Source organism: Botryllus schlosseri, chromosome 11 (genome assembly GCF_051294905.1).
Source record: "Botryllus schlosseri isolate E-star chromosome 11, Bs_hap1, whole genome shotgun sequence".
NCBI classification, from domain to species: Eukaryota; Metazoa; Chordata; class Ascidiacea; order Stolidobranchia; family Styelidae; genus Botryllus; species Botryllus schlosseri.
Window position 1 is genome coordinate 20937285 of NC_137246.1, and position 72089 is coordinate 21009373.

Consider the following 72089-nt stretch of genomic DNA (forward strand, 5'->3'; position numbering starts at 1 on the left):
TCTCGCGACCCGAGCCTAACCCATGAAAAGTAACCTAATACGTAGGGATGGTATGGGAACCTCTGAAAGGTTCAGGTTCGTGTGAACGCGAACCTTTTTGAAAGGTTCTGTGTGAACACGAACGTGAACCTCGTGACGTCACGTGACGTCATATTGCTAATTCCAACCCTATCTTTCAATGAAGTGATAGCCGATATTAATGTACACGATACCTAGCGACGACTCGGGCCACATAATGCCATAATGCTGAAGTACATTTTGGCGATTTAAACGTCACTAAATGTATCAACTGGGGCAATCATATGATATATTACTCCCATAAAATCAATATCATCCGTCGTTTTGCCAATAATTTCGAAGAGGTGTTGCCAGGGAATATAAGCTTACGCCTTAACGATCTTGACCAGACCGGGCAATGTATTCGGTGTATGAGTATTGCTACATTGGTATTGGGCAGAGTGTAATACAGGTTTTTATACTTGCTACCGATATTAGGCTACCCCAAAAGTTATACTGCTGTGACCAACACCTCAATCGCACGGATGTGGTTTTATTGGTACAGGAAACATATGAAGTGAAGATAGACCCCGTACGCTAGCTAGATTTGTTGCATCAAAAAACGATATCAATCTCACTGATTGGTTGAATCGCTCTCTACATGTTATGTATGTCGCTCGTGATGTTATGTGATTGCGGGTCAGCTCACAGCAGAGAGTCACAATATTCACAAACGGAAAATTGGATATTTAGAGCAGAATTTTTGTAACAAAGCAAGTAAAATCTTTGAGATTGTCAAAGTGCATGCTCGTTTTGAGTTTTTTTTTTAATGCTGCCGGCGTCATTCATAGAGTGGCCCGCAGTTGAAATGCTATAAATTTGAACCAAAGATGTCATTATGAAGTGAAAATTGTTATAAATGAGAAAGGTTCACAGTGCAGAACCTACCAAGGTTCTGTTGTGAACGCGAACCTCCAAATTCCCGAGGTTCACACACAGAACGCGAACGTGAACCTCGCGTTCACACCATCCCTACTAATACGTTTCTAATATTACAGTAGTATGCTACGATTGTACGGACATGTGTGACATACAGAACGCGCACACCACAATTCTATACCCAACAGCCCTACAAAACATGTCTGACGCACCCGACCTCAAATTATGGTGAATTAAATTCCTCTGCGTTTCGCAGTTGTAGGTCTACTACTGTAACTACTGTCTACTCAGATTGCAAGAACGGGACTATTCCGTGCCCACAACGGACCATATCCATATCGAAAGGTTTGGCCACCCAGCATCGGTCATTTTTTGGCCAAGGTTTTGTCGCTGTTTATATTTTTGGGACAGCATTACATCAGCGGTTGGCCAAAACTTTACGTCTTCATATGACCCGACGCAGAAGTGGTTGGCCCCGAAATGAAAGAGTCTATCTAGGCCTGAACTCGCTCATTGCTCACCACTGCACTAGTTCATCTCAACGGTCTTCGACCATGTTTTCCAGAAAAACCAGCCGCACAAAAATCTTATCATTAATTCGCATGATATGGCCATATTTTCTGCGTGTCTCGCTTATTGGCTATAGTACCCAACACAGCGACCTTGGATATGTGAAAACGATCGCAGGATTTTTCGTAGTAGGCCTACATTCAACAAATATTACATACATATTAACAGATAGCTCTTGCACCGTGTCGACCCAAAATTATACCCTTTGCGGTCCATACTTTAATAAACCTTGAAGGGGTCGAAATTTGCGTTACAGTAACTTGCAAATGTGAGTCTGTAATGATGGTACTACTATCCTCGTGCCTCGCTCTAATCGAACAGTTATTACGAAAATATGATGGTTGTTTAGCGAAAGAAAGTAGATCGTCAATCTGACGTCATTTTTCCAGCCTGTCGCAGGCTCAGACGGGCTGATATAATGTATGTCTGCCACTACACCAGCTTCCAAACCAGGCTTTTCGTTACGTAATAATTATAGTGAGAGAATATTAATTCACTACGGCTTGTGAGAGCTACGATTAGTGGTGCGTCGTAAGTTTTTACAATTGCGTCGCAACTACAAAAGTTACAGTGACCCAATGATATATATCATTGAGTGACCCTAAATTTCCTATTAGGTTTATTTGAATTATTCCATGTCAGAAAAATTACAATTAATTACCATTTTCATTCGCACTTGATCTGGATTTTCATTCGCCCCATTCGCACAACCTTCGTCATTCGCACTGCAATTTTTTTCATTCGCACCAGTGCGAACCGTCACACAGGTTGAAAAGCACTGATCTATAGTATTATACCATATCAATAATGTTTCAACTTCTCGACGCTTCGTATTCGATCCTCAATTTTGCCTCAAGTATTTTATTAGCTGCTCTACGTCTGCGTGAGCGATACAACGCCCTTTGGCATGTATATTAGACTTTGTACTCGTAATTAATGCAAGATATATGACCAATACACCTGTCTCTCACAAATCTAGCAAAATGTAATGACTTTGAATCATCACTCATACTTCGGAAAACCAATTTGACTTGAATTGTGACTTGACTCGTGACTTGACTTGACTTGACTTGACTTGACTCGAGTCACCTTCGAAAATCGATTGACTTGACTTGACTCGAGTCAAAATGTGCAATGACTCGAAATGACTCGTGACTCGAAGGTAGTGACTTGATCCCAACACTGCTGCTGGGGTTATACCATAGCAATTTACAACGTTATACGAATGCACACTTGAACTGTAAAATTGATTACATAAATATTACTAAATTACTTGAATAAAAAAGAATTGCACAGGAGTCATATTTGCACAAGTTTCGCAACACATGATGCAAAATACAGGAACAGATATTGTTGGTCATGCTCTGTCAACTATTGTTGCGTTTTCGCTATGAGTAAACACCACTGTGATTCTATTAGAATTTTTAACGAAAATCGGTGATTGTGTGAATCATGAAAATATACTCGGGTGTCATTACATTTTGTGCTTTGGAAATTACATCGGCATATTCAGGAACCTCTTGCCATACTGTTTCTTGGTGATGTATTCAATGACAAATGCACGTAAACGACCGTTTTCGGGTGTATTTCCAGGTATTATGACGAAAAAAACAATTTTAAGAAGACGAAGAGATACCTACTACACAGCCGTTTGACTGAATATTTTGCAGTTGAATCGTAAGAAATGTGTCGGTGATAACGCTCAACAGACCATGTCTATCGACAATCCTTGGGTATAAATATATTTCGAAGAGTGCGGGAATGATTTGACACCGGCGGCTGCTACGAAGAATCATCATTTTCTCGAATATATGATCACGACGAATAGTAGAACACTTTTTTAAAAGATTTAGGCTCCGGACTCTACATACATCTCATTAGAATCGAATTGAAATCGGACATTTTCGAAATTTCGGTAATCCGGACACAATTAGGGCCCCAGTTCGACCCTTTGGACCTCGACTTGAATAATGATTTTGGTCTCGATAGAAGCGGCCAGACTGATAAAATCCATTTCAAAAAGAATTGGGCTCCGGACTCTACATATATCTCATTAGAATCGAATTGAAATCGGACATTTTCGAAACTTCGGTAATCCGGACACAATTAGGGCCCCAGTTCGACCCTTGGCACCTCGACTTGAATAATGATTTTGGTCTCGATAGAAGCGGCCAGACTAGTAGAATTCATTTCAAAAAGAATTACGCTCCGGACTCTACATATATCTCATTAGAATCGAATTGAAATTTGACATTTTCGAAATTTCGGTAATCCGGACACAATTAGGGCCCCAGTTCGACCCTTGGGACCTCGACTTGAATAATGATTTTGGTCTCGATAGAAGCGGCCAGACTAGTAGAATCCATTTCAAAAAGAATTACGCTCCGGACTCTACATATATCTCATTAGAATCGAATTGAAATTTGACATTTTCGAAATTTCGGTAATCCGGACACAATTAGGGCCCCAGTTCGACCCTTGGGACCTCGACTTGAATAATGATTTTGGTCTCGATAGAAGCGGCCAGACTAGTAGAATCCATTTCAAAAAGAATTACGCTCCGGACTCTACATATATCTCATTAGAATCGAATTGAAATTTGACATTTTCGAAATTTCGGTAATCCGGACACAATTAGGGCCCCAGTTCGACCCTTGGGACCTCGACTTGAATAATGATTTTGGTCTCGATAGAAGCGGCCAGACTAGTAGAATCCATTTCAAAACGAATTAGGCTTCGGACTCTACATATATCTCATTAGAATCGAATTGAAATTTGACATTTTCGAAATTTTGGTAATCCGGACACGATTAGGGCCCCAGTTCGACCCTTGGGACCTCGACTTGAATAATGATTTTGGTCTCGATAGAAGCTGCCAGACTAGTAGAATCCATTTCAAAACGAATTAGGCTTCGGACTCTACATATATCTCATTAGAATCGAATTAAAATTTGACATTTTCGAAATTTCGGTAATCCGGACACAATTAGGGCCCCAGTTCGACCCTTGGGACCTCGACTTGAATAATGATTTTGGTCTCGATAGAAGCGGCCAGACTAGTAGAATCCATTTCAAAACGAATTAGGCTTCGGACTCTACATATATCTCATTAGAATCGAATTGAAATTTGACATTTTCGAAACTTCGGTAATCCGGACACAATTAGGGCCCCAGTTCGACCCTTGGGACCTCGACTTGAATAATGATTTTGGTCTCGATAGAAGCTGCCAGACTAGTAGAATCCATTTCAAAACGAATTAGGCTTCGGACTCTACATATATCTCATTAGAATCGAATTAAAATTTGACATTTTCGAAATTTCGGTAATCCGGACACAATTAGGGCCCCAGTTCGACCCTTGGGACCTCGACTTGAATAATGATTTTGGTCTCGATAGAAGCGGCCAGTCTAGTAGAATCCATTTCAAAACGAATTAGGCTTCGGACTCTACATATATCTCATTAGAATCGAATTGAAATTTGACATTTTCGAAACTTCGGTAATCCGGACACAATTAGGGCCCCAGTTCGACCCTTGGGACCTCGACTTGAATAATGATTTTCGTCTCGATAGAAGCGGCCAGACTGATAAAATCCATTTCAAAAAGAATTGGGCTCCGGACTCTACATATATTTCATTAGAATCGAATTGAAATTTGACATTTTCGAAACTTCGGTAATCCGGACACAATTAGGGCCCCAGTTCGACCCTTGGGACCTCGACTTGAATAATGATTTTGGTCTCGATAGAAGCTGCCAGACTAGTAGAATCCATTTCAAAACGAATTAGGCTTCGGACTCTACATATATCTCATTAGAATCGAATTAAAATTTGACATTTTCGAAATTTCGGTAATCCGGACACAATTAGGGCCCCAGTTCGACCCTTGGGACCTCGACTTGAATAATGATTTTGGTCTCGATAGAAGCGGCCAGACTAGTAGAATCCATTTCAAAACGAATTAGGCTTCGGACTCTACATATATCTCATTAGAATCGAATTGAAATTTGACATTTTCGAAACTTCGGTAATCCGGACACAATTAGGGCCCCAGTTCGACCCTTGGGACCTCGACTTTTTCGTCTCGATAGAAGCGGCCAGACTGATAAAATCCATTTCAAAAAGAATTGGGCTCCGGACTCTACATATATTTCATTAGAATCGAATTGAAATTTGACATTTTCGAAACTTCGGTAATCCGGACACAATTAGGGCCCCAGTTCGACCCTTGGGACCTCGACTTGAATAATGATTTTGGTCTCGATAGAAGCGGCCAGACTAGTAGAATCCATTTCAAAACGAATTAGGCTTCGGACTCTACATATATCTCATTAGAATCGAATTGAAATTTGACATTTTCGAAACTTCGGTAATCCGGACACAATTAGGGCCCCAGTTCGACCCTTGGGACCTCGACTTGAATAATGATTTTCGTCTCGATAGAAGCGGCCAGACTGATAAAATCCATTTCAAAAAGAATTGGGCTCCAGACTCTACATATATTTCATTAGAATCGAATTGAAATTTGACATTTTCGAAACTTCGGTAATCCGGACACAATTAGGGCCCCAGTTCGACCCTTGGGACCTCGACTTGAATAATGATTTTCGTCTCGATAGAAGCGGCCAGACTGATAAAATCCATTTCAAAAAGAATTGGGCTCCGGACTCTACATATATTTCATTAGAATCGAATTGAAATTTGACATTTTCGAAACTTCGGTAATCCGGACACAATTAGGGCCCCAGTTCGACCCTTGGGACCTCGACTTGAATAATGATTTTGGTCTCGATAGAAGCTGCCAGACTAGTAGAATCCATTTCAAAACGAATTAGGCTTCGGACTCTACATATATCTCATTAGAATCGAATTAAAATTTGACATTTTCGAAATTTCGGTAATCCGGACACAATTAGGGCCCCAGTTCGACCCTTGGGACCTCGACTTGAATAATGATTTTGGTCTCGATAGAAGCGGCCAGACTAGTAGAATCCATTTCAAAACGAATTAGGCTTCGGACTCTACATATATCTCATTAGAATCGAATTGAAATTTGACATTTTCGAAACTTCGGTAATCCGGACACAATTAGGGCCCCAGTTCGACCCTTGGGACCTCGACTTGAATAATGATTTTCGTCTCGATAGAAGCGGCCAGACTGATAAAATCCATTTCAAAAAGAATTGGGCTCCGGACTCTACATATATTTCATTAGAATCGAATTGAAATTTGACATTTTCGAAACTTCGGTAATCCGGACACAATTAGGGCCCCAGTTCGACCCTTGGGACCTCGACTTGAATAATGATTTTGGTCTCGATAGAAGCGGCCAGACTAGTAGAATCCATTTCAAAACGAATTAGGCTTCGGACTCTACATATATCTCATTAGAATCGAATTGAAATTTGACATTTTCGAAACTTCGGTAATCCGGACACAATTAGGGCCCCAGTTCGACCCTTGGGACCTCGACTTGAATAATGATTTTCGTCTCGATAGAAGCGGCCAGACTGATAAAATCCATTTCAAAAAGAATTGGGCTCCGGACTCTACATATATTTCATTAGAATCGAATTGAAATTTGACATTTTCGAAACTTCGGTAATCCGGACACAATTAGGGCCCCAGTTCGACCCTTGGGACCTCGACTTGAATAATGATTTTGGTCTCGATAGAAGCGGCCAGACTAGTAGAATCCATTTCAAAACGAATTAGGCTTCGGACTCTACATATATTTCATTAGAATCGAATTGAAATTGGGTATTTTCGAAATTTGGGTACCAGAATTATGCAAATAGGGCCCCGCTTCACCCGGGACTTCTGTTCATCCAGCACTCTGTTGACGAGCAGCTGATATTGTACAGCTAACTTTTGTACAGCAGTAATCTGTAGTAATGTTAGGGTTACAATACCTCCTTTAAAGAGGAGACTATTTTGAAGGTGTACCCGGAGGACGCCCAAATGTCCTTTTTTCAGATTTTGTCCTATTTATTGGCGAATTATGGTTGAATATAGGGTGAAATTCGCATGAGGTACAGTAAATCGGCACCGGAGTAACGTTCCGGAAGACATTCCGGGAGCTGAGCTGGAAAATCGACATTTCTATCTTTTTATGGTCTCTGCTGGCGGCTTGGCTTTCTTGAGTTCGTCTACCTCTTCAACTGGGCTCGTGAAGGCGCTGAGGAGCCCATACAGACACATAGAAACACGGCAGAGCCGAGGCTACAAACAGGAATCATTGGTGACGGGGCTGTGATCCTTAGCACACTGTGCCTCTCGCTTACCCTGTATTGTGTTGTATTGTGATATATATTTGTATTAATGAAATTTGGGGTTCCGTATAGATCTCCAAATTGGCGTATTCCGTGGGTTCTGCGGCTTGGTAAGGGTTAAGAGCCACAGTTTCGCGCTTTCACCATTTAGGCCTACTTTTAATTCAGACAATACATCTTATGATCGATTCACCACGCTATGTTGGCTTTTATCAAAATACGAAAATGACTCGAGCTTGACTCGACTTGGACTCGAATCATTGCGCATGACTCGCACCAAGTCATATGACTCGAATCTCAACGGCATTGACCGACAATTCATTGTAATTCAAATGAATAGTAAAGCAACCAGCACACTGTTGGTATTTCGCCTTGGTACTGGCACTTGAAAATGCGAGCAGAAACTGTTGAAAGTGAGGAAAATTAGTATATTTTAAGTGCGCACCATTCGATATCACCAAACAACGTTATAAAAAGTGGTTCCAACAAGACTTCAAGTAGAAACTGAGCAGTGAGCAGTCAACTCAATTACTTCGACTCGGACTTGAGTCAGAATACCACGACTCGGACTGGGCCCATTGTTCGCTGACTTTGACTTTGACTTGGGGGTGAATTGAAAATGACTCGACTTGACTCGAGTCAAAACTATAGAAGTGAAATTGACTCGTGACCCAGAGCCTTGTGACTTGGTTACTAGCCTGCTATGTTCACATCATCCCTATTGGTGTAGCCTATTTTAATCGAAATCGCGAAGTTCATGTTCAAGTTCAAATAAATTAATTACGGAACTGTAGGTCTTCACAATATTTTCCCTTTTCACTGTGTTATAGGTTACGTTATAATTAGACGACAGAGACAGAAAATTATACATTTTTTTAAATATCACATCAATAAACGTTTTAATTGTTTCAGAAACGATGCTAAAAGACCGCATCTGCTAATCCAATCGAGCTCTGAGGATGACGATATAGCCACGGAAGAAGGCAAAAAATCTATGGGAAAGCGCCGCAATATGCCGGAAATTTCTTCAACAGTTACCTATCAGAGAGTTCCGATTTTCACTACATTTAAAGCACCGATCCCGGAAATGTTATCGGAAGAACAAAGCGAAGATATTTTTGAACACATTAGGAACATTTGCGTAAGCTCGCTAACCAAATCAAATCAGGAGCAGCAACACCTTCGTCGTGACGGGCTTTTTATGCTATCAAAGAATCATGACAGGTTGAGAAAGCATGGCTATACAAATGATCTTTGGGAATACAATGACGTAGATTCGGTGTGTAAGTACGTCAAGTCGAAACTTTGCTTGCTGAGGACGTTTGCGAATAAATCAAACGCATCCGGCCGAATACTTCCGAGACCAGGGGAATTAACAATCGAGGTAATCAACCCTGGCGTCATTGGAGAAAACTGTGATGTAATGAAATTTTTGAAACCAGATTTCAAAGTCCATTCATATTTTAGACTTGTAATTTTGATTGAAATTATAATCAAACTAACCATGGTAAAAAAAAATCTCAACTACAAAGACGCTGAAGATCTTCTAGGATGTTATTCAACGATGGTAATAAGTTGAATAATAGAAGAGCTACAATTTTGAATAAGCTTTCCCGTATTCGTTATGTTGTTGTTGTTGTTGTTGTTGTTGTTGTTGTTGTTGTTGTTATCTTGTACATTCTTACAGTTCGAAAAATATGATAAAATCGGAATTGCTAGAATGTTGTTTTATTGTTCCGGCTGTATCATTAGTGGAGGCTATGTACACTGGATAAGAGGACAGAGCAGAGCCATAAATCACGCGCTCTAAACCGAAGGGTCGAACTGGGGCCCTAATTGTGTCCGGATTACCGAAATTTCGAAAATGTCAAATTTTAATTCGATTCTAATGAGATATATGTAGAGTCCGGAGCGTAATTCTTTTTGAAATGGATTCTACTAGTCTGGCCGCTTCTATCGAGACCAAAATCATTATTCAAGTCGAGGTCCCAAGGGTCGAATTGGGGCCCTAATTGTGTCCGGATTACCGAAATTTCAAAAATGTCAAATTTCAATTCGATTCTAATGAGATATATGTAGAGTCCGAAGCCTAATTCGTTTTGAAATGCATTCTACTAGTCTGGCCGCTTCTATCGAGACCAAAATCATTATTCAAGTCGAGGTCCCAAGGGTCGAACTGGGGCCCTAATCGTGTCCGGATTACCAAAATTTCGAAAATGTCAAATTTCAATTCGATTCTAATGAGATATATGTAAAGTCCGGAGCGTAATTCTTTTTGAAATGGATTTTATCAGTCTGGCCGCTTCTATCGAGACCAAAATCATTATTCAAGTCGAGGTCCCAAGGGTCGAACTGGGGCCCTAATTGTGTCCGGATTACCGAAATTTCGAAAATGTCAAATTTTAATTCGATTCTAATGAGATATATGTAGAGTCCGAAGCCTAATTCGTTTTGAAATGGATTCTACTAGTCTGGCAGCTTCTATCGAGACCAAAATCATTATTCAAGTCGAGGTCCCAAGGGTCGAACTGGGGCCCTAATCGTGTCCGGATTACCAAAATTTCGAAAATGTCAAATTTCAATTCGATTCTAATGAGATATATGTAGAGTCCGAAGCCTAATTCGTTTTGAAATGGATTCTACTAGTCTGGCCGCTTCTATCGAGACCAAAATCATTATTCAAGTCGAGGTCCCAAGGGTCGAACTGGGGCCCTAATCGTGTCCGGATTACCGAAATTTCGAAAATGTCAAATTTCAATTCGATTCTAATGAGATATATGTAGAGTCCGGAGCGTAATTCTTTTTGAAATGGATTCTACTAGTCTGGCCGCTTCTATCGAGACCAAAATCATTATTCAAGTCGAGGTCCCAAGGGTCGAACTGGGGCCCTAATTGTGTCCGGATTACCGAAATTTCGAAAATGTCAAATTTCAATTCGATTCTAATGAGATATATGTAGAGTCCGGAGCGTAATTCTTTTTGAAATGGATTCTACTAGTTTGGCCGCTTCTATCGAGACCAAAATCATTATTCAAGTCGAGGTCCCAAGGGTCGAACTGGGGCCCTAATTGTGTCCGGATTACCGAAGTTTCGAAAATGTCCGATTTCAATTCGATTCTAATGAGATATATGTAGAGTCCGGAGCCCAATTCTTTTTGAAATGGATTTTATCAGTCTGGCCGCTTCTATCGAGACCAAAATCATTATTCAAGTCGAGGTCCAAAGGGTCGAACTGGGGCCCTAATTGTGTCCGGATTACCGAAATTTCGAAAATGTCAAATTTCATTTCGATTCTAATGAGATATATGTAGAGTCCGGAGCGTAATTCTTTTTGAAATGGATTCTACTAGTCTGGCCGCTTCTATCGAGACCAAAATCATTATTCAAGTCGAGGTCCCAAGGGTCGAATTGGGGCCCTAATTGTGTCCGGATTACCGAAATTTCGAAAATGTCAAATTTCAATTCGATTCTAATGAGATATATGTAGAGTCCGAAGCCTAATTCGTTTTGAAATGGATTCTACTAGTCTGGCCGCTTCTATCGAGACCAAAATCATTATTCAAGTCGAGGTCCCAAGGGTCGAACTGGGGCCCTAATTGTGTCCGGATTACCGAAATTTTGAAAATGTCAAATTTCAATTCGATTCTAATGAGATATATGTAGAGTCCGGAGCGTAATTCTTTTTGAAATGGATTCTACTAATCTGGCCGCTTCTATCGAGACCAAAATCATTATTCAAGTCGAGGTCCCAAGGGTCGAACTGGGGCCCTAATTGTGTCCGGATTACAGAAATTTCGAAAATGTCCGATTTCAATTCGATTCTAATGAGATGTATGTAGAGTCCGGAGCCTAAATCTTTTAAAAAAGTGTTCTACTATTCGTCGTGATCATATATTCGAGAAAATGATGATTCTTCGTAGCAGCCGCCGGTGTCAAATCATTCCCGCACTCTTCGAAATATATTTATACCCAAGTATTGTCGATAGACATGGTCTGTTGAGTGTTATCACCGACACATTTCTTACGATTCAACTGCAAAATATTCAGTCAAACGGCTGTGTAGTAGGTATCTCTTCGTCTTCTTAAAATTGTTTTTTCGTCATAATACCTGGAAATACACCCGAAAACGGTCGTTTACGTGCATTTGTCATTGAATACATCACCAAGAAACAGTATGGCAAGAGGTTCCTGAATATGCCGATGTAATTTCCAAAGCACAAAATGTAATGACACCCGAGTATATTTTCATGATTCACACAATCACCGATTTTCGCCAAAAATTCTAATAGAATCACAGTGGTGAGTAAACATTGAAGCTCCATCTTCAGGCAAGTTGGTATCGGCGGCGGTATTAGCTTGGTAGTTAATTCGGCTAAAATGGCTTCAGACCAAGCGTCAAACACGGATTATGATTATCTCATCAAGTTTTTATCACTTGGAGATTCAGGTATTGTTTTGCACCTCCAGCTTTTGTCGGTTAGCTCTAGCCGATAATGCTTTTTTTTATTTTAATATTGCATGTTGCATTTTTACTGGTTATTGCCGATTTCCAGTAAATTCGGCCAGTGAATTCGGCCCTCGGTCACTTCGGCCCTTGGTAAATTCGGCCCTCGGTAAATTCGGCCCCCGGTAAATTCGACCAGGGCCAGGGTAACAATACCATTACCTAACCTTAACCCTAACCTAATCCTAACCTAACCCTAATCATAACCCTAACCTAATCCTAACCCTAACCCTAATCATAACCCTAACCTAATCCTAACCTAACCCTAATCCTCACCCTAACCCTAACCTAACCCTAATCATAACCATAATCATAACCCTAACCTCCTAATCACTTGATAATATAATTATGTAATATAATTCACATTAATAGTTGGTAATACAACTTGACACAAAATTCTCCGAGGGCCGAATTAACCGGTTGAATTCGGTCCTCAGTAAATTCGGCCCCGTAAATATCCGCGTTATCTCTCGTGACTGTGTGATCTGCGCATACCCTGACCTCCAAATCACTCGATAATAATATAATTATGCAATTCATTCGCATTAATAGTTGGTAATACATTTTTACACAAAATTCTCCGAGGGGCGAATTTACCGAGTAAATTCGGCCATCGGTAAATTCGGCCCCGTGAATATCCGCGCTATCTCCCACGATTACGCAATCTACGCATACCCTGACATCCAAATCACTTAATAATAGTATAATTATGTAATTAATTCATGTTAACGGTTGGTAATACATTTTAATACAATATTCTCGGAGGGCCGAATTTACCGAGGTCATGGCCGAATTTACCGAGGGCCGAATTTACTGGCAACCGTTATTGCCTTATTGCTAACTCTTGTTTACAATTTAATATACAATATATTTTATGCGTCCCGTCTGAAATGTTGTATCATGATGAAATCAAGTTGAGGTCGGCAGTTGAGATTCCACTTTCTTAGTTTTGATTGTGTGTACTTACGACATCATAGACTCCCTCACACTCGCATTATAGTTACAATTATTTTACTTTAATCTTATATAATGAAATAAACTGATACTGTTTTATAATATTTTTATATAAATATTCTCTTTGTAGGTGTTGGAAAGACGTCCTTTCTTTTTCAATACACAGAGGGCAAGTTTGACGGAAAATTCATAACTACAGTGGGAATCGATTTTCGAGAAAAGCGAGTGGTAAGAAATGATGGAGATTTAGAAACTAACTTCAATGTTGAATCAGAATGCTTTACAGGCCTTTCATTGTCATATGTATAGGGACAATTCTATTTTAGTGAGCATACCAGTTGTTCAATTTGAATTTGAAAGAAGCACTTACTGGTTAAATGCATTGAAGTGAATTAACATAGCTACATCTGAAGACTTGTCATAATTTTACATTTATGTGTTCTCTCAGAAAGTTTCTAAATGTCACCCATCATCATTGTTACTAAATATATGAATAGTATATTCATATTGAAATGAACCCGATTTACCCGAATATTTGACAATCAACAACCGTACAATGTTCTTTCCAATTCTCTAATAGTTACTGACGAGTGTCAGTCGAAAATATTCGGGTTCATTTCAAGATGAATATACTATTCAGTTGTATATTGACGTTCTGTACCTCCGAGAAGCTCTATTAAATATCTTAGATAATTTGGTTAAAGCAATGTTTCTTAACCTTGCCTCCAGCCCCACAAGGGTCGATTGGAATTTTTAAGGGGGTGGAAACGCTCAGGGGGCGATATGAGGGGCGCTGGGCTCAGGGGGCGGTACGGGGCTCGAGTTGCTCTTTAGGGTTGCTCAACATCTATGCAACGCTTGTGTAGACAAAATATTTCATGTCTCAGTACATTAGGTCTTTAATATTTATAGGAAATAGCCTATATATATTTGGTATCTTTTAAATTTTTGATACTAACATGTCAATTCTGGTAACTTTCTTATACACATCACATTGGACGTACGTATCAATGGATGTGATGTTGTGGTTATTTGGATGGCAATTTTGCTGCTGTGGTATATATCAGCAAAGTTATCAGGCAAAACTGTTCTATATGTTACTGCTACAGTATTTTGTAGTTTTGAAACTGATTTTCTCTCGTTATAGTATTTCCCTTACCTGCGCGCTATATTGCATGGTTTGTATCCAAATCATATTTGATTAGTAGAACATGGCTTACTTTGTAGGTCCATCCCAAAAATACATTTACATATCAGTTCCACTGCGTCACTGCCCCGAAAATTTCATTGACTTCTCTACCTCGGTATCAAAAGTGCATAATTGCAATTTGCAACTAGCATTTGGTCAGCGTAAAAGATCATCGCTCTATCAAATATGCCGGACTCGCATTGTGGAACAGTATCCCGCCAGCTATTCGACAGTCATCGAGCATGTCCAGGTCCACATTCAAGTCGAAATACAAACAATTTTTACTGAATCAATCCTAGTCGGCCCTCAAGTTTACCGGACGTATCGATCTTACCTTCCGACACGTGCCACCTCTGTTTGTCACCTGTCCTTTTATATTATCTTCTTTTACTTTCATTCAGTGTGCATGCCTCTTTTTTACATCGCCTGGGCCAGGTGGGTGTCTAATTTAGAAGACTCCTCCAAGTTGTTTCGACACCTTCCTATCGTTCATTGTATCGCAGTCTTGTGGTGTATTGAAATGATGAAATTGTTAACAATAAATTGAATTAAATTGAATTCAAAGCGCTGTTCAGACGTTCACAATTATCTTCTGAGTTACTATTATTAACATTATAAATTTTTACAACCAGTTCATGTTGAGACAATGTCCTTGTGTAATGTGGATGTGACTAGTTCACCTCGAATTGTCATATCGATGAAGATTACCATATCTATATCTCAGGCTTGTTTCTGCGATATAGGCTATCTCGTAAAGGGAATGTGATGTTATGGTTGTCACTGCAGTATTGTATGCTGTATGTGCGACATGAGCTTTTGGTCACTTTTTGGGCACATATCCTTTGGGACATGATTTATCAAGTATATCGCCATGGAGTTTGTGAATGTTCTTAATCATGTGATGGATATTACAAGTCCGAGATTGTAAAATTAATGAAAAGTACTAGAATCTTACGGTAACATGATACCGTGGCATGTGCATTAATCCCCCAGAGCAATGGTATGAAGTTCTTGTTTAAAAGTTCATGTAGCACACAATCTACATGGTCTGAATCTGTCGAAATATGGTTTTGACCGGTAGAAGTAATTGCAAAGTGGTGTAAATCAAACGATTGTATATCGGATAATGTGAAATGAAAATGACATTTTTTACTGCAAATTACTGTTCATTCTTTTTGAGCTGTCAGAGATATAAAGTCTTCAAATCTTACTATTATAGAAGTTGCGATTTTCCTTGCAAACGCTAATTTTCTTCTAGTAACCTACTGCCTGTTGATGGGTTTATGAATGATAATCTTGTAGCAATAAACTTATGGCAATAACTTGTAGAGTGTGTTTTCATTATAATTATGTTAAGTCCAGTGAAATGCTTTCGATTTGCTGTAATTCAAGCACCAAGGACCCAAGTAGATTTAATGTAAAGGAATAGAATTCTGTAAAAAATATTTATTACAACATGTCAATCAGAGTTGAATTATATGAACTATTTCTAGAAAACTGCGTTGTTTAAAAGCGTCAAACCCTACATAATTCTCTTGATAAATGTATCACATCTGAAGATGTTGGCACTACCGTGCTATTGAGTAGTCATGGAACTACATTTGTTCTTCAAATTCAATGCATGAGCTATGATGTCATGTGTCATATATATATATATCGATGTATTTGTAGATACGAAGCGAATAAATTATTTATCCGCTGAGACCTGATGCCTTTTTATGAATTGCAAATCAATAATCTTCATCTCCAAAGCTTTATCTGCTTGCTGGCCGGATTGGATGGATTCCACTGAGTAATTCCGCTGAGATTCACAGTTCCTACATTGCAATTTAATGCAGTGAATGAATGTCTGCTCTTTGAATGTGATGTCGCTGTCCCGGTGTTAGAACTGTGCTGTTGACTGTAGTGTATATTATGAAATTACATTTACGTTTTCACTGATTGATGAAGGTAAAACACTTATTCTCCACTTTCCAAGTGAAATTTCTGCTTGACTACGTAATTTTCAATTTGTTTTCGATCTACCTTGAAAAGAGATGGTAGGTCTATTACCCAAACCTTTGTGGAGTGCCACTTCTATGTGATAAATCTACATTCAGCATTCAACATCAGTATTCTACTAAATTGTGTCTGTGTTATTATTGACCTACTAATCCATTGATGTTATCCATCACAGAATTACCGCTCACCAGGAGTCGACGGGCAAAGTGGTCGGGCGCAACGTGTTCACTTACAACTGTGGGATACAGCTGGACAGGAAAGGTGAGATCGGCGGCTCTAAAAAGCTATGACATTCAGGATCATTGTTGCATGATATCACGGTGTTTCCGGTTTCAAAAGCTCGCGGAATTCTGAATGCACCTGTATAATTTTTTTGGGTAGGGTATAAATTACTGAGCTAATGAGTGGAAAATTGCATGTTACGAACTGCTTGATTTGTGACAAATGTCAGGTGAATGTATGAACTTCAGTAATCGCAGGTGCGTCATGTATGCCAAGTCTTCAATTTTCATTTGTCAACACACTCAACTCAATATGAATTCATATTGGTAACAATCCGTTTCTCCGATATGCTGACAATGAGGATTATGAGGACATTATCTGCCATGTCAAGATTAGCGGTTTATAAGATATTGTTATCTGCATATTCGAAGAAATGCATTAAAAACCAATCAAAACCTCACAATGATCAACCATTCATTAATTTTATTAATATTTTGATATTTTCATCACCTTAACGCACTACAAGATTGCAATGCTATCAAAGATGGGGTTGAAACGATTATGTGAAGTCTCTCAATCAAACAAATACCGACTTTGGCCTACAAATAGTAATGAAATATGTTAATATATGCCATGAATACTGGATGAGACATACAGAAAAATAGCACTATTAACACACTATAACAAATATTTTATTTTCTTAGTCTGGGAGTTACATTTTACCATTCAATTTTGAACCACTTTGTCGAGATTCCACTAGGCCGAGTGTGGATAGCATTGCTATTGAACACCTTGATTAGATCAAATGACTCAGGCTGTTTTTGTTGGGGCAATATGATTTGTGGATGTAATTTAAACCCTTGCAATCTTTTGAAGCATGACTCTGGTGTGTTTCTAACGCCAACCAGTTAAACGGTTCATCGACTTTTCAATTGATAGTGGTCACATCTCTATTGGTTTATTGTGATTTTCCACTTGAGGTATTTTAGCAATGCATCAAATTTCTGTGATATGACCGTAGTGGATGTTGCTTGCGACTTCACCTGTGTTGATACAGTATGTGGGCAAATTGAATATCACAGAGTTATCACCTCCATTTGAAGCCTTTGCCGTGTTTTTGGCAATATCTTGGGCATTACTTTGTATGATATCTTGTGTTGTATCTGGCTTACTGACGCACTTATGCTTGCCTTGATATTGTCCACACAATACCTATACTTGGGAATATGTGAGTGTTTGTACAAGGTATATGCTTGTCCTCGGTTAATACCGGCGGAGGATGGATATTTGCTTTCTTCACTATCAATAAACCTTTGACTGAATGCGGAATACTGTATCAGTATAGAAAATTGAATCAAGTAATCATACATTATGAAATTGTTTGTCACCGGGTGACTTTGTTTGAACTTCAGGCGTTTCCCAAATTCTAAAGCAAGTTACTGTTTGTTTGACAATGGTGGATTCCTATATCAAATTCTTTCCGTGTTTACACAACTTATTGTCATGCTTCCAGGTTCCGAAGTTTGACGACTGCGTTTTTCCGGGATGCTATGGGATTTTTGCTGTTTTTCGACTTGACGAACGAGCAGAGCTTTTTAAACGTCCGGAATTGGATAAGTACGTGTACTGCAGATGTATAATTCATCGAATTTATGTACTGAGTGGCGAGCACACACTGTTGTCTGTGATAAAATAAACACTGCGTCAATGTCCGTTATTTCCCGACTGTCCGAAGTGTGTGTTTTTGATTATACGGGTCTGAAACAGCTGTCGCTTTACAGCGCCATTGAGATTACCATCGCCACATGGTATTCTCTACATAATTACTACATGCAAATGCTTCTTCATATCACGTTCACTTGGTGCAATACTGTATCTGCCTTCTATTCATGAACCCTATAAAATGATCAGCATAAATTTATGAAGGCTTTGTCATTATTGGAGAATTTCAGATTCCAAAAAGTGTCCAGATTATGACAACCCGGCTTTAATTGTAGATTAATTTGAATGTGGTGAAATGAATATGTCGACCATTGCACCCATTTTGTAATGTTTCTATTCTCCCTCTCAGCTCAACTCCAACTGCATTCCTACTGCGAAAATCCAGATATCGTGTTATGCGGGAATAAATGCGATTTGGAAAATCTCCGTTGTATTACCACTGAACGAGCTAAAGATTTTGCCGACAAGCACGGGTATTCTGGTCTTTTTTGTCGTCCAAAGATTTTGCATGAATTCAATCGCACTCCTATTTTAGCCTTCCATATTTCGAGACGAGCGCCGCCACATCTCAGAACGTTGAAAATGCAGTCGATACATTACTGGACGCTGTTATGAAAAGGTGAGAGCCTGCTATATATCGTTAATCACTAGCACTATTGCTGACCATCGGAACGATCGTTTTCATTGGATTCGGGCATCAATATTCAGATTACTTCACTTAACAGTCATATAGACATCTACAATCTACTGCCTGACGGCAGCTCTTTGATTGATCCTCATCATGGTAGTGCCTAGTAGCCCGTGTATTCATATCTTGGTTGGATAGTGTCTTACACTGGGTTCGGATAGTGAAACAAATGTATATGCGTAAATATATTGGTAAATTTACATCATATGTATTTTCGTTATTGATCACTTGTTCAATTACATCCTATTTATGTATCCTACGTTTGTCTATATGCCATGTTCAATTCCTTTCGATAGTGTAACCCTAATCCTGCTATTGACAGCTATTGTTTTATTTTAACTTACTGCCAAGCACTTCTCTGTGGCATCTGTTAATGACCATGTTATTATGATCACTATTTCCTATCACTATTTAATGTGATTAATTATTTGGATGTTACTCTGGATAACTGACTAGATGAAAGTGTTTGTGACATCGACTTCTTGTTAGTCATCCGTCGCGGATAATTTAATTCTGGTAATTTAATATGCCTTGGGCGGTATGTCTGTACCCATATTCTCCTGGATGAACCAGTCATTTGTCATCACCCAAACCCCATAATTCCTTGAGTACGGCTCCTTTATACTATGGAATATGAACCGAGGTATGGTTGTAACCAAGTCACATGGTCTCGAGTCACAAGTCAATTCTACTTTTATAGTTTGACTCGAGTCAAGTCGAGTTTTTGTCAATTCACCACCGAGTCAAGTCCAAGTCGGGGTTCAAAGGCTCGAGTCCAAGTCATCGTGTACTCTGATCAGTCTCGAGTTCGATACTGTTCAACTCACTGGTTTACAACTCTGTTTCCTTTACACGGTTTCTGACTATTTTACAAACAGCAGTACGGATGAACGAAACACCAATAATGTGGTAGCTTACTATTCTTCGAAGTTTCAACAAAATGCCTATCTTGTCCGTCTCGAGTCATACAACTTGGTCGAGTAACGCGCAGTGGCTCGAGTACACGTCGAGTAGATACATAAATTGCCTAGAATCGAGTTGAGTTACCAAATAATCACGACTCGAGTCATTACTACCCTGTCAGAGGTTCTCAATATACCTCTCCTAGGTTTTGTCTACTTGGGGTGGCTAATGGCTCTGTTTGACACCACATCTAATCCGTTTTTTTTCAAAACAGCTTGCTTTTTTATCTCCGGATTAACTGCACTTTACGATCACTTGATGATACCTATTTTTAAAACAACTTCCTTGGGTAGACTAACTTCTCAGACCTTCATTTTCTACTTCCATTTGAAGTAGCTTTGACATGTCTTTAAAATCGCTACTTGTACTTATAATTGAGTGGAAATTGACGGCGTTACTTCTACTTCTACTTGAACACCAACGCCGATTACTTTGAACACCTCTGAATGTGACTTGCATTGTCTCGAAGGTGATTTCTTCGGTCAGGTTACTCACTGATGTAGTGATGTTGCAGCACGGTTGTAATGACTCGAGTCGGCGAATTTTTGGTGACTCGACTTGACTCGAGTCATTTTTCCAAATCCGTAAAACGACTCGACTTGAATAAATTTTTGTATTGACTCGACTTGTACTTGTGACTCGAACCAAGTCCTATGACTCGAGACTCGGATGACCAAGACTGATATTTCATTGTTATTTCATTGAAACTTCGAAGAATAGTAAAGTGGTATTGGTAGCAGCCGTTCTGTATCACTCGGACAGAGTTGAAAAAGTGGGTTGGACTCGGACTCAAGTCACAACATTATGACTCGGACTCGACCCTCTACTCACTGACTTGGACTCGGTGGTGAATTGAAAATGACTCGACTTGATTCGAGTCAAAACTATAAAAGTGAACTTGACTGGTGACTTGTCTACAGCCCTGCTCTGAATGTGACTTGCATTGTCTCGAAAGTGATTTCTTGGGTCAGGTTACTCACTGATGTAGTTATGTTGCAGCGTTTCAATTTCAACACGGCGCCAGTCCGGTGTCCCTGTTTACAGTGCATAAGACCACTTTACCTTATTGCAATATATAATTTAATGAACTGTTCTTCACAGAATGGAAAGAGTAGTAGACAAAAGTGCGTTCCCAGCGCGGACACCGTCCAGCAACAAAGACTCTACAAAACCCAGCGCCGACGCCGACCAAAACGCATCGTCCGAATGCGCTTGTTAAACATGGGCCATTGCAATATCATCGCCGGATCGCTGCAATGCCGCATCGAAAATTGTGTTATCTGTTACTGATTTAACATCCAGCATAGTATGCAACCAGTCAAAATGTTAAGACTCCGGGATTGACCACTTATCCCGTGTCTTACTGTACTTAGCATTTGCACATTAGTGTAGTTTAGTAGAATATTATCTGTGTCTGATATATGTACCCGTCTTCCTCGAATGTGTTGTCGATTTTGGAACAGTTCCGTGCGGTATTATTGCTACAGATACTATTATATCTTACAGAGTTGCACTATCTCGTTTGCAGTAAGGGCCGTAATTTTTCGTCACATTATATACCCGTACCGCCTCTGAAAGAGCATTCGTGCGGTGCAGATGCCAAAGTGTTTTCATCTGCTGTGATTTTGAAAGTCATACCTCGAAGCTGGTGCGTTTGCACTGTATTATTGGAGATTTACTATTATAGACTGCAGTATCGTTTTCGTCTGAACGTTGTGACATACATACTCAAAGCATATATGAATTTTGTTGCTAGATTTATTTTTATTGTCTCATGTCCGCACCTTGTTCTGATCGATGGATTTGACTGTTATTTTACACGGGCTTGTGCATTTGTGATATCAGAATTAATATAATAATTTTGTGTTTAATCTAACTCGCGTGATTCTTCAATATGTGCTTTTAACAACTCTCTCAATCTTTCTCTCTCGATGGGTCGTTGAAGGGAAGATTTGCATCTTTATGGAATGTTAATAAATGCGAACTGAGACTGAGAATCACAGACTACAATGTCAGAGTAGGAGATATCAACGAGGACAAAACTGTAAAACGTCCTATTCCTCGCAAACGATATGTAAATGTTTCAAAAGTTCCTCTTCTCGTCACACTTGTAGTACGGCTAATTAGTGGCAGTACTAGCTGGACGTCTCGTGATCACGCTGCGTTAAAATGTCATAAATTGCTTGGATCAATTATTTTATGATAAGGGAGCGCTTACAACAAAGTGCGCAGCCATGGATTATGGCGATAATAGTTCAGGAGTGTAGTAGCAAGGGAATAGCGTGGACTTCCATCTTGAGATCAGTATCAGTGGATTACCGTTTATTCAGTGTAAGATGCTACAAGAACTGCGGTAGGCTTACAGCGAAAAAGAATGGAAGCAGTCGAAACGACTTGGCCTACAACATCATAACAAAAAACGTGATAAAAAGATCCATGTACTCAATTAGAAATACTCTACAGAATTATCAAAAATGGCAGGGGACGATATGCCATGCTATAGCACAAGGGACAGACGATGTCAAAAATCGATCAGGCAATCTCAATACGCAAGCTAGTATTCATCCAATATAAACTGCTTGTATATAGACTTGAAAGTGGACAAAGGACATGGGCTAGTCGTAGACATTATGATACGCGGCGGATACGATTCTTCACGACAGGCCCCTCCACCATGATTGAAGGTTTTGTTTTATGTGTCAGATGTGGGGTTCGGGACATTGTGAACTGATAGACTTCTGTCGAATTACTATGTATAGGCTACGTGGCTTTATTTCACTACTGAGATTACTATATGCCCCTGCATCAAAAATTAGATTATTGGGGATTAACTTTAGAGTGGATTGGGTTACTCGCATAGGCCCTCTAATATCACAACAAAATTTTCTCCGGCATTTCTAAATACAGCTGCATTTCTTAAATTGTGCACAACTGCGCAGTGCGCATCCACATAAGCAGCTTTGTTTTTTAAAAGGTTCTCTAGTGCAGAATAGCCGAATATGAATTATAAAAGTCGTGACAGGCCACATTGTCTACGTGGGAAAAATGGATATACTGAACCTGCTCTCGCACATTCTCTGTGACCACTGAGGCGTAGAACTAATAAACTCTTGAAAAGCCCCATCGTACCATAACCAAGACTACTACAACCGATCGCGTGGACACAAACACAGAGTTTGTTGAGATAGGTATAACCGTACACGTCGAAGCATAGCAGACCTGCCCCAGATAAGTCTCGTAGTTTTGCGTTGCGCTGAATATGAACAATTTCACTGCTTCGTAAGGGTTCGGGAAGCGAAATGACAGGCCATTACGATCGCGATCGTATCTGATAATAACACCATCCGTAGGTTTTAGATGACTACCCAAGTTTGATCAGGCGATAATGGTTTGCTGTGCAGTCCTGAATGAGGTGACGTTGTAGCTGATGAGTGACAAGGTATATCATTTCATTCCCGCAAACCGTTGATACCGACGTGGCTATGGCGATGCCTAAAGCGATGAGTGGGTTTGCAGGGATATTATATCAATCTATAAGCCCGCGCCAGTCGACTTTCAAAGCCTAATATTTATTCAACGTATTCGCGTGTATTTACAGGATACGCCCCAGCAGAGATGTAATCGGGTTCGCTTTTAATCATGGTATAGGCAATCTAACGGGCTATGTCATAGCCGATACTATAGAGAGACGGAGCTAATTTTTAGTAGAACAGCAGAATGCTAGTCAGATAATAGCGTTTGCCGCGACCAATTTTTCAGTTTGTTGAATAGATCTGGAGGCATATTATTCTTGAGCGATAAGGTTTGTGTGATATCAATATATAAAATACAGTGCCACACGTTCCGGTAACGGTCGATCTACTGCTTGACTTTCTTCATGTTTCCAAATTTCAGACATGATGATATGAAGGTATATTTACCATACCGCATTTGATAAAATCGGTGCAATTGAAGTTGTAAGGATATGCGGTTATCGCCGTACTGATTACCGACGGTCGGCAAACCCGCGAAACGGAAACAAACACATATTGGATTACAATTTATCGCGGCTGCAATGAAGATATTATTGGTCAGCGTATGTCTGATGCTAGGTGGACATTGTGGCTTGGCTTACAATTTAGAAAAGAAGCTTCCATTATTCAAATATGGCATCCAAGGCTCAAAGTTTGGACACAGCGTCGCCCTGCACACCATAAATGACGATGGTATGCCGCGGACTCAATAAACGTTTTTCATCACACAAACTATACCAGCCATATTGTTATTGAGTGAACGCTCGTTTGAGATCCAGCCATTAAATTTTTGGTCTTTTTCGTTTACATTCTAATAAAATGCATTCGTGCTGATCTTCTGATTCGATATTTTCTGCAAAAAAATTGATCTATCAAATTACTGCATCTGCTGAAAAAGCCAAACACAGATTACTTATCATACAGGTTACGAATCAATTTTTGACGAATCAATAAATTATTTTTGTGGTATCAAAACCGGTACCCATTTGATTCTTGATTAGTTTCAGGGAATGAACTCAACACCCTGATGGTCGTGGGCGCACCGCGAGCTGAATATGAAACGAATGATGTCTCAGAAGTCGATCGACCCAAGTATCCCGGTGGAATATTCTATTGTCCAATAACAACTAGGCATGGCGACTGTTCCCGGGTATCAATGGACAAAGGAGGTATTGACACTATATTTAGAGACACTGTCGTCGAAAAATGTAAAACGAACGACACGAATATCAATTGGTATGGTGTTACAGTGCTTCTTTCATTAATATTTATTCTAAATATTTTGCATATATCTTCTGCAACGTGCGTTTTTAAATTGTAACCTTTTTTAAGGAAATTCGTACGATTCCGCTAAAATGATCAACTACACAAAAGACGACCAATGGCTGGGCGTAAGCCTTAAAAGTCAAGGTATAACGTATTGTCTATGCATCATTTCATTGAGGTCGGGAAACATTGCAGTTTAATAGGACTTCACGACATTTGTAATTTCTTGCGGGAATTAAATTTTAAAGACTCTCGCCCCAAATAGAGGATCCGTCATTTGAATGTCACCTTCGTTGATTGCGTCACAATGAATCTGAAAAGTTGCCCCCAAACAGCTTTAGCTATTCCTTTTACGTTTTTATCCTTTGTAGCTACGCCTATGCCCATCGGGACATGACTTTATCATGATTCTAGCGTGATCAACAAACAGATAATAAGCACATTGTAATAAGGAATATGTGTGTGGGTCAAACAGTTAAATCACTAATCTGAAATATGCTGAATCGATGACAAGTCGATAACAATCGTTTGCATGTCCCACCAATTTCATCTTACAGGTCCTGGAAAGTTCTTGGTAACATGTGCCCACCGATACCGCCAAATTATACGCGCCGGAGACGCGGAGAAGGAAGTGGAAAGGATGTGCGGCAAATGTTTTCTCTTGAAAGGTAGAATGAGGCAACTAACCTTCTCGCATCAGTGTACAATAGGGCTCTTCAAAAATGACTTTTTTTCTCAAATCGTACTGGCTACTTGATAAAATTGTTAGGTCACCTAATTTAAGCCTACACACCAAATTTGGTTCAATTCCAACCAGTAGCCGCATTGCTACAGGAGAAGAAAGTTTCTATTTATTATGTAAAAATAAATAACAAATAATTTGAAAATTTTCTGTTCACCCCATGAAATTGTTAGGTTGTCTATAGAAACGATGTTCACCAAATTTGGTTCAATTCCAACCAGTGGAAGCGGAGATATTGCCGTCGAAATATTTGGATTATGAATAAAATAGTATTTACGGTGACCTATTCTTTAATTATTTATGATAGTGCTGCCCACCGCGTAAATACCATTTTATTCAAATCCAAATTTTTCGACGGCAATATCTCCGCTTCCACTGGTTGGAATTGAACCAAATTTGGTGAACATCGTTTCTATAGACAACCTAACACTTTCATGGGGTGAACAGAAAATTTTCAAATTTTTTTGTTATTTATTTTTATATAATAAATAGAAACTTTCTTCTCCTGTAGCAATGCGGCTACTGGTTGGAATTGAACCAAATTTGGTGTGTAGGCTTAAATTAGGTAACCTAACAATTTTATTAAGTAGCCAGTACGATTTGAGAAAAAAAGTCATTTTTGAAGAGCCCTAGTGTACAACTGTACATCTTCATGAATGACTTTCAATCGCAGCGCAGGGAGAATCGATTGTGGAGCCTGACAGCGAGGATCTTCCGTCGGAATTTGTGTGTAAGTTTGAATATATTGATGGTGACATAGCCTACTCACCATTTTTCTAATACTACCGAAACTGTATGTGTGTGGAATCATCCATACCGTATGAATTCGTGTGTTGAATACGCTTCCGACTATCAAAGTTAGGCAAAAATATTCACTCTCATCTTATCATATCCCAAATCAGGTGTGACCCTTATACGAGGTTGCCGCCGAGTCGTTATCATATATTATAATATAGACAATTATCTAATGTCTGTAGAGTGTCTTACCTGTATCCATATTCCATAATGTTCCTTGGTAAAGTGAGCTGTTTCAGGCATTTCAGCACTCAATTTACAGATAATTTGTTCGGGCACCAAATAGCCTACTATACCAGAGGCTTCCGCAGTTCCGTCATATGCACCATTATTTGGGGTTTGTTTCAGCCAGCGTGTGCGATATGTACCCAACGGGGACTGTCAGCTTAGAGCACAAAAATCGATACGGGCAAATGCAGACCGGAACATCGATAGATGTGACCGCGAATGACTACATTCTCGGTAACTTATCCTTAACGCTACTAATCATTGTCGGTAATTCAACACACTAACCAAGAATTTGTTAGCGCATAAGCACATACTAACTGGTATTGTTGCACGCTTAATCATAATCATGTAGTTTACCCAAGTTGTAGCGGGTGCTAAAATTGCATGATGTAGATTCCACAGTCGCCCGCGATGTATATAGCAACGAATTTACTATTCAAAGTTGAGTTTAAACTCAAGTTTCGCAGATGTTTCTAATGTAGCCGCCTACACCTACAATCTACAAAACTAATCGAAGAATCTTTCAAACGCGAGTGCGGGTACCAGCACTAATAGGCGCCTAGGTATAGTAATCTATATTTCGTTGCATACCGCCCGCGTGTTTTTGGATGTCTTGGTAGCTGTAGCGTAATATATCTTTCAAATCGATCAATCAGTTTTATTAATATTTTCCTCATTTCAAAACATCACAAGACTGCGATACAATGAAAAGATAAGAAGGTGTCGAAACAACTTGGTGTAGCCTTTAAGATCAGAAACCCAGCTTAGCCAAGGCGAAGTAAAGAAGAGACATGCACACTGAGTGAAAAGTAATGCAGAGAATATCAGACGGCAAGCGACAAAATGAGGTGGCATGTGGCGGAGGGCGAGGTCGATGTTAGGTCGTGGTCCGGTAACCCTGAAGGCTGGCTAGTATTCATTTGAAGAAATTGCTTGTATTTCGACTTGAATGTGGACATGCTCGACGACTGTCGGATAGCCGGCGAGATGCTATTCCACAATTGGGGTCCATCATACTTGATAGAGCAATGCGTTTTCTTGTATTCCGTCCTGATCATATGGTAGTTATTCTTCGTTGACGCGCGTGTGCTGTACTTGTGCGCTTTTGACTCCGAGGGGAAGTAGTTGTTGAAATTTGAGGGACATTGACCGCAATGGAGCTGATACATAAACTTGGCGATTTCTAGCTTCCTCATATCTCCGATGTTTAGAACACCAAATCTTTTGAGAAGCGATTTGTCAGTTGCACATCCAGGCCCCCGTGGGGCTTTGGCAATGATACGGATGATCCGATGTTGAAGTTTTTGCAGTGGGCCAATCGTATTCTTGCAGGCAGCACCCCAACAAAGAATTCCGTATTGTAACTTTTAAATACCATCACCGGATGTATATAAACCATTTGTTCAAAACATCGCTGATTAAGCATAAATAGATTTGATTTGCGCGATTCAGGAAGTTCGACTAAGCTACATACGATTATATTTCTCATAAAAATTCATTGGCGATGAGGCGTGGGTTTATATGTTATACGAGTGGTCACTATCGTCAGTTTAATGGAATTGAAAGCGTAAATTTTCCGCATATTATAAAGTAACTAGGACTGGGCAAAGTCGAGTACCTGAGTAATTCGATTCTGAATCACGCAATACGCTTCGAGTCGAGTATTCGAGTATTATCATGACACCATAACAGAATTTATTTTGACAAAGTTCAAATATACCTTTTGCGGGGCCAAGAACAATAGAGTGCCTGTTATCTATCACATTAATGATAATTTGGTATTTTCTACCAAACCGATTCCGTTGCACTTTGTGACAATGTTGTGGAATGATCATGACTTCGGATATGTGTACTTTCTAGTTACGTTCTCAGCTTTTTACTATATTTTGTACGCTGCGATACGGCAGGGTTATCATATGTCCATTTGTCATCTTTTTAGACTTTTTTGAAAGTGTCGTCGGAGGACGCCCAAATGTCTTCCTTTTGGAGAATTTGTCCTCTTTTTTGAAAATTATGGTTAAATATAGGGTAAAATTCGGCTGAGATATAGGAAATCAATAAACGTTCCGACGGGTATTTTGGGAGTTGGGCCGGAAAGTTTATCTTTTTTTATTCAACCAACGGTACGGTTACCATATTTTGGAAATCTGAAAAGATTTTAAAACTTGCAAAACCGGAAGAAAATCCTGAAAAAATGGTAAATTTTTCCCATTTCGCAGTCGGTTGACTAAAAAATAGGTCAACTTTCCGGCCCAGCTTCCGAAATAGCCGCCGGAGCATTACTACAGTGCTGACTTATTGTGTGTCAGTCGAATTTGACGCTATATCGAACCAAAATTCTCAAAAAAGGGGACAAAATCTCCAAAAAGAAGAGATTTGGACGTCCGCCGAGGACTCTTTCAAAAAAGTAAAAAAGAGGACAAATCCTCCTAAAAGAGGACGTATGGTAACCCTAACCAACGGAAAATCTGGAAAGATTACTTTTTTCTTTTGGTCAACCGACCACGATTGCAAGTCTGAAAATTTCGAAAAAGTGTCGTCTTTTCGGATTTCTAAAATATGGCAACCCTACCATACGGCCAATCAAGGTTTCAAGGCTCCAACAGTGGGACATAGTATCGCAACTTCAATTCTCGTTGATCAATCAACTTTCAGCGGCGAAGAGCGTATAATTTCAGTACTCGAAAAATCGTCTTTTACTACTCGACTCGAATCAATAAAATTAATGCTCGATTCAGATTCGAGTACTCAATCATTGTGCCCAGCCCTAAAAATAACACACGCTATTGAACCATGATTCCTGCCGAGGTGGAAATTGAAATTTTTGAATAAAGGTTGGCAAATCATTTCACGATGATACAGTTACTATGTACATATAATTGTAAATGCGTGTTATAAGTGTTGTAATTAGATCATGCGATCGTTTTCAGCTTGTCCAGTCAAAATTCCATGCATTCACGGTATCCTTCCATTGATGTTTTTTTTTCCAAAAAAATAAAGAAATCAGTTATCCGTGCTCAATTTCACAATCTTGCGCAGAAAGAATAATATAAACAATGCGTATCGAATTAAGAGTCCGTTGTATTAGGGTTACATACTTCCACTACAGTGACGTGCGGTGAGCTTCATGGCGGGTGAGGCACGGACCCCCCCCCCCCACACACACACACCAACACACACACACACGCACGTAAAATAGCCTACCTGATGAAGAGATCCAAAATGTGAATAACAAGAGAAGCGGGTGTAGAGAGCATTTTCTTCGCACACTGATAGTCGTTGCAATTCCACATTATACAATACATGTAGGATTGGTCGCTATTGTGCTAAATGGGCAAGTTTGGACGGATAATAATTACTATCTCTTCAAGTACCGGTATAAATTATTCGAAGCATAAAGCAACGACAATGCAGCCTATGCAAGTAGCTATCACATACCACAATTTAACGGCCAAAATAAATAACAGCTACATAAGTAAGGGAATGTATTTGCTCCCCATTACGTATTAGCCGTCACTACTATATAATTCCTAAAAGACAGTCAAGACTGTTGTATTCCGAAATCGATAGCGCGTTTCACTGTGCTGCGATTGTCCAATTGTTAGCGAATAGTGCATGAGGCAAATTCGTTTGTGCCTCACCTGGCAATTGTTTCTCTGCGATGGCATCGTTTGTAATAAAGCCGAATGTCACCTTCCTTGGCGATTTTGAGGGGGTTCTGGTGGTCTGACACTGTTAATATTTAGATTTTCGGAATCAGTGTGACGATAGCATTCGATTGATACCAGTTGTTATGAATTCCGAGCTATTTATGATGAATTGCATTGTCGCAGGTGAGGCACGACCCGCCCGTGCCTCACCTGTGCCGCAACTGTCCTTACGCGCTGTGTTTTGAATAATAATTATGAAAATTGATGATGCTGTGTGAAAAAATGTTCAAATTTAGTTATTTATGAACATCGATGTAAAATATCAATAATCATCAACTCATGGAGGGTTTTCACAATTTTCACTTATTCGCCCTGACGACAGGTGAGGCACTGCCTCGCCTGCCTCGTTGGACCGCACGTCACTGTTCCACTATGGCCACTGGCCAGCTTATCAGAATATTTTCGTGACGGCGACAGAGTGTGAAGTTTCAATTATCGGTGCGCTTCATCATAACAACCACACGTTTTGCAATGCGAATCAAGTTCATTGTTCGCGAACACGAGATTTCAGTGAAGTACTGGCCGACATGTAGTATGATTATAGAGACTGTAGGACTACAGTCTCTATAGCAGAGGTCTCAAACACGCGGCCCGCGGGCCGCATGCGGCCCTCGAGAACATTTTGTGCGGCCCGCGAAGGCATTTTTCAATTTCAAGTATTCGACAATATATTCTAGTGTCATATATCTTTTTTTAGATTTAGGAACTTAAAGTTCACTCTAAAACTACTACGAAATCATGAAATCTAAACAAACTTCACTATCACATCGCTTCCTAAAATCTACCACGTGGTGGAAGATCGCTATTACTTCACATTTCAGGTTCATGATGACAAAACATGAACCGTTGATGATTCGTGACTGAAAATTGTGATTTTGTTTGGTGCGACCTTTCGTCAAATTACTCGATTTTGAATTGACTGAGTGACAAACTAAAAATGACTCGAGTTGAGTAGGGTCGAACGTTAAAATCAGAAAAGGACTTGACTCTCGGAATAGTGACATGGCAATCCTACCGACGCAAAAATCTAGGAAGCTGTCGTGGGGAATAGTAATATATCAAAACCCCCTAGCTTGCGTTGCGTAGGGTATATAGAATATAGAAATCTAATCAGGTCTGTATGGAAACCATTGGCATTCTGTGGCCCCCGTGACGTATATTTACATCCTCGATGTTGTTTGTGCTCTCTGTCCATGTTATTATCGGTGGCGAGTAAGGTAGTGGTACGCTCCACAGCTGCAACACCAATGGATTCTTCCGCGATCAGTCATTTCTCTTCCAGGGGTTCCTAACCAGGGGTCCGTATCCCCTTGGCGGCACAAAGAACCGTAGGGGGTACCAGATGCGTTGTGGAAATTGGCCACAAGCTGTGGAATATTTTCTGGGCTAATTTATTCGACTGGAAAATATTCTTCGCGCTACGCGCGGTTTTATGTGAATGGGCTTTCTGATTGTTATGGGTCCCATCAGAAATTGTGTTGAAAATCGACACGGGTCACTGGAAATCTAATTGAAAGTACAAGGGGTACGATCGCTAAAACGGTTAAAAAAACAATACTATTGCTATGGATCAATGAATGATAATTATATTTAAGTTGTAATTGATCTGTTCCAATATTAATCGAAGAAAACTTAACGCTGGTTTAATTTGACTTTGGCAATAACAGTAACAATGGCCTATACTTTCACGAGTATATCAGAAACCCCAATTAGGCTACACCGCTCACATGCTCTGATATCAGATCGATCTTTAGTGAATTCTAAAATATTCTACATAAAATTGTGGCATTTCGAAGGTCCAATAGCTGCAATATTACAACTCCACAGCTTTTACGATATCATCATACGTCCTCTCGCATGATGTCTAAACTCATTATTTCTAACAAATTATGCCCGGGACAAAAACTATTTTAATAGTAAATTGCATTTTCTCGATGGTTGTGGAATGCCTGTCTGCAAGGTGCCGTTAAATAAGGCCTAGTTGGATATTATAGATTGAATACCCCTATTTATTGATGCTGCGGCCCGTGGGTCATCAAAAATTAGGAAATTGGCCCGCGAGCACATTTGAGTTTGAGACCTCTGCTCTATAGTATGATCACAGTCAGCTTGTCATGGCGTTCGGTTGCCAAATGAGCAATGATCTGTTTGACGATATCACTAGATATGCTTGACCTATAATCTTTCTAAGTATATGGAAGGTACAAAAACTGAAATGTGTTGTTGTTTTCCTCGTATATAATGTAATTTTTCATGTTACTCGAATATTTACCTCCATTAACGCGGGATTGAATCGTCCAGGTACTCGATCTTGCATATAGACGTGTAGTAGATATAAGCACACCGTAACCACGACCACTAGTGATTATTAGCCAATAATGACTTGCTAATGAGGTGACGCAGTTGACACGTTATAGCCGGTGAAGTGTCAAGTAGGATCTATAATTTTACTGCATAAACAGCTTCGCCATGCGACAATAATTCCGAAGATGCACTCGATTCAACAAGTTTGCGCGGATATATGCAAATCGGAACTTCGTTATCAATTGACGAAGAACAATATGTCGTTGGTAACAGAGAGACACGCCCGCTGTGTTTTATTTGATATGCGTTGCTGTGTCGGGGTGGCATTTTGAAAGATTTGGCAGAGCCACGGCGGCGTGCTTGTACATCGCGCAACGGTATATTTCTTTTACGACCGTTTGAGTCTTCACAAAAATTCAAGAATTGTGATTGAGGTTTGAGAATACGCACGTTGTTTCGAGTCAGATATAGGCTAAGTAAATGTATGTGTGCCGCAACAGCGTTTGATCGATGCATGAATAATTGCATGATTGTACAATGTACATGGATTGGTATGATTGCATGCCCCTTCTATTTTCGTGTACAGACTTGTACAAACTACTGGATTTTCAAAATGTGCAATTAGAACTAGAACTAACGACCATTAAAAATCTGAAACCAACTACACAACTAACAAGACTCAATTACGCATAATATACCTAGAACCCGAGTTATTCAGCAGTCCTAATTATTACGAAATTGCCAAAGTGTTTTTACTGTCAAAATGTGACGATTTTAAACATTTAGGTCAAAATCTTTGGTTCGAGATAGCAATGAATGCAAGAACACAGCAAAACACCGGTATGACGATTCTCGCCAAACGATGACACGTGTTTTGTAGATGTTCGGCAACTATTTTTTAAATATATTTTTAAATAGACTTTTAATGCGTTGTTATCTGCCGTTCGCGACTCTGTGTACTTGTCATTATTACGTCACAAAGACTTCTTTCTATATTTCGAATATGATTAAGCGCATTTACTGACTTTCGCTCCTGATGAGAGTCAGTCGAAAAGCTTTGAGTGGAATAAATTCAACTTTTTCTAAATGCACAATTAGCATTAGAACTAGAACTAGAACCACTCGAAAAACCACTAGTTAGTTGACCGTCAACTGTAGACTGGTAGTTTGTACAAGTCTGGTCTTGTATTGCGCAAAACATTCTAAATACAATTATTCACACCTACGTTTATCATCGTACCAATTAGGAGCGCCGGGTACGTGGGCGTGGACCGGGGCGATTTTTGACTTCGCTTTACCGACCGGTGACAACGATAGATCGGACCGGTACTACGAAACTCCGACATGTTACGGCCAGCAGCGAGTTGACACGGAGTACGGAATATGGCGATGCAAAGAGTAAATCCTATTCCGCGACTTGATTGCGAAACTTCAACGATAAGATTTCGATTTCAAACAGATTCCCGGTAAAGAGAGACAGCTATGTTGGCTTGTCCATTGCCACGAGCACGGCCGTTGATACTGACGAGGATACGATGTATTACGCTGCAGGAACGCCTCGAGGCAACCAAACAGGAGCTGTCGTGTTTTTCAAGCGAGGGAATAAAACCACGGGTTGGCTTATTACGAATTTCGCGCATATCAATAACTTGGACAACTAGCTAATTCTAGTTGTCTAATTGTCGAATTAGAGCGATATACTGGTTATCTAATTCTGATCCATCAAACACTAGGTGTCGCCAGACTCTGGGTGTAAACCACCGTTGTTCCGAAGTTTTAATTCATCCTTTTACGAGCTCACGGTCCAAGTAGAGCACGTTGTAGCCATTATTTACAGTCGGGAAAGCAGCCTACAGGTTTCTGACAACGGTATCGCGTTCGTAACAACTGCCTTTACCACCCAAAGTCTGGCGACACCTAGTGGTTCGATGGACCCTATTTTGAAATGTTTCTTTACTCTAGTTTGAATTCTAATCTAATTTCTGGATCTCCTGAAAATGCTACAGGAGATCTGTACAGTGCAAAACGAACCAATCTATGTTTGCAGATATTTCCCATTATCATGCTTATCACTATCTTCCCGAGAATGTAGGAAAGTATCTTTCGTTGTTGTACTACAACAAATTTTTTATTATTTCTATCAGTGCGTGATGTAACTACCTGAATTATTCATAGTCTAGATTTCGGTAAAGTGAAGTTTTTTTCACGTCAAAATTTGTCAGTTTTCAAGTAAAAAAAGTTATTTCAGGCCAAACTACTTCGTAACGACAGACAGTTCCTACCAGAAATGAAGATAAGTAGTACAATTCTAACATTATGCCAGAAAAACAAACAAAACAAAGTTTTTCAGGTTAAAACAACGTCAAAACGTCAAGATCTTCCATTTTTTAGGCAAAAAATCGCCCTACTTATGATCATGAACTCTGCCGAAATTGATTTTAATCCTTACAGGAATTTAATCCAATCCAAGTTTCCAGTTTTCAGTAATTCAAATTATAATATAAGTTGGAAAGACTGTCTAGCTATAATTCTGATTCTAATTTGGCAAAAAATGCGTAGCTAGAATTCTAATCCTAATTGGGAAAAACTGTGGAGCTATAATTCTACTCCCTATCTAATTTGGAGAAGCTGTATTATATAACTCTGCTGTGGTTGTCGAAATCTCTGCAACGATCTCGATCGTATACCAACTTACATATGAATTCGATCTAATCGCACAATGCAGGTACGGTCTACAGTTACATGGATGGGTATTCCGAGCTAACACCAGACAGTAGCAAGACCGTGTACAACACGAAGGTGCATTCCAGTTTCGGGTACGCCGTCGCCTTGACCGATATAAACGGAGACGGATTGGACGATCTGATTGTGGGCGCGCCGCAATTCTACGCGGACAGTCGGAAATTGAAAGCGGGAGGAGCCGTTTATATTTACTTGAACCAAGTCAAAAAAGATTTCGGGTTAGCTGGCTATATCGTGACGATTGTCTTCTTGATTGGTCTGTAACGAACACCGCCAACTTCATGCTATCCGGCGTTGGTCACTCGACAATAACTAAGCACTTTTCGGAGTGATTAAGTAGGTTTTGTCGACATGGTCTACTGGCTGAAATGGTTATGTTTTTAGACACTTCTACTTGACACGTTTTCAGGCAAACCTACTGGCTTACACTTTGATTTTTGTAAAGTAAACAGTAGCCTACTAAACAGCGCTAGCCCTGAATCACGGAAATTGAGCATATACTTTTTCACCTATTCGTAGTGTCATCAGTCACTCAGAAGAACGATCATTTCATTTTATCTACTATTCAAATTTATGCCATATTATATTCGGTACCGACAGGACCAATTTATGTACCCTTGGCCACGTAAATTCATTCGTCACTAGCTAAAATATTTCTACTTCCATCTGCAGATCTATTGAGCCGAAGGAGATCTACGGACAGTCCGATTCATATTTTGGTCATTCGGTAGCAGCGCTGGGAGATATTGACCAGGACGGGTTCAACGACTTCGCCGTTGGGGCTCCGTACGAGGGAATAAACGGAGCGGTTCATATATACAGAGGTACACCAATATTCACGCGTACACACCATATATAATATAGTTGTGTGTTAGCATATAAAATTCCGACTATCTAACAATATCACACTCCTATGTATTGCCTAAAGCTATTTACTTCGAGGGCGTTCTTACTATATAGTGAATTTGTATCAATGCGATGAAATTGACACCTACAGTCACTTATGTCGTGATGGAGCGCCTTAATTCGGTAACGCATTCCGCTTTTACTCAAAGGCGGCAAAAACGGCCCGAAGCTTTCCGAAATAATAAAAGGCTCGGACTACGACTTCGTCGATCGTGAATCGCAACCGCTAGTGGGGTTCGGCACCTCCTTGTCTGGAAATGTGGACGCTGACGGCAATAAATACCCGGATCTGCTAATAGGAGCGTCGTCTGATACCATTGCATTATTCAGGTACAAAATGTTTATTGGTTAGTACAACAGAGTTACAAGATCGGAACTTGAATTCGTGATATAACTCAGGGGTGGAGTAGGTTATGTTTACCTCCATTTGTGGTGGTATTGCGCATTCGTTCCAACAATGTGTCTTCAAATGCCACTGTGACAATGATGTGCTGTGCAGTGTTGGGATGATTCGAGTCATGACTTGACTCGAGTCAGACTCGAGTCACCTTTTTCGAATGACTTGACTTGACTCGAGTCACTTTGCTAAAATGACTTGACTTGACTTGACTCGGCGTATCAGAAATATGGATTGACTCGTGACTCGGAGCAAAATTCACGAGTCAATTTCAAGTCATCAAGAAATCGATGTCGATAAAAATCACTGAATCTTGCATATGTTCGGATTGTTATCGAAACGCTGGTGTAACCGTGAGATCGACCAATCATTTAATGATCGTGCGTTTTACTGAGCCTCCATTGCCTCACAAATAAATTGATCGCAAACGAAGTGATCGAAGCTTACAGCTTACGCTGTCGTAAACTAGTATAGTAAAGTAATTTATCTCTGTTTTACCTTAACCAAACTTCTTGTTTTATTGAAATTGAATTCGAATATAGTTTATATTGGCGCAGAGTCGAGTTGTATCATATCGATTTACAAATGGGTAATGTATTGCCTCCTATCAATTCGCATCTGTTCTCTATTTTGGCTGGTAACTATATACTGTGGTTCAGCAGTTCTACGTATATGTGAGCGATACAGCACTTTCTTACGTGTATATTTAACTCCATATTCGTTCATCGGTTCAAAATCAATGACCACCCAATCTGTATTTCAGACAGCTAGCAAAGTGCAATGACCTTATCATGCCTCATACTTGAAAAAGGCAACTTGACTTGAATTGTGACTTGACTCGTGACTTGACTTGACTTGACTCGACTTGACTCGAGTCACCTCCAAAAATCGATTGACTTGACTTGACTCGAGTCACCTTTGAAAATCAATTGACTTGACTTGACTCGAGTCAAAATGTGCAATGACTCGAAATGACTCGTGACTCGAAGGTAGTGACTTGATCCCAACACTGGTGCTGTGACAGCTGTATACTGTACTGCGCATACGTTATCAATGCAAATCAATCCTATATTTCCCCGCTAAATGCGACCCTTCCTTTTACAGATCGCGTCCAATTATATCGGTGGCTGGCGAGCTAGATGTCGACACCGAAGTTTTAAACCTTGAAATGCAGGATTGCAGATATCGAGGGAAGTCGCATTCGTGTTTCCGTATCACCTATTGTGTGAGGTAAGGTTTGCGTATGTAGCATGAGTATGTAGCATAAGTTGAGGTGATCTGCTGAATACTCAGGTAAACTAGAATCACTTCGTTACTGACCACGGTTGGGTATCCCCGGGCAGTTACAATCACGATAATCTCATATATCCGCATTCTCTATTCACTATGATTGTTACGGATATAATGACGTCACACATATCCGCATCGATATCAACATCAATACCACTTTTCAGTTACACCGCGCGACACGCTCGTTACGAAGAAGGCGTCCCGATCTCGTACAAAATCAATCTCGACGCCATGTCCGAGCGCAGGTCAAGGCTGGTCACCAACCCTCCACTGGTTGGCAATGTCACATTACCAGAAGCAGGTACGGCACTGCGGGTACCGATATTTCAAACCGGAACTAACTGTGCACATTTCATTGTAGGCCGTCGAGTGTGTATTGGGAATCGCCAGCGGGTGTATTTCGAAGACGAAAACGCCGACAAGTTGACTGATATTGAGTTATCCTTCGGTGAGTGATGAACCAAACCGCAGAATCACCAGTGATGGTCTGTTGTTACGTACGGATAGGATCGAGGAGAATGATGAAATTCGCCCGCCGCCCGGATCCGGGCCCGGATCTGTCCTAATATAGTTGTGGCGAAATAAAAATAGTCAAAATAATTGACTTTAAAGTAGGCATAGGTTCACTGTTTTGCGAAAGGGTTAATAATAACCGGGGATTGGTGTAAATTGCGTTACTTTAATGACTGCTCAATAATCGAGTAACCTTATAAGGGTCGATTGTCTCGTCACTTGTACTGCCAATCAGAGGTGGTCAGTAACGCAGTACTTCTGGTTATTCGAAATACTCAAGCAGATGTTACATATTTGCGCTACTTACTCACGTTGTCATGGTTATAGACTATATTTATACTCCGACTCAACATTTACGAGATTTTCAGGCAAAACGATAAGCCTAGAATACTTCTTGGAATTCGCATATTCTACTTGGAGGGCGTTCTCGAATGCATCCTTCTCATAAGTGATAAACGATATAATTTTGTGATTATGGGGTGGTATAAGCACCACTGATACTGACACTGTGATTGCATCTATAGCGTTTGACTTGAACAACCCTGAAGTGAAGCGCGAAAGCGAAGGAGACCCGGTTTTCAAGATGATTAACGATCCGATATTGGACGCCGACCTGGATAACGTGTTCAAAAAGACGGTAAAAATCAAGAACACTTGCGGCGACGATGGCTGTCAGAGTAATCTGGTGGTGCAAGCCACGATGGATTACGAAATTTTCGTAGGTACGCGGTAATATGTGCTGCGTCCTCATCAATCCTGATGTTTATCGCTTTGCATTAACCTGCTGTTTCGTTCTATCATCGGATTGCGTCGGTATGGCTGCTGTAATTCGGGTTTCGGGTTTGGGCGGTTGATTGTATCTTAAAATAGTTTTTTCTCTTCGTGCGAGACTCGACCCACGTATTACCTATGATCCGATAAATCGCGGTTGTTGAAAATTACTGACAGTGTGTAGTGTGTGTAGTGTAGTATGAAGCTTAGAGAACATGCATGTTGCATGCAGGAATGGTCACTAGCGATGTACTTCCACTTTTTAAGTAATTCTCAAGTATCTTTGGCCTACTTAATCAAATGGTTATGTTTTTAAACTACTTCCAATCATATACTTGAACATTTTTAGGCGAAGCTACTCATTCCTTACACTTTGGACTTTGAAAAGTATAAAGTAGTTCTGTGATAATTTTACATCGCTTTTGAGAGTGAAATCCTCATAAGAACCACGTAAAATGGACACTGTATCGCGGTAACGTAGTACGTTCATGAAGATTGTACCTCTATGTAATATCCCTAGTCATTTTGTGTTCGCCGGGGAGATGCATTCTTCTATTTCGCAATTGGTCAGCTGTTAACTGCTATAAGAATACGACCCGTAGACTAAATCCACCTTTTGAAAGTACTTGAGAGTATTTTTCATACATCTCATTCTCTACGTCTACTTGAAGTATAGTTTTGACACGTATTGGAGCTTGCTACTTCTACTCATAATTGGGTGGAAGCGTACGGCGTCTATTGTACTTCTGGTTGAGTAGCAACAGTGACTAAACTTTGGCCACCTATCTTTACATGTAGGCCCGTACGTGACGCATTGTGTCAAGCTAAAAGCTGTAGTAGACATCCGCGAAATCCCCCTTATATTTGTATTACGTCTAGATATCGATGCTTGTATAAATGAAAGTATACTATCGTTACTTTCGAGTCGTTTTAACGTGCTCAATTATATAAGGTTATCATACGCTTTCTATCAGGGGAAGACAAAAACATCATGCTGAACGTAACAGTGGAGAGCTTGGGCGAAGAAGCGCACCAGGCTTACTTAATGATCACCATTCCCGATAAAGTGCGCTTCGACGATTTCGTGATCGATGACCCGTCAACGCCGACAATGCGATGCCACGAAGGTAATTGGATTATAGAGCACGATCTAAATCGGATTCTGCACACGACAATTTGACTGGGGCAACGAAAATGAGCATCGAACCGTGGTTGCGAGTCTGTCGTAGCGTCAAACTCGCGATATATAATTTAAAAATCAGAGTGAACACGGAGATTTTGTTATAGTTGATTCATAATTTAAAATTGAAAGGTTTGGCTGTGTTGGTTCCTACGAGGGTTTCCAGTGAATTAAACATAACAGTGTTGGAATGAAGCGTGTCGCGTTTTTATAATGACTTGACTTGACTCGAATTACTGCCTTGACTTGACAGCAACACTGCGAAATAAAAATACTTGTTGCAGCGATGGATATGTACTATTAGTTTTAGGTGACTTATGTTTCTATCTACAAAAGTGATAATTCATAATGAAATCACTGGGATTCCGCATATCAATTGAGCCTGGTTAACTCTGCAATATATATAAGGTGCGAAAATTTATTTGTGACAACGCAATTGATGTATAACGTCATACCAGCGCTGCAAAGTAATCCACCGGCTCGCAACCTACAATATTTTGGAATACAGCTTACTAACCTCCGTTCGTTTAGAATCCGAATCGCAAGTGAAATGCTTTCTCGGGAACCCATACATGCCCGGGATGAAAGACAAAATCATGATTAGCCTGACGACGGGACAACTCGATGCTGATACGAAAGAGGTGATTTGGTGAACTCCAAAGCAATTTAGAACAAGCTATAGCCGTATTTTCATCGCAGATAGAGGTGGCTGTCGCCGGGCACACAACCAGCGAAAACCCGAAGCTACTCCCGATCCGCCTGGAAGCGCTCGTGTTTCTCAAAGTTGATCTGGCGTTCACAGCTTACGGGACCCCGCAGCAGGTAGGCGGATAAACAGTAGGGCTGCGTCACATTCGTGCATAAATGTCGGATTTAATCAAGGTGAGATACGAAAGACGAGATATCATCGGAGCAAGCGCCGTTGAGAAACCGTCAGATATCGGCGGACTTTTGACGTACAACTACATTGTTTCCAACGAAGGTTAGTTTGAGAGTATAATGGGACATCCAGTTATGATCACGCTTGTTCTATACTCTATGGCAGTGGTCGGGAACCTATGGCTCGCGAGCCATATATGGCTCTTTTGGGTATAACATATGGCTCTTTGACAAATTTTCAATATCGCAGAAACTTGTTATTAAATTTTCCTGGCGGCCATAATAATTATTCTCCTGGCAGCATAAACTTGTCCTTGAGATATCAAGACAGTGGGGTATCCAAGGTTAGGGACTCGTTACCCCCTTTTTAGGAATCCCAAAATTTAAGTTGCTGTCGCGTCGGCGACTAACACCACTCACGAATCCGATAACCGCCCTCGCGCGCCTCAAAATCTTGGATTGCGCGATACTTTGATTGATCAACGAAAATAGCAGACATGCCGACGCTTGTATAGGACAATGCAGTTTTCAACACACACATTGTCTTCCTGATCTACGGCGGGAAATAAACTGCCTTAGAAATGATATTGACAATTACAAATTCAACTTAAAAACAACGTCATAGCTATCCATGTTCTTGATTGGTAAGTAGCTTTCTAGCATCGCCGTAAAAATGTTGGTGTGCAGTGCAACGTTGTGTTACGCCGAATACCTTAGAAGTCGATAAATATTTAATTTTCGGAATCAGCGCGGCAATTACATTTGATTAATATCAGTCATTAGAAATTCTAAGCTATTTACGATGAGTTGCGCTATCACAGGTGAGGCTTGGTACGTCTGTGGTTATTGTTAACCAAAAGAAAAAAATTGCAGTCAATGATGGCGTACGTGTGTGCCTCCTCTATGCCTTACCTCTACGTTCGCACTATATTTTCGAACAATAAATAAAAAATTCCGTGATTTTAGGAATAAAAATGTTCAAAATTTAGTGATTCATAAACATCGATAGAAAATACCAATAATCATTGAATGTTTCACAATTTTCCTTCACTCACCCCTGACGACATGTGAGGCACTGCGTCACTTGCCTCCCCTAACCCTCGTCACTTACGCATTACACCCTGCAGTGGGTATGTACTGTTGTAGTGAACATGTTTGGCTCCACCTACAAAGTGTCAGCAGAAAAATATGGCGCAGACTACGATTCCCATTAGTGCTACCAATAGTTGATTGACATGTATGGCTCTTTGAGAGTTGCAATTGAAAATATTGGGCCAATATGGCTCTTCGGTCGAAAAAGGTTCCCGACCCCTGCTCTATGGGATCGGTTAGGACGGATTGATCGTTATCAATAATCGCGTAACTCACCCACAGGGGTGGAAAGAACTGTTGTCCCTCCAGTTGTATAGCAATATAGGTAGCATAAGTTCCAGAATTCGCCATTTGGAGTTTGATTATCCAACCCCGATCTTGATAATGAACTTACACCGTGATTATAATGATTCTTAGTAGGTAGTTGGTCTTAGTAGACGAATTCGACCGTCTCCGTCTCCAACAGTGGTTATGGATATTGGTCGATGATTTGTACCTTTTTTTGATCTTGATTAATGTATTGCAGCCTTTTCAACAGTGACCGTAGTTGATCTAGATCAGTGGTTCTTAACCTATACTATCTTGGCAATCCTCCCGTTAATCTGCAAGGCTTGGGCGAACACCAAATGTTTACCTAGTTACACAGAATTACATTTACCTAGTTACACAGGATGACATTACTGCCGCAGATCAGTGTGACTTCTATTGTATGAGTCGGGTGGTGTCTTGATCTTTAGCGAACTCCAGAGACTGACTCAACGAACACCCGGTTAATAACCACGGATCTAAAAAGATGAATTCCAACTGTGGTTTTAGTTGATATTGGTTGACGAATCATTTCGCGAGCATTCTGTATTCACTTTTGCGTTTTGCCCGACTCACTGAAATGCCCCGACTACAACAGGCCTGCAGCCGGTAAACGATATCAGCATAAACGTCGAACTGCCCATTGAGATCTTCAACGGAAAATGGCTGCTCTACCCTTTCAACGCGGACGTAATGGCGGGAATAACGGTCGCCGGCAGCTGTAACACCACGTACGTACACCGCGATGACGTCACGCCAGCCAAGTATATATAGTCGGTGGCCTGTGAACCTACCCTACCACCAACCTAACCATAAACCCTAAAGCCTAACCCGAATGCATTAATACAATTATAGTCACAAGTGCCGAATTGAATAAGTGCCGTATATATCACAATTCAGCGAATCATTCATTTTCAAATTTATTGATACAATATTAATGTATCGCTTGCATAATAACGATAGTTTTTATATTTCTAACGCCAAATTCACCAAGGTTCGAATTCAACATGCCGACTTCTACAAGTGCCGTATATCACAATCCACTCTCATATTCACTGAAACATTCATTTTAAACTTGTTAAGACAATATCGATGTTCTGCTTTCATGAAAATAATAGGTATTACATTTCTTTCCAATGCCTTATTCACTAAATGCTGAATTCACTGACAGCCAATGGAAGACCATGTATAAAACCGATGTTTTGTATTCAGAAACATCAACATCCTGGAAGTACCCAGCGACGGCCCGTCTGCCGCCGCGTCTACCCGTGGCAGAAATAAGCGCTCAGCTTCTCAAGATGACGTAAGCCCCGCGCACGCATAATTTCAGTGGTATCATGCGTTTAACGTTGCGTTTTTCAGAACGGGCCTGTCGCCGCTGCTTTGGTGTCGGCGCCTGGGAAATACAGAAGCGGGCTGACGCTTGATTGCGGCAATTCGCGGTGCGCGAGGATATCGTGCAGGCTCGACGAAATATCCGTGAAAACGTCCTCGTCTCTACAATTGCAGGTTTGGGATTTGGCTTGGGGCTTGTTTATGTGTATATCAAACTTCAGCCCACTGCCCGTTTGTTATGTATGTCGTTGATTTGCACGGTTGACTAATGAAGATTCTCCCTGCCTCTCTCATATTGTGGTTCTGGGTGTTGGTAAATTCCCCGATATTGAATTCCGAAACACAGTGGAAAGAATCTGCAATGTATACGCCGTAATTCGAAATGTTGCGTCACAGTGCACATGATTGCGAATGTGAGCAGAGTTGTTCACGGTGGTCAGTAACGAAGTACTTCCAGTTTTTCGGAATACTGCATCAAGTACAACTACTAGCAACACTTACTCAAGTGGTTATGTTTTTCACTATTTCTACTTCTATACTATACAGTTTGAACGTAAAACTGATTACTTTTTACATTTTGGATGTAGTGAAATCGAAAGTAGTATTGAGATATGTTTCCATCGTCTTTGTGAGGGAAATCGTCATAACGATTTGACGAGATTGTCCCTACATCACGGATAGGGTAAAAGAATATATTATCGCAAATTGCACCAATTTGTAGTCAGTTTTCGCTAGTGCGAAGGACGCACTAGTAGTGGCCTTGTAGTGCAAAAAATCGTTTTTTAAACTAATAACATTAGCACTTCTCAAATCTTCATTTTCTACTACCACTTGCAGCAGACTTTAAATGTCTTGGAAATAGCTACTTCTACTTGTAATTCATTAAAGTTTACACAGATACTTCTACTTGACGACGAACGATGCCTAATTTAGCCACTCCTGTCTATTATTAGCGTATATTTTCATAATAGGCCTATAGGTCTCGAAGCAATAATTTTCCTATTTCAAAGATATCTTTTCTCAAGTGTTGTAGGCCATGCTTTACCGAATCGAAACATTATTAGGCACATTTTCATTCAGATACGTCTATGGGATGCTACTCTCTTGGAGGAATATCCGCACGTAGATCTGATAAATATAAGAAGCTCCGCTACCCTCGAAAGTGATTACGAAAACGTTCGATACGAAGACGAAGACAACATCGCAGTCAGCGTGAGTGTCGTGGATTCCGAGATGTTTTCAGTCGGAGACTATGTGGCAACATGTAAACAATACATCACTTCGACTATGCCTTCTTTCAGATTCAAACGACAGTCGACCACGGAAAGCTAACGGAAGATGATAACCGTATCTTCCCTTGGTGGTACATCCTAATCGCGGTGATAATACTCCTGATCTTCTACGTCTTAGTAGTCTTGCTTTTTATAAAACACGGATTTTTCAAACGGAAAAAGTGAGTATAGATTTTCTGTGTATCCGGTTTGCTACCAAATTGAAGAAACTTAATTTGTTCTGTGTTCTGCTATTCGATCAATTATTCGTATACTGTAAGGTTCGACTTCTATACGTCACCGATATGAAATGACAGTACTTCTTTGACCCGACCTTATTCTGTTTTGTATAAGTAGTTTATCGAGGGATACGAAACGATTTATAGAACAAATCAACATTTGGTATGGCTACTCTGAAACACCATCATTGATCATAGATTTGATGCGCGGACATAAGAGCATAGGACGCAGTATAGCATGCCGCACTTGAGCAATGAGCATGTAAATTGAAGTTTCGGTTAGGGAAAGTTTTAGGGTTTAGTAAAGTCCCATATTAGACCGTCGTTTCGCATTATCTCCCATGCTCAATTGTCGGGCAACCTATGGAGTTGTATATTTTCCAAGTCCCGCCTCTTCCTAGCTTTTATAAGTTGTAGCTGTCTATTGGAGACGGTAGGGAAATTCGTCCCAGCCTGCACTTTAATACGAACTGATTCGATAATTTTCAAATTTCGACATTTTGTATTTTTACCATCAGGTATCATCGCGAAAAAGAGGTTTCTATCTGCAGCGACGACCAGCTTGTGAAGGAAGAAAGAAGAGAAGAAGACGAATTATAGCGCATCCATTCGAACCAGCTCGAATTCGTTAAAGCCAAAATTGGCGTCGTCATCCTTGAACGACAAGTCTAGCAGACTGGGGCCTGAATGCGAGGAACATATCACGTACAAAATACGGTCGCATCATTGATAAAGAACAAACTGCTGATTTGACGTGGCGAAACATTATGCATTGTACCAATTGTAGGATCACATTTAGAACATCTGTAATTCTTCGAATATACTTTTATGTGATGATCTCACGACGAGTCCCGAAGAAGCGCAACATTGATAACTGTGGGAGTGTAGCCTTTATTCCGAATTGATATCTTTTTTTGCAAATTGCATTGCATGCGAGTCTTGTTTGCGATACATTTTCGTCGCGCAGCTATACCATGACGCCACGTTTTACTGATAAATACTTATCCTCTTCCAACGTTTTTGACTTGTCGGTTCGCGTTTATTCGTTGCGACTGCCAGCGCAGTGTATTAACGATTGGTGTAATTGAAATATGACGTCACAATTTCAGTTGCTTCATAAATGCCGTGACCCGAAATCTTGGAACAGGTTTTAGTTTTTCTTTACTAAATGCGCACAATTGTACTTGTGTCGGCCATTAAAGGGGCTATTGAAGCGAGTATGCTCTGCTTTCTGAACACTACAATTTCAGTTCCTGGCTGAAGGCCTGCCGTCATCCTTGTTGTTGGCTACGGCGGTTATGATGGTATGTACATGGTGTTCTTTCCTAGTTCGTACCACTTGATTTCATATATACAGCGAATTTGTATTGCATTTCTCGACTCGTTTACTGGTCTTCGCGGAATTATCACCCGGTATTTTTATTAGAACCATAGACCTCCAAGATACGTACCGTTATATTTCGTTTCGTTAAAATATTCGATCAAGGGTGGATAAATGCAATCGTGTAAGACGCAAGAGTAGACGAAACAACCTCACCGGTAAAGTGGCGGGACAAGTCGCGTTCGTAGATGGGATAGGAAATATATTATTTGCAAAATAGATCAACAACGCAATACAGATATGTTCATATGTCGCTAATATTTGCCCCTTCGCGATAGATGTGCTTGGTTCGTCGTTCAAAATAGGAACGGCGAGGTAACCGTGCATTATAGTGACAAGACCGCGCACGGGTATTGCATATGGGCTAGGGATTGGGCAGTGTTTCTCCCTCTAACTCAGTGGTTCTCAACCTTTTTGTATTCGCTGACCCGTTTTGGACCGCCACGGACCCCCACAAGTTTTACTTCAACTTTAGCTAAATTATCGTGCTAATGGCGATAAGCCGCATAAAATGTACTTTCTTGAAAATAGCATCATGCTATATGTCGAAATTCTGTAGAGTTTTATTATTTCAAAGCCAATTCTGTAGCTGCATTTCTTGAAATACGCGTTCGTGTCTTGAAAATCCGCGCCTTTGATTTGATATGAACGACTGCCGAAAATCAATTTCCCAGGAGATAGGTGGTCGTGAATGTAATATTAACACGTAGCACCTCCGACGCTGCCTTTGGGTATGTTCACAACATATATGGCACCAAAATTGATAAAGAGATCTTGGAAAATAGTGGTATGTATATCACAGAGGAAAATATATTTCGTGGTGAGGTCTCAATCATTTTGTTGGGACGGATTAGGAATTTCTATTCCAAACTAGCCTACTGCTCACTATTTTGCGGGTACTAACAATTGAACTTGAAATCCAGAATGTTTCGCAAACATTTCCAAGTCACCCTGATAGGTCTTGGTACTCTAACTTTTTTCCCGACAAACCCCAACAAAACATCTCTAAGCAGCAACATGTTAGTGTCAGTGAGCTATTGGCAATTAAAACGAGTTTGCACAGTATGTAGGATATATTTCATATCAGACACCGTACTGTTGATGTGAGTTCTGAAGTTTTAGCACTAATGAAATTAAACTGACTCGCGATTTCCGTAATATTTGGTTATAAACAATTTTGCAAATTTAGAGGTTTCGCGGACCCCTGGCTGAGAATCCCTTGTCTAACTCTTTGCCTAAGGTACCAGTATCGGGGGTAGCAGGACAGGGATGCGGCAAAAGAGGGGTTTCTAGGCGCGGAGCATAGCCCATCCGACCCCAGCTTTCATTCTGTTAGCTCTTCCTAATCATTAATACGACCTTCTCGTTCGGCTTATAAATACGGGTATAATGAATTGTGCCTCTGAAGTAACCTGTTGGCGCATTGTAGCATGCCCCTATATAAAGTATACATTATCAACACTGTTGGCATCCGTCCAAAATGCTGCGTCAAAACAAGCTTGCGATTAGAATCAACACATATCACTCAAATCGCAACACACAATAGAGTCAAATCGAGAAGCCACGAAAACTGTTGCCGCGAAAAAACGATTCGATCGTCTGTGAATGCGTATAGGCTACGGTCGAGGTATTTCACCTGTGTTCGGAAATTTTGACATTCTATCAACAAAGTACACGCAAATGCCTTGGGCAAATACTTTAGCGGCTGATGATATTCTGAACTATATTCATAGAAAGGGCGAGGTCGGCAAGGAGTAGAAATGAAAATTTTGAATGATTTTATATTATTAGCTACATTTTATCAGTGCAGGGGTGAACAACGCGAACTCACGATACTTACGATGAATACGATTTTCAGGAATCGTGAAAATGTCAGAATAAAATTGCATTGCGGTTACTACGACACAGTTTTAGCAGAGAAATTCTGAATGGACTTTAGGCACGGTAATGACAAATTGTCTCGTTTGTGACGAAATGTAATTGGCAATTAGATACATGATAATAATATTTCGCCGACGGGCGAACGCTGCGTTCTGAAATGTCAGTAAATTCTGAATTCCTTGTGCGCGTTCGACTGCTAAGCACAACCACGGATAGATGCGTTAAGAAGCGTGTTGTATAAAGATTACAGTCCAAGTATGTACAGTAAGATTACTTGTTTCCTTGCGCAGATCGTTACCAACACAGAATGATCAGGTGCGGGATAGTGGAAATCCAGATCAGATAAAATGAATTGGCAGGGCCCGGTTACAGCGTTGTGCGTCGTCGCGACCTTCGCATACCAAGCGACATCCTACAATCTGGCTGATAAACTGCCGTTATTTAAATTCGGACCTATACAGAGCAAATTCGGTTTCAGCGTCGCGCTGCACAAATTGAACGAAGCCAGTGAAAGTAGGTGTATTGCAAAGACACCTTCTACGTACCGATATCCCACTCACGCGATATTTCAGGGGATGCGTCAAACGTGTATTTGATGGCTGGAGCGCCAACTGCTAAATCCGAAGATAGTATGAACATGACCGGTGGGGTTTACTACTGTCCCGTTACAACAGATCCGAACGACTGCACCCGAGTGAACATAGATATCAAAGGTATGCGTACTGTTCATCGTATTTGTCATGATGATGGCAATAATTCAGCGACATTAGTTCACAAATCGCGCGCATCGGCACTGATGACATTTCCTCTGCCTGAAGATTGATGGTTACTGTAACGTCACATATGTATCGTTGTAGCACAGCCTATCTGTGAGCTCATGACATTTCTGGGTTTGTTTGTCTCCATTAGAATTCGTCGTAATTATGGTAATTGCACACGATTTATATTTGACCGAAATTACTACATAAAGAAGGTGCTGTAAAAAACGTGAAAGCCCGGGGTACGCCCGATCATAAGATCGAAATGGGACTGCGGCCTACTTTAATGACAGCGTAACTTTTCAGATGGGGACGAAGATGGCGTTAGGTACATCACAGAAAATCAGTGGCTTGGAGTTACCTTGAAAAGCGAAGGTAAGCTGAAGCTCCGCAATCATGTATTGTCATAATTAGGGCGATTATAATTTAACATGTCAAAATTGTAGCGTTTGGTCACAAAATTGTCAAAATCGTGTACAATGTCAACGTCTTTTTTCTAAGCGGGATTGTATGTGTGTTGTATAGAGATTGCACTGTCGGCGAACTTCTTATTTTACATTTTAAACCTTTTAGCCCACTTTATACTGATGTAGATGGTACATTGTCAACTTCAGTAATTACTATGAATCATAAACCATCAAGTCAAATAATACGGTTGATATGGTGTGGCGATCAACACTCCTTGAGTGTGGCGAGATAGCGTAGTGGTATAATCCTCAGCTCTCAGCTACAACACCAATGGGTCGTGGGTTCGAGTCCGACCGAGGTCGACTCCCGAATTCCTACCGAAGTGTTGGAGGTTTATCTATAGGCTCCTCCTCCCCATCTCATCTGCGTAAGCGGTGTCTCACGAAAGCCAAGAAGTGGGCCGAGCTACAAGTCGGCAGTTAAGGAATAAAAAAAAAACGAATATCGGCCTGGCGTATAAATGACCATTGTAGTCGACAAGCTCCATGAATACCACAAACAACATCACCTCGAAAAGTAGGTCCTAATTCATTTTGTGGCGAGGATCTGTGGTCGCGACTGTCGACCATCGCGACTTTATCAACCAGCCTCTCAAAATGTTGGAGAGCTTCCAATATACGAATATAAAAGTAGAAGCTCACGCCGATACCTCGAATCTGAATCTGAAACAAGTTCGCTTGGATAGTAATGGGACTATAATTTCAAAAACCGCAGGACGAACAACTGCGATGTACACATTTTCATTATGAGACAACAGGGTGCGTCACCAACAATATACGGTGAAGTTAATTGCTACATGCCAACAACAGCTACTGTACATCGTTCTTTAGCCATTCTTGCCAAGCCAATTCCTAAGGACAGACAGTTCGTACCATTTTCAGTATATTGCAATGTTGTGGTTCTTTTGAGTCCTTATAATTTCACTATGATTGACTGACTGACTGACTACCTATCATAAAATGTAATATCGTCAGTTGTATCGCTATAAATTAGGAATTTTCATACAATATTGCATAATTTAACTACATGAGTTTTTCATAAGTCTTACATTTTGTCAAACAAATGTTTTTAATGTCGAATGATAAGCGCCCTAGTCATAATATAATGCCTTTGAGTTTTGACAATGATTAGAGCATATTGGAGTCCCGTTATCACCACCCCGCTATTCTGCAATGCGTTCACTCATGCATGTCCAATTATCGATGTCAAATACCGGCTGCTCTCTGAAGCGCGCTTCATTACAAACTACCTATATACCTTCTGACATTTCTGATCCCAGTTATGTCGCCCGAATCCCACTTTATTTACCTGGAACTTTACTAATGGCACAGGACCGGCCAAGAACTTGGTGTCGTGTGCACATCGGTACACGAGAATCAATCTGGCGGGATATGGAACGGCCAGCGAGACTAGTAAAGTTAGAATGTGCGGACATTGCGTACTGTTGACAGGTGAGTGGTCGAACGTCCTGTCAATCGGTGGCAAGCATTACTAACTTCCAAATGTTACAGGGAGTTCTTCCGGGAATATAGCTCAAATCGATGGCAGCTCATACCTTGGTAAGTAAAAAACAGAATTCTTCCGCCGAATGCCGAATCGCAAAACTTGAATTTGAAGTGACGTAGAATGGCAGGATGTAACTTGCTGCACATATCAGGGCCGCAGTAGGAATTAAGTAACCTCGTCATATGCACAACCGAAACAGCACTTCGTCAGCCTCCCCTCCCCCGCAACAAAAAAATAACGCTGGTCTTGGCTCCCGCATAGAGTGATAAACCTAATTTCGAAAAATGTATATAATTCAAAATTGAATCGGTCAATATGGTCGGGAATTGCATATATATTGCTATCATTTTTTATCCTCTCTCTGCCCACGTAATCAGATTTACCTGTAGCGCTGAGTGAGGTATCGTGGAAATTGTAGGGGCCGTATAAAATAATTAGACATAATATATTCGGGCGAAGCCGTTGATATAACGACTCCGTTACATTATGTTATTTTGTGACCTCCTGTCTGTTATGTCAAAAGATATTGGAATCGCCCAAACGTATTCTAAACTAAAAGACGCACACGATTTCAAATTGGTATTTCTTCACTGGCAAATAATTTTTCCCTGCGAGATGGCATTTGTCTTGTGGGGTTCAGATTTCTAGGACAAAAACATTCTGCGCAGCTATTTAGGCGCTTATATGGACAAGGACAATTAGACATACATGTATGATCGAAGTTTTCGGTCAGTATCAGGGCAGTCCTTTTCGGCCAAGGTTTTCCCGATGCTGATCGTTCTAGCATACTTCATATGTGTTGGTGCATCGTGACGCATAAATGTTTCTATAAAACACTCGTTTTTTCTTGGGGGAAGGGTACCCAATAATCAAGAAAGTTGACATCACGAAATCGCGCGCAGCGCGAAAAAAATTTAAAGGAGTAGCATAAATTTTCAAAAAAAACTCTATAATTTATGTTAGTTCACGAAATAATTTTAGGCCCCCTTCGAGCTCGCCCCCCCACAATGGGGGGGGGGGGGGGGCTTGGAGTGCGGCAGTTACGGTACGGCAGACTGAAGTTTGTTTTGGGGAATACAAAATTTTCGCCAAATGCATAATTATTTCGTGACCATTGTCCAGCTCAGTAATCAGCCAATCTGGATCTCAGTCCTGCGAATCATAGAGCACTGAACCGATACAACAGAATATATGGGTCCGATTATGCCTTCGTATTGACAACACACTTTGGATTATTATCAGCGTAAGAAAACGGACCCACATAAATACGCGACTATAGATTATTGCGAGACTACGAGATGCATATTGCGTTTGCTCGATCACGTCCTATGGTCGGAGTCACGTGACATACTATCTTTATTTACAGCCGACCCGTGTAAAGACAAGCCGTTGAAGACAACCTGGACTTCCAAGAAGTATTACGGGTATCCACAAACTGGAGTTTCAATAGCGCTGGACAGTGACCAATACTTTCTGGGTAGGTTTTCACTCGTTAACTGTACGATGTATAACGTAAATGTCACGCGAGAGCTAACAACACTCATTGATGCCAAGCGACAATTGGCGTGACTAATTTCCAAATACGGTCCCAAGCATGCACCTCGTTGGTCGTCAGGCTTCATCCAAGAGCTATTCACACGCAGCAGATGTACTATGTTCTTGTTGCCTTTCTTAGGCGCCCCGGGGACGTATTCGTACACCGGCGCAGTGTTTCACGTCAACGGGGAATCAATGGAGAGATCGCCTACGTGCGAATATGGATCCAAAGAACGAATCCAACTTCCCAACGGACGGAGACAGTGCAAGAAGTAAGTTCGGTCGCAAGCGCACTCACATACGATCAGTCGTGGTCAGTAACGAAGGACTTTTTCCGAGTATACACGGAAGGTTTTTAAATTACTTTCACGTCTACTTAACAGTTATTTTATCCAAACCACTGGATTTTGTAAAGTAGAAAGTATTTTTTGGATATGCTTGCATATGAGTCAAATTGTTTTGGCAACTGGGCGAAAGGGCTCCGCATCATGGTGACTGAATATATATTTCGAAATTTGAACCTATTTGTAATGTCCTCTGTCATTTTGCGCGAATCCGCACCCCTTGCCATTTGGAACATGACCAACTGACCACCTTCGACTTGATAAAAGTATGCAACCCGCCGACCAAGTTTACTTTTTCACGCTACTTACTATAGGACTTTTCAGATCTTCTTTATATATTTCTACGCAATCAGATAGCCACTTCGCCACTTGTAGTTCTGCTTGAGTACTTTACTTGACTATACTTTGACCAGCTCTGCGTGCGATACGTAAGGTACTTGCAGCAATCCTCTCGCTTTACAGAATACCGGTTTCAATGGACAGTTACCTTGGCTTTTCGATAACAACAAGCAAAGCGATCGACAACGGATCAAGCACGGCCTACGTTATATCCGGCGCTCCACGCGGGAACGAAACCGGGGCCGTTTTGTTTTTCACAGAGGAGACGAAAGGTATACAGCGGTCCCTGGTGTTTCACTGGAATGCCATGCGATCATTTCAATCGAACGCCACAAATGTCCAATTGTCTACTCATTTAGTAGCAATGAGCGAGCAATATCCAAGCCAGCCTATTGATTCATGTTTATGTACCGCAAATTGTTTATAGCTGATATCCGGCATAAAATGTAGGAAGGCAAACCGAGCGAACATTTTTATTATGGAATTTTTTTTCAAAATACCTATAGCTGCAAAATCATCATATGTGTATTTTAGGGAGCTTTGAGTTTATCTGTCGATTCAATTATCTCACTAGGGTAAAACTCAAACAGTACAGACAGACCAAGCCTAATTACAAACAAATTTCGTGGGCCGTACACCATTCAAAATTGTTATTTCTCCGCGGGTCGAACAAATTAGCTCTGCTGGCCGAAAGTTGCACAATGCACATCCATGACTTTGATGCCTGCATTAAGAGCGTACAACCAGGGGAGCGTAAGACACAATTTCCCCCTCCAAAATTTCGACTCGAACATTGTGACGTCCTTAAATTTCACTACGTCACAGTGATTATTCGATGTGTTTCGTCAATATTACATTATTATGTCCATCCTCCCATTGTTTCACTTCCAGGGAAACTTCAAACACCCTGATATAGAATATAGGCCCGTTCATTGGTTAGTTCCATCATCTGCATAATTTGATAACTTGAACGCGTTTACAGGGAATTTGGTGCCGGATATTACAAAATCATTGTTCGGGGAGAAGATATCATCCAGCTTCGGCTACTCCGTCGCTGCCACTGATCTCAACAACGACGGTTTGGACGATTTAATCGTGGGCGCGCCTCAATACTTTGAAAGAAGCGGAAGCAGGACCGCGGACGGCGCTGTCTATGTGTACATGAACGAAGCCGGAAGAGAATTTGGGTGACAGCGCTTGAGATACCGGTTGCGGAGTCGAGATAAAGCATGCGAATTTCCACTTATCAGGTCCTTACAGCCAGTGAAGTATTATGGAAGCATAGAATCGTTCTTCGGGCATTCGGTAGCGGCGTTGGGAGACGTCGATCAAGACGGTTACAATGATTTCGCTGTGGGATCTCCGTCTGAAGATGGAATAGGCGCTGTTTACATATTCAGAGGTATGTTGGTCAGTATCATATGATTAGGAATCAGGTGGTCAACGTTGTCAGCGCTGCTACCCTATCAATATCCACTCAATTCGAAGTAGAAGTATAAATTTCGCAGGCATGTCAAGTAGAAGTGGAATATAAAGGTATGAAAAGTAAACTGAAGTAAGTAGTTGCAAACGTTAGATTAGGCCGATGGATCGCGTACTTCTAGCAATTATTCGGAGGTGTCAAATGAACAATGACACCAAAAATAGGAGAAATTGTCGAAATATACATTGAGTTATTGAGATTAAGCGGCTCCTTTGTCTAGATGTCGTGACAATGCAGCTCATAAAAAGTAATTCAAAACCATTTCAAAAACATTTTCTACTTGACAAAATCCGTTAAAAGTAAGATATTTGGCCTAAAAATGAGAAGTAAAAGTGGGAAGTAGGCTAAAAACACCCCCTTGAGTAAGTAGTGCGAGTCTTGTGGAGCTACATTCGACGTAAAAAGTTATGCCACTATAGCGATCAAGTTCAACTAGGGAAACTTTTATACATCGCGTATACAATCGCAGGTGGGCCGAATACGCCAATCAGGTCTCAGGTCATCCGAGGCTCGGAGTACGAGCAATTCATGACGGACAGTTCGAGAGTAATGAAAGGATTCGGTTCGTCTTTATCCACTTTGATGGACGTCGACGGCAACAAATATCCGGACCTACTCGTCGGAAGCTTATCGGACAACATGGTCCTAATCAGGTAAAATCAAAATGACATACCAAGTGCGTATTAGGAGTTAGTTAGGCATAAAATCTAATCGCGTGTTCCCTTTTCTTTATTTTCATGACATATACCTTTTCACCTCCTCGGCGATAGCGAAAAATTGTGTACTTATTATTAAAACAAACTTTTCGACCAGTGTTTTCCGTCAAACCAACTGTGTTCATGGGATGGGAGATGTTGTTTTCCTACTACCACACCATGCTTTGGGTATTATACACCTGCGTAACTTACCAATGTGCCATTTCCGTATTTACTCATTCGCTGTAGAAAGGAAACTTTACTGCGATTGTACGGATGTTCTGAATTCTTCCCTCTTTTCATGACGTTGCGGACTAGTGGCGTATTGAAATGATAAAACAAATAAGCCAGCGACAGCATATAAATCATCAATCTCCTCTCGCAGGTCACGGCCGGTTATCACTCTGGCCGCAGAACTGATCATTTACGAGGATGAAATCGACCTCGACAACAAAACCTGCTCCGTGGGAAACGTCAAATACAGTTGCTTCGGGATATCTTTCTGCTTCTCGTAAGAGAGCTTGCACTCGAACACTTTACAGACATAGAATAATGTTACTTAAAGAAGAAGGGATCAATAGTTTTCTATTTCCCGTCAGTCTTCGGCATTCGACCGGGTTTCAATTCGCTAGGACTGCCTAATCCTAACAAGTACAAATTGAAATTGCTTGATTCAAATTAGGTTGGCCCACATTTACTGGAATTGCAACAGGGGAAATTTATACTTCATTGCACAGTGGGATTTATATAGGCTTACCATACGTCCTCTTTTAAGAGGATTTGTCCTCTTTTTTGACTTTTTTGAAAGTGTCCTCGGAGGACGCCCTTTTGTCCTCTTTTTTGAGAATTTTGGTCAAATTTATAGCAAATTGCGAGTGATATGCCGCAAATTAGCACAGAAGTGAAGCTCCGGCGGGTATTTCGGAGTGAAAAACGGTGATTTTAGCTCTGAGCGAAAAGATGACTTTTTTTTTTTTTTTTAGTCATCCACCTGGGAATGTGGAGAGAAAAACGGTATTTTGAGCTCTGAGCGGGAAAGATGACCTTTTTTTTCAGTCAACCGATCACAAAGTGGGAAAAATTCACCGGTTTCTGAGAATTTTACTCCGGTTTTGCAAGTTGCAAATTTCTGAAAAAGTGTCCTCTTTTTAGATTTCCAAAATATGGTAAGCCTAGATTTATATCACTATTCTGTGCATAAAGAGAAGTGGTAATCACTTCAATGGACTGATACTTTGCAAGCTCGTATGGAATACGCATATTCTTGATATAATTGTGAGCACGGATTCACCAACTACTTGTTCACCGTGATTATGTCGTACAGGTACTCCTCTCACACTTCGGCCGAATTCGCAGATGGAGTTAACGTCAAGTACACTCTCCTCATAGACAATATCTTGCAGAGGCGCGGCCTCGAGCCTAGAGTCCACTTCGGCACGCCAGCGGGAAACGCCACCGTAACGAACTACGTTCGCATCAACACACCAGGTAGCTGCGATGGGAAAATAATGCGGCGATATATGTGTCATCTTCTGTGTCTGTGATTTTGGGCAGATACCCGACAATGCTTGGAAGGAAATACATTGGTATACATCGGAAACAACATAAATGACAAATTGACGCCAATCGAACTGGAATTCGGTGAGTGGAGCAAGGCAAAAAAAAAGATGCGTAGACTGTCTGGAATCCGACCCCATCAAAGTTTCCTATGCAGGGCCGTAACAGCACTTCATCAGCCCCCCAGAACGTTGGTCGTGGGCCTCCTATATGATGATAAACCGAACCCCCTCAGGCTGCACGCTGTTTACTGCTAATTATTATCTACATTGGGGGCCGTTCACTGAGTGAGCTTTTTTCGCCTATAGTCGCGGTCCTGCTCCTATGAGCGTATTGAAGGAAATAATAGCTCTCAAAGTCATCATGGACGGGGCATACTGCCCGTTAATCAGCTCCTTGGGCAATACCTAACAGATACTATAGGCTGTAAAAAGAACTTGGGGTGTACCCTGTACAGTAGTTCTGCATATAGTCAGCAAGATCGCTATGAGTCTCGGGAATACGATAGACTATAGACTAGATAGAGTGTACCTGTGCTGACAACACTATAGGTCAGTGGTCGGGAACCTATGGCTCGCGAGCCATGTATGGCTATTTTGGGTATAAGATATGGCTCTTTAACAAATTTTTAATTTTGTAATAAGTTTATCAATATTGCAGCAACTTGCTAGTGAATTTTCATAACTGACAGAATAATTATTCTCGTGGTAGCATTAACATGTCTTTGAGAGGTCAATGCAATGGCGTATCCAGTGTAGGGTCTTGTATCTTCATTTCAAAATCCCCAAATTTTTAAGTTGCTGTTGCGCCTGCACCTATAACATCACTCGCGAATTCGATCTACCCGACATCGCGCGCCTCGAAATTTTGGATTGCACGATACGTTGATTGATTATAGAGAATAGCAGACATGGGGATGCTTGTATGACAATGCAGTTATCAAAAACAAATTTTCTTCCTGATCTACGCCGAGAAATGAACTGCCTTGAAAGTGACATTCACAATTACAAATTCAAATTAATAATAACGCCATTGCTTTGATTGATAAGTAGGCCTACCTTTCTAGTACCGCGGTCAAAATGTAGGTGTGTAGAGCAACGTTTTGTTAGCCAAATACTGTAGAAGTCGATCGATATTTAGATATTCGGAATCAGTGCGACAATTGCATTCCATTAACGACAGTGATCAAAATTCTAAGCTATTTACGATGACTTGCGCTATCACAGGTGAGGCTTGGCCCGTCTGTGTCTCACCTGTACCTATTAACTCTCCTTTCGCGCCTTATTTTCGCAAAATAAATTTGAAAAGTCTTTGATTCTCAAAATCTAGTTATTCAAATGCGTCGATAGAAAATACCAATAATAATAATTGAAGGTTTCAATATGTACTGCTGTGGTGACCAAGTTTGGCTCCACCGACTCATGTGAGCAGAGAAAATATGCTGCACACTACGAATTCCATGTAATAGTGCTACCAATACGTCACAAATGTTCAATTGTGACGTAACAGTTGATTGACTTTTACGGTTCTTTCAGAGTCACATTTGAAAATATTGGGTCAACATGGTTCTTCGGTCGAAAAAGGTTCCCCGACCACTGCTATAGGTTAAATGAATGGTAACTGATTGCATTTCAAAATCAATAATCAATAATCTTCAGATTATATGTTCATATGAACAAGACACACACGATATGCAATACGATAAGAGACAGTGCGATTTAATGAACAGATAGAAGGATGTCGAACGACTAGTTGCGGTCTCTTGAACTGGTATCTACCTCGACCTAGTGCCCGATGTCACAGTTCTTTTTCGATGTTAATCCCTATTATCCCGCGCCTCTTTGTTGCTCTTTCCATTCCTTGTGAGTGCGTTCTTTCATCGGGTCTTTTTCTGGGCTTTTTGTCGCCGTAAGAACAGCGACGCGGGGGATGAGGAGCTCAGATAAACCTCCGATGCGAAATCGAACCCGGGCCGCCCGGGTATGGTGGGCGCTTATCGTCACCACTACGCTAATTTCCCTCACACGACCGAAATTATCTTTTCCTCGCGATGAAAGCAGCAGGAGATCCGGCATCGTATTAGTCGCGAAAATAGAAGGATACCTATAGCTGACATACCTCACAACTACATTAGGCTTCGAGTATAGAGTCAAGGATTCTAGTATCACTGACTATGACGTCATAGCAGCATGAAACAATGTGGAACATTCAAATATGTACCTTGTTTGCTACCACAACGAATATAACACCAATTCTAGATCACTATGTATTGAAATCAATTTGTGACAATGCTATGGGCTGATCACGACTCCACAGATATGGCATACGTCATATGTCATCAGTCCTACCCCCGCGCCGTGCTTACATTCATATATATTGATGAAATAGTGCCCTGACAACATTCTGAATTCAGAATTCGACACCGACGAGCCGGAAGCCAACATGCCGACACCCGGCGAACCTATATCTGACATGTCAAACTACCCTATCCTCGACGGGGACTCCGACAGAGCAAAAAAGTCGATAATTCCAATAAAGAACTCGTGCGGCGACGACGGGTGCCAGAGCAACTTGCGCGTTGAAGCCAATATGACGGACGAGATTGTTTTGGGTATGTAAAAAGTTGTTTAGTAAGCCTGTCTCTCGATGCCAACCGCAAAAGTCAGGCTAGGTACGTCATCTAAATATGCAACCGTCAGAGCGATGTTCATATTTGTATCCTTCAAGTTTGTTGTGATAGAGTCCAGGGATGGCCAACCTTTTCGGCCAAAGGGCCACATTCGATCGACGAAATATTGCGCGGGCCACTAGGCGCGCCAAGCGCGAAAATTTTTCGAAGTTCATAGCTCAATAATATTGTCACTTGACTATATTGCGGGCCTGCAGTATATCGCTGGGCTCAGTTTGCAAGGACTGGACTATTTAGCGCCTGGAAATATCAATTTCGAAAGCTTCGACCAACATGCGTCAATCGTTTTGTGCCTAGGATTCATAGTCGACGATCTTTCTGCGAGCGCAAACGCTATAGGTCGCATATGTTGAACGACACTGTCTCGTAATCGAGAATATAGTTAGACTCAATCTGATACATTAGGCGTTCTTTCATTTTCACAAAGGGGTAACAATATTAAAAGCAAGAAATCGAGTGACAACATGTTGCGCGAAGCGTGTAAAAATATTTACTTTTGATAAATTTATTTGATAATTATTCTGCTTTATTGTAGTGTACGAAGATCTACCAAAGTGTGACTGGCTCATGGAAATGCCAATGCGTCGTAACTGATATTTTAGTCATAACATCTCAAGTGTTGCTTCCAGACTAATCAAATTCTTGGTTGGCCTTGCAAGTTGCAAGTTCACAATCTGTGCAATTCATTTTTTATAACATTACCAATTTCGCAAATTACCTCGCATGCTACTCAAAATCTTCTCGCGGGCCACATGTGGCCCGCGGCCCACGGGTTGGCCGGCCCTGTGATAGACTCATGGGCTTGCATAAAGCATCAAAACGATATGATATACAATCCGAATGCCCAATACTGAATTTCTTCGGCGACTAATTACTCATTCACCGGAAATGATGAGAGCTTTTGTCTATATCTTGTAAGCAAGGTTTCCCATCAACGCGACTAACCATCGACACATTATTTTCCAGGGAAGGATAACGAAATTACTGTGACAGTGCAAATTTCAAATGACGGCGAAGACGCTCACCAAGCCAATACAGACATATATCTGCCTGAAAATATCGATTTACTAGACTCAAATGTCGATTCGGATCAAGAAATCGACTGCATATCATACCGATCAGGTGGACGATTGTTTTGTCACCAAAACCAGCGGATCTTCCGAATTTTGAATCAGAATAGATTTTCACTGCTTAGAATACCGATAGAGAGAAGGAGAAAGGAGAGAAAGAGATGTGATTTCAAACTGTAAATAGTTAAGCATTTCCATAATTTATACAGCATCATTCCTGAGTAGCGTTGGTGAATATTTGCCCCCTTCTGAATCCAGCTGTAACCAAGTAACCGTATTTTACATAGGCGTGACCTCATACATCAAATGCGACCTCGGCAATCCATTCCCCGCTGGAAGCAACGCGACCATAACGCTCAAACTCTCCACGGCAACAGTCAGCCAAGACACAAGAAGCGTAAATATATTCGAATTCCTGACCCAAAATCGCAGACACCCCTTACCGAGAAACGCAGGTTATTGTTTCAGTGGAAGCTCACACGACAAGCCAAAACCCGACGATACTGCCTCTGAGTTTGAAAGCCAATGTACTGGTGGAAGTGGATTTAGAGCTTTCGCAAGAAGCGCAACCTCAACAGGTATCCAAAATCCAATTATGCTGGTGTTGTTACAAACAGTGAAACAGACTACCGGTATGTAATCGATTACATCGTTTTAGTTAAGGTACAAAGAAAGCCTGATAATTGGAGAACGGGCAATGGAAGACGTGGAAAAGATAGGACCGGAACTTACGTACACGTTTACCGTTTTGAACAAAGGTACATGCATCCCGTGCTAATGTCTGACTGAATTCACGATCGAATCATATTTGATTATGATCAACGTTTGAGCAAAGTGGTGTTTACCTCCACACATGTGTCAATATCGCTACTACAGCGTGATATGCTGATGGAGGAACATTTATCTATAATTTAGAGGCGATTTCAGGTTGATTATATCAGTCATAATTTATAGCGTTAGCAGTGGTTCTCAAACTTTTTTTAGACACTCCCTCCTTTATGATAATGAAAAATTTCGCGCCCTCCTTATCGGCATATCACAAAATGCAACCAGCATGCTAGCAATCCCAGCGAATAGTTTGATGGCATGGAAGATTGTTAGTGTTGATGAGAAAATTCTGAAATATGAAATTTAGGATATACACAGAGGAATAACATTGTATTGGTGGTGAATCATAAACCATAAAGTGATAATTAGATTGATATGGTGTGATGCCTAACACACCCCATCCGCATCAAAAACTGTTCCCAGTAAAGAAGATTTTCGGTCGGAAATTTGCGTTGATTTCGTCCTAATCATAACGAGTCGCGGTACGCAGAATTGGTAGAACTACTATGCTTGATCGTTGGCAGGTACTGCCAGAAGCAGCGGTATAAACGTTGTCGTCGACGTTCCTGTTGCTATATTCAATCGAAAATGGCTGCTCTATCTGGTGTCGGCTGACGTTCGCTCTCAGGATGGATTAGTTGGAGGAAGCTGTAATAGTTCGTAAGTGGTACAATATCCATTTAAATTTTAAAAGTAGTAAAGTAGTTGCAGAGCTCGAGGGGTGGGTAAAGGAAAGGAGCGTTGCGGTATTGATGTTACAATAATGTATGCTATAATCTAAGTGCAAAAGTTTTATTACTACATATGTTTATCATTGACACACCCAATGAATACTCCAGCTAATTATAGTTCTCGGGAACAAACCAAGAATCCTTCTACAAATCTATGCTGGTTGAATTTTATACCTAAATTATCCCCTCTCTCATTTACTACGATGTTCAAACTGTAATGAAACGGATAAGCGTGCCCTGACGTTCTCGCTCATTTAGGGACAGACATCGTCTAGCATAGTAGCTGAAAAAAGAGTCGATTCAAGTATAGGCTATATCTCCAAATAGAAAACGGCTTCCACAACCATGGATTAATTTGTGTCTATTTTCAAACGATACTCAAACTACACGCCATGGATGATTTGCGTAAGACTGGACGGCCCGGTGTGAGTTCTGATACCGGTCTTTAATATACCCGAACGAATGGTAGAAATAGACCATCGAGGCGATACACAGCATTTAATCACATGGATTCACTTCCGAAATATCATTTTTAATAAAGTACTCTATAAATCTTCAAGATATCTGAATCCCGCCGGAATCAACGTACCGACAATCGGCTCGAGAACGAAACGAGATGCGGAAAACGATCCCGTGAGTGGAAATGGTGTTCGACCGTTTCGACATGCATCACCAAATAATTTTTCTTACAGGGCGCGCCGAAGGCACTACTATCCAGGAAGGGCGGCAGCTTAGTTACGACCGTCCGTTTTACTTGTGATGATAGAAACGCCATGTGTGTGCCCCTGGAATGTTACCTTGACACCATAGAGCCGACATCGTTTTCCTACATTACAGTTCAAGTAACTACAGTTTTTTCACTGTCGGTCGCACTATCCTCAACTGAATCTTTACCAGCTTTACCTATGGAAAGCCACTTTATTGGAAGAGTACCGGAACTACGATCTGGTGTACATAGAAACTGGGGGAAGACTCACGACAAAAGATGCCGGGATCCGCTTCAAAGGTGACAGTATCAGCAGCAAGGTACTTTTTGAATGCGCGTGCGCCGTCATACCACTGGCAAATGTCTCAAATTTACGCCTTTACACAGCTGACGACGACAGTGGATCATGACGAGTTCGCCAGCGAGACAACGTCAGCTTTTCCTTGGTGGTACATTCTGATATTCATCATCATTTTAATTCTCTTCTACGTGCTGATCATCGTCGCTTTGATGAAGATCGGGTTCCTAAAAAGAAAAAGGTATTTTTTAGATAGCAGCTTTCAAATGTATTCCGATGGTTAAATTTCAGGGAAAAATTGAGCAATACCGCATGTGCTCAGTTACAAAGGACTGCACGTTTACTGAATAATAATTTCCTTTGCTTGTATTGTATCTGTAGTTTTACGTTAAAACGTTACCGTAAACTAGTTTGATCAAGCGTACCCTCCACATTCTAAGTTTACGAAGTAGAAATCAGTTTATGAATGTATACATGTATTTCATGACTGAAAATGCCGCATATACACTGGCATAAATAGCCATTACTACAATTACACATTGGATCATCTTGATTTGTAATAGCAATCGATTACAATTGCAAATATTCCGAAGTAATCAACAATCGATTATATTGCATATACAATAATCGACGGACGATTACCACTTACTTAGTCTTACAAATGCAGCGGTATAAATTGAGCTAGGAATAGTTCGCTGCATCAAGTCACCCATCATGACTCAGTTGTTCTTCGCAACAGTGACTTGCAAAATTCGTTTTCTGTGGGTTGCAGCTGTACCACCTTACGTGTAGTACGTTACCAGAAGCGTTAGTCGTTACGGACGACTTTCATTGTCATCATGTCTTATTCTCCTTATCTATGGTCCCACTTGAATCGGGTACCAATCAATACTTCAATACTTTCAATACAATACAATACAATACAATACAATACAATACAATACTTTCAATACTCAAATTATGCATTTCCTGTCAACCAGCACCTGCGTACATCATGTTATGTAGCATGGACCGTGCCAAGATCTAGAACGAAAATCGGGTGGGGGGGGGGTCAAATAAAGTACTCAATCGTTATGTTATGGCATAACAAGCGAATGACTTCATGATATCTAGTCAAATGTTATCTCGTAATGCAGCCTCTCCAAGCAACATTTCAAAAGTAATCCCAATCGATTATTTTGAGAATGATCGCCCCCATGGCTGATGACAATCATACAAATCAAATTACAATTGTTTTCAATTGTATAAACGTGGGTGCGAATCATAGCGAGAGACATTCTCCCACCCTACCAATATCAGTGACTACTTCATGAATCACCTACGTAGGGATAAATCAGCTGATGGTAATTGACTTGAAACTGTTTACTGACTCAAGCCCATTTGGTTCAGATTTCCAAAAGATGAAGACGACGAACCAATTTCGGATGACGAAAAAAAGCTTGAGCTTGATTAACCTTTTATTAACAATAGTCAACATATTTTTTATTTATGCAATCTTTATAGAGCGAGGCTGAAGAATGCCTTTATTCAGTTGCAACATACTTGATTTAAAATGTATAGACAGATCACATAATACCTCATTCCTCATTGTTTTATTAATTTGCCAATGAAGGTAGTATCATGACAATTGGAAAATCAGAAAATTGGAAAAGCGAGATCATGAGTTTCAGCGACGATTATTTATTTTAGGGTGGTTTAAAAATGTTATTGTCACAGTCAGGCGCCGAACTCGGATATTCAAAGGTAAGCCGCTCATACCCTGTAACCATTCTGGGTATGCTTCAGTGACGTGCGGTTCGGTTCATGGTCGACTCGTAATGGAGTAAGAGTTACAAATATATTAGCCAAAATGGTAGCTGATTCAGTTGGCGACTTGTTCAATACCACATTAGCACTCGTCCAGTAGTGGCCCTACGATTGTGGGGCCCTGGGAAAGACTTCTGGGGGTCTCTATAAATATGTAATCACAGCTTCTGGAGGGCTCTGTCACCCAGACCCCCCTTTTTCTTCTATTGTTGCCAACTTAATATTAGTGCGCCATATGGAGCGGGGTTACGTCATGTGTATTGTATATGACACTATAGCAAGGCTTTGAAGCAGGCCGGAATGTTGAAGTGCTCTATAGCAGCTAGCTCCTGAGCCTCCTTTTATCATGCGTTGTTAAATTATAAAAGAAGTGAACCACATGCATGTAGCGTGAAATGACATAATTTAGCGGTACAGCTGCTGCAGGTGAAATTGACCTTCACTAAACCGGAAAGCTATCGTGTGACATTAGTAATGAGCCAGCACACTGCGTTAAGGTTTGAGCAGGGCGATGGATTAGGTCATATCTATTATTGCGTGGTTGCAAGGATAGACTACATCAAAACTAAGTACCTCTACCGCATGCAGACGCTTGATGATGATTATCGGGATATAGGACTTTTCTTACAAATGTAGAGCTTTGATGAATAACCAAAGAGGAGGGCCTTTGAACAGGGGGCGGGCGACCGCCCACCCCTGAAGCCACCACTGAACTCGTCACACGCAGGGCAGACTACGTGATAATCTACTATACACATCCAGTATATCCACAATTGAAGGTAGGTTTAGGGATGGTGTGAACCTCTGAAAGGTTCAGGTTTGTGTGAACGTGGACCTTTTTGAAAGGTTGTGTGTGAGCACGAACGTGAACCTCATGACGTCACGTGACGTCATATTGCTAATTCCAACCCTACATTTCAGTGAAATGATATATTAATGTATTGTACACGATACCTAGTGACGACTTGGGCCACATAATGTCACAATCCTGAAGAACACTGACTTTTTAAACGTGACCAAACGTATCAACTGGAGCAATCAAATAATGTAATAGTCCTATAGAATGAATATCTTCCATCGCTTTGCCAACAATCTCGACGAGGACTTGGAAGCAGGGCTTTGGAGTCGGAGCCGGAGCCCGGAGCCGGAGCCCCGGAGCCGTGCATTTTCACCGGAGCTGGAGCCGGAGCCGGAGCTCTACATAAAATTCAGCTGGAGCCGGAGCCGGAGCTGGAGCCCGTTATTTGAGGAGTAGCTCCGGCTCCGACCTATTTCATTGCCGTTATATATATATGCAACAACCACATCTGCTGATTTATCATAATTGAACAGCAGGCCTGAATTTTAATGCTGTGCACAGCAATGGCATAGAGTAAAGTGCGTTCTAGTGCAACTATGATGTTGTGGACAATTGACAAGTATTCAGTATGACGTCACAGCCGACACGGCGGCACCTATATGTCTTCGTTGCTACATCGGATGTTACTGACGGCTGACAGACTCGAGATTACTATAGATAACTAACCTATGGGTAGATTAGTAATCTATATAGACCAGGAATGGCCAACCTTTTCGGCTAAAGGGGCACATGCAATTGACGAACGAGTGTGCGGTCCACTAGCCGCGCCAAGCGGGTATAATTTTCTAAGTTCATAAATAAACTAGGTCAATAATATTATTACTTGAGTATTGCGGGTCTATTGTATACCGCCCGCTAGGATCAGTTTGCAAGGACACGACTATTCGGCGTCTGGCCACATCGATATCGAAGGTCTCCGATAATATGCGACAATAATGTTGCGCCTACATCTCACCGTCGACGATCATTATGCGAGCGCAAACGCGAAAAGACTTTCTCGCGTAATTGCGAATACAGTTAGACTCAATCGGGTAAATTGGGCGTTTTTTTTCATTGTCAGTAGGGGGTAGGCTACCAAGCAAGAAATCGTGTGACAATTAAACACGCGAAGCGTGAAGAAAAATTTCGCTACTATTTTAGTTTATTGTAATGTACGACGATTTACTGAAAATGTGACTGGACCCTGGATCTGCCAATGCGTCGGAACTGATATTTTAGTCATCAACATCCCAAGTGTCGCAGCCAGAATTGTAATTTTTGGTTAGCATTGCAAGTTCACAATCTGAGCAATTCATTTTCGATAATATAATAGGAAATTACCTCGCGGGCAACGCAAAACCTCTCGCAGGCCACATTTGACCCGCGGGTTAGCCACCCCTGATATAGATAGGCCCATTCGATAATTTCAGAGCCGGAGCCGGAGCTGGAGCCGGAGCAGTGGTAATAATGCGGCTCCAGAGCTGGAGCCGGAGCTAATGTATGATAGAAGAGAGCTCCGGAGCCGGAGCTGGAGCAGTTTAAATTTACGGCTGCTCCAAAGCCCTGCTTGGAAGGGAATATATAGACTTACTCTTTAACGCTCTAGTTCAGACCGGACAATGCATCCGGCGTCTTAGTGTTGCTACGTTGATATTGAGAAGAGTGTAAAACGGGTTTTACACCATAAACAAGTTATACAGCAGTAGCCAACACCCCAACTCGCGAATTTGTTTTTTATAATACAATAAACATATGAAATCAAGATGGATCCAGTACGCATGCTAGATTTTTTACATAAGACAACGATATCAATTTCATTGATTGGTTGAATAAGCATCATTCGTTGACTACCTATAGTACCTACATGTTGCGTATTTCTCTCTTGATGTTGTGTGATTGCGGGTCAAGCTCACAGCAGAGAGTCGCTAAATATTTACAAATAGAAAGCTGGATAGTGCATATCTCTAGCAAACTTTGGTAACAAATCAGGTAAAATGTTTGAGATAGTCAAAGTGCATGCTCGTTTAGTGTTGATATTTATGCTATGCCAGCGCCAGGCACAGACTGGTCCTCTGTCGAAATGCAATAATCGTCCACCAAAGATGTTATAATCACGTGAAAATTTTAATATATGAAAAAGGTTCACAGTGCAGAACCTATCAAGGTTCGTTTGTGAACGTGAACCTCTAACTTTCTGAGGTTCATATCACACACAGAACGCGAACTCGAACCTCACATTCACACCATCCCTATAGTAGGTATGGAGGGAAATACAAAACATCTACATCTGTAAGGGTGTATTTGCTCTGATGCTGGACGTCGCAGGTACACGACATATACTACACCGTCGGATCGGTTTGTGAATTCGATAGCGCACTGATTCTCTGCGTTGTCACGGTTCGTAACAACGTAAGACGTAACTCCGTCATTTCTGCGCAGGATGTTTATACCAGCAATTTTTTGACAACGTTAATCGGGAAATGCGGCAATGCAGCGCAAAACGTAAATCAAATCAGCAAACAATTTCTTCAATGCGAGCAACTCATGCGACGTCAGAACCGCATTTTGTTGTCATACTAGAAACGAATGACTGAATGATGCGCGCTTTCTACTACCTTGTAATCATCTGTTTCTCGTATACGTTCTCCCGGATTGTCGCGCACTGTCACGTTTCGCAGTGTGTTGCGTATAGCAACGCGTTAGTCAAACGACGCACAGTGCAGTGCACAATGTACATCGTTGAATTATACGTAAATACAGTATAATTTGTTAAATATTAACGCAGATTCTCCGTGGCACAAGCTCTGATTTTATTTGATTATAGTTTAAACCGGAACATTCAATATTCCAATAAACTCGTAATGGGGGCAGCAATGGCTATTATGGTAATTTGCATAGGGGGTCAGTAACGAAGTACTTCTACTCTTTCGAAGTACTCAAGAAGTTTCCTATATTTTCAGTACTTACTCAAGTAATCTATATCTCATTTTCCACAATTTGACTTCGTCAAAATTTGTTACTCACTTAGCCTACTTACTTTTCGCTATTTACAATTTTTCAAGTTGAAGTATTATTTTCTTCTAATAAATGAGGCAGACGAGTGAGAGAAGAATAGGAATAAATCCAGGGTTGTTTTCGCGAAGAGTCCTTAATTTTGTCCTGCGAAATAAATATGACAATGCCAATATGCTTCAACGAAAGTATCGGTCAATATCACTTATGTAACGGTTGCCTGGTTCATGTGCGCAATTTCAGGCCGCATAGTGGCCCATATACCAGTTTGTTGACAATAAATAGGATTCAGCAAAACGTTTGGAATTATAGGTAGATTAGGGAGATCGAGCAGAACGTCGCGTGTCCAACTCAGTGGTCGGGAACCTCTACGGCCGTTTTGGGGATAACTTCATCATCATTGGTTTATTAGCAATTTTATCAGTTCAATACACCACAAAAAATGTGTAACGGCCCGGTCTCGGATTGGCAATGCTTTATTACGGAGCTTCACATGCAAACTGCAACGTATCGACACCACAACATAATATGGTATTACGCTGGCGGTCACACGACCGGCCAGCACGACGTCCAAATCAGAAAGAGCGAATATCATGATTACAAGAAACCACGTGCACAGTTCATGACCACAGACAATAATAACAAGGTTTACAGCAGCACTAGGGCTGCTACATCATCTTCCCCTAAATCAGTGAGACGCTACCAAAAGCGGTCTCAAAACATGTAAAATTATAATGAATATGCAGCACATTAATCATAAACAAGAACAAAGCGCACGGATGAAAGCACGAGATGTCAATGATACCATAAACCAGGGGTGGGCAAACTTTTGAGCTCACGGGCCGCATTCAACATCTGAATCCATTCGCGGGCCGCACTATATAAAATTGGGACTATAAACAAAACGCAATATTGGTATTTGATTATATAGTGAGGACATGGCCACACATCGCTTTGATGATATCGTACAAGCCTCAGAAACAGTGGCGAGATTTCATAGGCTGGTCGGCCTCTATAACCAATTTGTCAAAACTATAGCGATGAAAGTCGGTTGTCCCGATTCGTAGAACAGGATTGAAATTTAAATCTCAGAGCAGCGATCTTTTCAAAGATTCACTAACTCAACTTTTGGTTCAGTTCCAGGACACACAATGCTGACAGCATCATAACCATGTTAGCTTCAAACACGCTTCTACTATGTGTAGATATAATATAAATACCCCAATTATACGCACATATAGAACGAATCTACCTAAGACACGCGCGAATTGTTTTTATAAGCACATCACTGAAATAATTAAAACTGAAGTGGCCAATCTGAAATCACACTCGTTATCCGAATTATCTCAATCTCGTTTAGGATTTCTGTCATGTTTACTAGATGAAAACTTTCAAACTGCGTGGGCGGATGGTTTGATGGCATGAAAGGTTCGACTGGGGATGAGAGATTTTAAAATATGAAATTCAGACTAAATACTAGGAAAGAATTCTGAATAGGATGTAAATAATCGCGCGAAGCGCTAAAAATTTTTTCAGTTGAGCTCAGCTTCGGGCCCTTGCCTTAGAACTATCATGTTGAAATAGCAGGGATATCTAGATATCCCTGTGAAATAGGTTAAGAAAAAGTTTAATCAAGTGTCTGCATTAATTCGATATTTAGTACGCATTTTATCAATATTTTTAATAAGTTTCTTTATACTCTCGCGGGCCGCACAGAACCGTGTAGCGGGCCGTAGTTTGCCCACCCCTGCCATAAACTCATGGAACCTGGATTCTGCCAGAAACAACCAGACACATCACAATAATCAGCGAAAAGTTACATGACCCAATCTAGGACTTCTTCCTCTACCAACAGCTAACTACATACATACACAAACTAGGCCGCCAATCCCATCCTTACAGGGACAACTTAAACCCAATACCCAGTCAATCCCCATATCCCATCCTTACAGGGATAACCGCAACACACTCAACACATGAAGCGTCGACGAAGGACAAAGCCATCCCAAACGTCAAGAGTCCAACGCTATGATTCTGATCGACCGAGATCGTCCTCACCCGGGAGCGCCCTTTTAATGTCTTCTTTCACACACACATACAACGCTGCTGATATCCGTCCCAAGAATCCTGTCTTTCACTGGTTACTGCAAGCATCACGTCCACCGACATAGCCCATATCATCTGCATCAGCGTCACCAACTTCATCGCGTACCTTCGAAACTTGTCACCGCACAACACCGGTATACTTCAAACGATCGCCAATTCATCTTCATACCAATTACCAACTGCAGCTCCATAACGTCGGCAGCATTCCAATCCAAGTCCTGGCGTGCTCACCACTGTAACGGCCCGGTCTCGGATTGGCAATGCTTCATTACGGAGCTTCACATGTAAACTGCAACGTATCGACACCACAACATAATACGGTATTACGCTGGCGGTCACACGACCGGCCAGCACGACGTCACGAGGCATGAGCTGGTTCGCTTTCTTGGGTTGCGTCGGCCGTGCTGGGCGGTCGACGGTATTTGTGGTCGGTTACTTGGTTCTGGGATCTGTATAGTCTCTCGGGTTGCGGTGTATTTTGCAGTAGGGGTCTCAGCTTTCCCGTGGCCACTTACTGGCCACAGATTTTTTTGTGGCCGGCCACGAATATCTGGTGGC

At 41.0% G+C, this 72089-nt stretch overlaps 3 protein-coding genes across 5 annotated transcripts; all 3 read left to right on the plus strand.

The window, feature by feature from the left end:
* The first annotated feature begins 12081 nt into the window (after positions 1–12081).
* On the plus strand, positions 12082–22018 carry LOC145450225 (ras-related protein Rab-27A-like). Its single transcript, XM_080328728.1, has 7 exons — positions 12082–12225; positions 13367–13464; positions 16602–16687; positions 18162–18265; positions 18720–18843; positions 18906–18989; positions 21123–22018. The coding sequence occupies exons 1-7, from the start codon at positions 12156–12158 to the stop codon at positions 21238–21240; spliced, it is 684 nt and encodes a 227-aa protein (XP_080184854.1). The 5' UTR covers positions 12082–12155; the 3' UTR covers positions 21241–22018.
* Positions 22019–23915: 1897 nt separating this feature from the next.
* On the plus strand, positions 23916–46879 carry LOC145450193 (integrin alpha-7-like). 3 transcript variants are annotated; one of them, XM_080328698.1, is made up of 25 exons: positions 23916–24226; positions 24535–24702; positions 24866–24943; positions 25357–25467; positions 26215–26271; positions 26685–26798; positions 33826–33976; positions 34038–34192; positions 35304–35538; positions 35993–36144; positions 36376–36556; positions 37728–37853; positions 38078–38214; positions 38275–38361; positions 38951–39148; positions 40172–40324; positions 40909–41018; positions 41077–41199; positions 41260–41359; positions 43253–43385; positions 43867–43957; positions 44017–44163; positions 45070–45201; positions 45291–45442; positions 46018–46879. In XM_080328698.1, exons 1-25 carry the CDS (start codon positions 24076–24078, stop codon positions 46097–46099), a joined length of 3324 nt encoding a protein of 1107 aa, XP_080184824.1. In that variant the 5' UTR covers positions 23916–24075; the 3' UTR covers positions 46100–46879. The 3 variants fall into 3 exon arrangements, with proteins under 3 accessions (XP_080184824.1, XP_080184826.1, XP_080184825.1); XM_080328700.1 differs by lacking the exon at positions 26685–26798 and adding an exon at positions 32737–32844; XM_080328699.1 differs by having other exon boundaries at positions 24541–24702.
* A 2172-nt stretch (positions 46880–49051) lies between these two features.
* On the plus strand, positions 49052–65352 carry LOC145450198 (integrin alpha-7-like). Its single transcript, XM_080328704.1, has 25 exons — positions 49052–49274; positions 49334–49474; positions 49826–49894; positions 51319–51438; positions 51499–51546; positions 52860–52970; positions 53169–53301; positions 53836–53984; positions 54695–54899; positions 54963–55114; positions 55665–55848; positions 56276–56401; positions 57215–57378; positions 57445–57531; positions 59861–60058; positions 61103–61258; positions 61494–61603; positions 61662–61784; positions 61865–61964; positions 62559–62694; positions 63326–63398; positions 63458–63607; positions 63663–63791; positions 63859–64010; positions 65159–65352. The coding sequence occupies exons 1-25, from the start codon at positions 49109–49111 to the stop codon at positions 65220–65222; spliced, it is 3246 nt and encodes a 1081-aa protein (XP_080184830.1). The 5' UTR covers positions 49052–49108; the 3' UTR covers positions 65223–65352.
* The last annotated feature ends 6737 nt before the right edge of the window (positions 65353–72089 follow it).

Coding starts and splice junctions, on each gene's coding strand:
- LOC145450225 (XM_080328728.1), top strand. CDS start 12,156: ATGGCTTCAGACCAAGCGTCAAACACGGATTATGATTATCTCATCAAG. Junction 13,465..16,601: donor ATTTTCGAGAAAAGCGAGTG/GTAAGAAATGAT, acceptor TATCCATCACAG/AATTACCGCTCACCAGGAGT. Junction 16,688..18,161: donor GATACAGCTGGACAGGAAAG/GTGAGATCGGCG, acceptor TCATGCTTCCAG/GTTCCGAAGTTTGACGACTG.
- LOC145450193 (XM_080328698.1), top strand. CDS start 24,076: ATGAAGATATTATTGGTCAGCGTATGTCTGATGCTAGGTGGACATTGT. Junction 26,272..26,684: donor TCTTCCGTCGGAATTTGTGT/GTAAGTTTGAAT, acceptor GGTTTGTTTCAG/CCAGCGTGTGCGATATGTAC. Junction 41,200..41,259: donor CTTACGGGACCCCGCAGCAG/GTAGGCGGATAA, acceptor GATTTAATCAAG/GTGAGATACGAAAGACGAGA.
- LOC145450198 (XM_080328704.1), top strand. CDS start 49,109: ATGAATTGGCAGGGCCCGGTTACAGCGTTGTGCGTCGTCGCGACCTTC. Junction 61,604..61,661: donor TCAGCCAAGACACAAGAAGC/GTAAATATATTC, acceptor CGAGAAACGCAG/GTTATTGTTTCAGTGGAAGC. Junction 61,785..61,864: donor AAGAAGCGCAACCTCAACAG/GTATCCAAAATC, acceptor ACATCGTTTTAG/TTAAGGTACAAAGAAAGCCT.